Source organism: Callospermophilus lateralis, chromosome 14 (assembly GCF_048772815.1).
Source record: "Callospermophilus lateralis isolate mCalLat2 chromosome 14, mCalLat2.hap1, whole genome shotgun sequence".
In the NCBI taxonomy this organism is placed as follows: domain Eukaryota; kingdom Metazoa; phylum Chordata; class Mammalia; order Rodentia; family Sciuridae; genus Callospermophilus; species Callospermophilus lateralis.
This window is the reverse complement of record NC_135318.1, coordinates 60,227,801-60,299,889: the sequence shown is the minus strand read 5'-3', so window position 1 is coordinate 60,299,889 and position 72,089 is coordinate 60,227,801. Positions and strand designations below refer to the sequence as shown.

The window sequence follows — 72,089 nt, the reverse complement described above, 5'->3', positions numbered from 1 at the left end:
GCAGTCGGATATAGAAGAACTGGATCCAAAGGAGAGAAAAAGAATAAATTAAGTAGATATAATCCGTTCAAAGAAAGAAACAAGCAGTGTTTATAACACAAAGATAGAAGAGGTGTGGAACCCTCAGAGAGCCCAGATTTGCTTCCATGAATCCAGTCCAGTGTGGTGAGACCCTGCTGATTCTATACGAGGAAAAGTTCTTTGTTCTCCATGTTGCAATAATCAGACCCAGCACTTTGCTTGCTTATGACGATGTGGGTAATGGTTAAATTCATTCCTTGTCTGCCAGAGGAGAAAACAGCTTGTCACAATTCTGGAGCACTCCTTCAACCCCACACAGTGGAAAGTCAAACATCTGCACAAGCAAAGGCCCTTCCCACCACAGCATAGTCTCTTTTGTGTTCCCTGAATCCCTCACAACTGTGCCTGCTACTGTGCATTTCTGGGAGGTCTGTGAAGCACAGATACTGAGACCAACCCAGGGCCCCCTCTGATGCACAGCATGGGTAACTGCCACAACCCTATTGCAGTGCACTTGTGGTTCTTGAAAAGTTCCAGGTGGAGTAACATTCTCTTCCTTTGCTCATGTCTAAAGCAGTTTCCCTCCACTGTTAAGTCCTTCTCATTTTAAATCTGTTCCACTTCCTTCATGGATTTATTAGCAGTTAGTAATGGATTCTTTTAAGTGCCTCCATTCATTGATCTCTGCTTCCTCAAAATTCCTAGTACTTGTATGGTACATAGTATCAGAATGCTATTTATCTTTTTTGTGTGTGTCTTCCATCTCTCCACAGTGATTGGACACTTTTTGTGGATATATACTTTGTGCCTTACATATATTTTATATTCCTAGGGCCTACCAAAAGTAGGTTCTCAGAACTTGATGGTATAGGTAGTGGCTAGATCTTTCTACTAAATTTAGAGTTTGGTATTTCTAACTCTAATATTAATCAGTTCAAGTCAAGGCACTTGAAAGTAACTAAATACAGAGTCAACAGATCCAAAGTGACTATACTATATAGTCTTTGGTTCCTTCTGTGAAGGATTTGGTACAAAGAAAAACTGACCCTGATTATTTTCTCTGAGAGTCCTGGGAGGTTAAGGAAAAAGAAACAGTCTCAGTTCAGGAAAGAGTGAGTTTGTTTGTTTATTGTTTTTTGGTTATTTGTTTTTTTATTTACCAGTTTTCCACAGAGAATTCCACGAGTTTCTACTCCCCTAGCAGTGTTGGCACTGGCTGACTGGAGAAACTGTGGACACAGCTTCCTGGGCAACTGCACATGGCACAATCAGTGAATTATAGAAACTGGACTGGAGAAGGGGAGAGTCTGAGACCATGAGGCTGAATCATTCCAAGCAGACCTCACAGCTGCTAGCACTGGGAGAACAATGCTAAGTCACTGGAATCCCTGCAACTTCAGACATTGAGTGGGCATCTCACTCTAATGGCATCAAAAACGTGTTGTAAAGTCTCTTCTGCAGCCTGTAGCCAGAGCTCATTAGGAGATGTGATGGTTAATTTTAGGTATCAGCTTTACTGCATTAAGGAATAGGAACATGGTAAAGAATTACTTCTGGGTGAGACTTTCTGGGGTGTTCTGAAGGAAATTGATATGTGGTTGTACAGAATGAGTGGGGAATGTCTACCCTCCATATGGGTGGGCATAATGCAGTCAGCTTCAGGCCCACATAGGAACACAAGAAAGGCAGAGGTAAGTCACTCGTCTTTTTCTGCCCCTGGGAAATAAAAACTGTTCATTTTAGAGGATGGATTCCAAGACTGGCACCAAGTGACTACTGGATTCTCAGGTCTTTGGAGTTGGACTGAGAATTATGCCATTAACTTCCTTGGTTCTGAGGGTTTTGGATGTCGACTGAGCCACATGACCAGCATTGCAGGGTCTCCATCTTGGAAAAAGGCTTCTATGAGATTTCTCATCTTCTGTAATTATATGAGCCATGTGGTCTCTCCCTAGATTTTAGAGTATGTTGCAGAAAGCCTGAGAGCATGGACGGAGGCATGACACAGGATCAGAGCCACCAAAGAGAGTTCCCTTTGGGGCAATGTCTTGGCATTGTAGGAGTAGGGCAGCCCCTCAAGACCCTAGAACCAAAGAGCCATCAGCCAACAATTCCAGTCCGGACAAGATGAGGGCAAACTCCTAACTTCTGAGAGCCGCTGGGTGAAGTGAGCCCAGCAAAAATATAGGAATGGGCTGTCTGAGGCCTTGGGGGATCCAACCCTTGACTTAGTGTGCACCTGTGCAGGACATGGAATCAAAAGAGATTGTTCTCCAATTTTACAACTTAATGTTTTCCCTTTTTGTCTGGCCTTGAACTTGGGAATCCTCCCACCTCAGTCTCCCAAGTAGTGGGATTACAGGCATGTGCTACCATGCCTGCTCTAGTCACTCCATTCTTATTTGTTCCTCCCTTTTGGAATGGGGGACTGACCATCCTATACCTGTTCCACCATTGTATTTTGGAGGCATGTAACTTATTCATTTCTCAGGCTCACAGCTGGTGAAGGATGATTGTACCTGAGTCTCACCCACATCTGATTTATCAGAACCTTTGGACTTTTGAGTTCATACTCTTGATGCTTCAAGAAAAGGGTAGGCTTTAATTAGTCGAGGTAAGACAAGTGTAAACTACTACTTTCCAGAGCATTTCTAGGAAGTTTAGCGATTGTCTGTCAGAATCTAAGAAGAAGGATGAAAAACTAACCTTCCCATTCAACTGAACATTTTATTTTCCTTTTCTCTTTGAACTCATAAGAATATCAGAGTATGAATTTCTATGAGTCCTAAAATAAGGTAGTCTTGATAATGGAAAATGACTTCAGTAGTTATTTACTTCTAAATTGAGTCTTTAGAAGAAAAGTTTACATGCCAAACCCCACCCCTCTCAAAAAACAAAAACCAGCCTGGTCCCTCTAAAAAAGGAATGAACAAGTGGGTCATAAACTGCTTCAGGATACCAAGAATGGATTCAGTTTGTGAACCCAATGGAGAAACCCCATGAGAAAGCCAGCAAGCTAAGGTTAGCGAGCAATATTCACAGTAAGAAAAAAAGTTAGAAAGTATATTCAATTTCTGCACATTCAACAGCAAGGTCTGAACTGATGGACAGTGACAATGTTTGATCAGGAGTTGCATAGTCATTCGGCAGTCTGATGATGCCATCTAACAATGATGAATTAAAGTTTGGCAGAATCCTTTCCTTTCAATTCAATAAATCCACCTAGTCAATGTATACAAGTACAGTGTGCTCAGCCTACACAGGGAACACAAATGTGAATGAGACTCAAGACTCGGGTCCTACCTTGTAGGAAGTGAAAATAGTTATTGACAGATAATCCATTATTGGGTAAATGATCTAAATTGTGTTGCAGATGAAAAGAGCTCTGCGAGTTTTACAGAGAACAGAATCAATCTACTTGAAGGGAGAGGAACTGGAAATCCTTCCTTCTAGAAAAGCAAGGAAGGCAGAAAGAGTAGTTAGAAGGTGAATAATAACAAGCCTCTTTGGGTAAGGTAATGCACTGAGAATATGAGAGTTCAATTTCCCTGAAATTAGAATGTGTACAAAGGAACTCTAATGGGAGCAAAGCTTGTCCAGGAAATGGGGTGGAGGTCAAAAGGTCAGACCTCAGAGCCCAGCCCTCCTTCCCTTCTTCCAATTGTACTTGTAAATGGACATTTTCAGCAAAATTGTCTTCTTTAAATGACTACTTGAAAGTCAGTTCCTGTCTTCCACAAATTCCTCTAATAATCAATATATACTCACCATTTTTCCCCATTATTTTCTTGATTGTAGTCATCAATGACAGGAGGAAAGATGGCCAATAGTTTTTATGGTTGAACTGAATTATCACCCACTATACACAATGTTTTTCTTGACTAAATTGCTTAAGAATCAAGAATGCTTTCAGGGCAAGCACAATTCAGTAGCCCCTTTGTTTTTTTCTTATTTTTTAAAATCAGTCATCAAATTGCTCCATTGTACTGTACTTTTGAAGATTTTTTTTTTACAAAAAGCCAATGCTGGTCTTTAATTCACTGACCATTTTGAGTCTCTGAATAACCTTAAAAGCTGAGTATTTGACATTTAAAGATAGCACCAGCTTTTCAGAAAATTCACCTGGCTTCAGCTAATTTGTATGGTTTCAACAAAGGCCGCTTTTACAAGATAGCCAGTGTAACAGAACAGAGTATGGCAGTCCTTAACCAAGGGGTTTCTATAATCAAAGCCTGGTAAGTGGGATCACAGAGGCACTCCTGGGATAAATCCCCCAGAATGACACTGGGAACAAAAAATGGAAGAGCATAACAGCAAATTGACTCCCTACTTTTAGAGTTGCTCAGTTGCTCAAGGGTTCATGGACCTGTCCACCACTGGTGGTTTAGTTGGCTTGCATTTGTAGTGCATTCTGCAGGGTGTGTGGATGACTCAGGTGAGGTGGGGAAGTATCAACAGGGTGAAATGTTTTCATTCATCTCCAGGGTACTCCCCAAATGGGACAGAGCCCTCCTCTGGCCTTCATGTGGAAGGAGCCTCCATGGTCAGATGGCAGGACCAAGAATTTCTGAGATAACAATAGAGAAAACAGATGGCGTTAGAAAGAAGACCAACATCATTCCAGCCCATTCTAGTATAAAGTGTGTTTAACTCACGAACTTCTACTTGAAAATATTTAAAGTAAAAAATATGTTGTGGTTCTTACCAAATAAGGTCTGTTTCCTACAAGAAGGTAGAGAGCATCATGGAAACTCAAATCATGATGAGAGTATTGGCATACTCAAAAATCTACAAACCTTGTAGCACAATTAGATTAGTACAATGAATATAATGAGAACAGGCTAAGGTGGCTTCAGTTCTACCCTCAAGTAGTCATTCGCTGTCATTAAGTTGCTCTGCCTAGAGCATCATAAAAGTAAGTACAGTACCTTGTATTTCTTCCATCATTTCTTCTCTCAGCTACTTATATGCATTTATCCCAGTACCTGTAAGAGCACATTCTGTGAACTTACAGGAGGATTGTTAAGTGACTTTATGTGTGGTCATTTTAATTTAATGTGAGTAACTGACATTTTCTGTGCTGTACTTTTTCATATTTGTGTCCAAACTTGATTAGGAAAATTTGTCTGGGAATTAATGTTCATAATTATTACTACTCACTAAACCACTATTCCTTTCAGTCTAAAACATTGTGCCTCAATTTCATGGCAAGGTATTTAATTTTTTTTTTTCAGTAAGGATTGAACCAAGGCATGTTTTACTACTGAGCTACATTCCTAACCCATTTTATTTTTAATTTTTGAGACAGAATCTCACTAAGTTTCTTAGGGCCTTGCTCAGTTGTTGTGGTTGCCCTTAAACTTGTGATTCCCCTGAGTCTCCTGGGATTTTGAGATGACAGGCACCAGGCCCAGCTGAATTTTACTTTATTTTTTTAAAACCAGTTTGAGAAACATTATCTTCAGTTCTAGTTATATGTGGAATCCATTTATATTTCTTGTACCATTGATTGATATGACCACATATCCCAGTCATCAAATGCTTTTGTGGGGGTGTGGATTGGGGGGGGTGGCTGGGATTTCAGGAAGGTACCACCATATCAGCTTGGAATTTAGATCTTAAAATAACTATTTATATTCAAAAACTAAGCTCTCATTTAATAACAAAAGGGCACAAAGTAATTTTTGAATGTGGGGGAGAGGTGTGGTTCCCATTCTGGAAGTTTTCTTTCCCTGTGTCCTAAACTCTAGTAATTTTACAATCTTTGCAGTTATTCTTGCTGTTATTCTCCATATTTTCTTGTAAGTTTCATTAGTTTCCATAATCTTTAAAAGAAAAGTGGGTATTTGACATGCATTAAACTGTAATATTCCCTAGTCAGCACTCTCTAGATTGTACAAGCTATACAATTCATCTTGTAATTCAGAGCCAGAGTCAACTGTCACTTTCTTGTCTTTTCCATAATTCCATCTTACCTCCTCCTCCACATATTTTTTTTTCTTTATTTGGGATTACAGTGCCCCTCGGAATCCACACCTTTTGCTTCATTTATCTAGTCACTGTTTCTGTGTTTTCTACTCTATCCCTTCCCTAGAGTTAGTCATCTCTAAGCCAGTTCTCTCACGTGTTTTCTTCAATATTCAGGTCACATTTCCTTCATAAAACTTTCCCTGTAAACCTCCTCATGGTCATGAAAAGCTGGGGGACTGCTAGAGATGCAGAGGCACTGCATCTCCCACTATGTCTTCCCTCTTGCGAATCTAAAATGTCCCCAAGTTGCCTCATTGGTAAAATGTATTGTGGAAGCGGTGAAAGGAAGCAGCAGGAATGTGCAGAGGGGGTGTTTACAGTAGAGAGGGATGCATCCACAACTGCTTAGAGTGCCCTTATTGAAGGCACTCAAGCCCAGACTCACATTCCTGGGCAAAATCACCTAAGGTTGTAGTTCTTCCATATGTAGTAGCCAGGATAGAGCTGGACCTTGCTGGTCAGGTGACAACCCAAGGAGACCAGAGCCTTAAATGGCCTCGTGCACAGTGGGTGGTGTAGACAACACACAGCAGCTGCTCCTTTCAGAGTCCCATGCTCAAAATTTCTACCCACTACATCCAAGACTCTTTATCTTCTTTCCTCCAGGATGATGCCTGGTGGCATGCCCACTAACACCAATCTGTCATTTCACCAATCTGTCAATTATACTCCCAAGGATTTAGGACCAGGGGTGAGAAGCTGGTGAGTGGGGCTAGAATCAAATCCTGCAAAATCTGACCAGTGAGGAGCGAGTTCTACAGTGCCTAGCTTTTAAAGGAAAATAGATCCGGAAGAAAGTGGACCCCAGTAGTTAAAAGAAACCAGTGATCAAGCTGACTGTTTGTTTTTAAAATAATTTTGCTTTTGGGTAGGTGTTTCCCAAGAGATAGCCCCTCCATTACACTCACATAAACTTCATATTCAAAGAGGGATTGCTGATTCAAGTAAAACAGCCGACTTCCTAAACGAATCATGGATTGAAACCCAGGACATTGAATTTGTTTTCAGCTTGTGTAATTTTCTACCCAAAATTCGTAGCCTGAGGTATTACTGAGGGAGTAACTTATTGCTTAGAAGAGAATGTAAGACTGTAATAATACCTATAAGATGTGTTGAAAGTGTTATGTTGAATTAAGACAGAAGAGGCCAGACACCAAAGCAATTTTCAGGAAGCAGATTTATTAATTGCAGGGTTCAGAGGTGGCTCATGCCTAGAAAAGAATTCTTCCTCTGAACAAAGATGATAGAAATTCCCTTAATTTTCTACCCTTGGGAGTCCAGTGGGGTTGGTAGGAGGTTCATATACCAATGGAGTTTCATTCTATCTTCTAGACAGTCACAGGTTTCAGAGTTTTTTAAAAATCATTTTTTTTTAAATAAGAAGCTTTCAGAATATTCTGTCACACCTTTTGTGTGCAAATCTGGCATTTTCACAAAAGAGGAAAGTAACAACATCAATATCCTCTGGAGACATCCTGCTGATCTGACAAAGAGAAGCTTAATTATGGCATTAACTATATATTGACTGTCAGAAAATAAATTAAATACAGAATCTTTAAACATCACAAAAGCTTGTAATACTGCATTAAGCTCTACTTTTTGAGATGATTGTTTGGGTACTAAAAATTTAAAAGCTTGATCAGGAGTAACTACTGCTGCTGTACCATTATTTGACCCATCGGTATATATTCTTGGAGCATTCATGATAGGTGTTTTTCTTGTCATTTTTGGAAAAACTACAGGATGCAAGGACCAAAAAGACAACAAAGGATTAGATGGTAAGTGGTTATCAAATGAACAAATAGATTTGCGCATGATTATTGCCCAAGTATTTAACTCATTAGCTAACTCATTAATTTGCTCCATAGTATATGGAGTAATAATTTTATTAGGAGAAATTCCAAACACTCTCTTTGCTGCTTTTATTCCTTTGAGTATTAATTGTCCTACAGCCTCAGGATACCTAGTAAGAATGGTGTTAGGAGAATAAGATAAATGTATCCATAATAATGGACCTTCTTGCTAAAATACTCCTGTAGGAATATTTTTAGTTGGTAATACAATAAATAACAGAGGCAAACTTATATCAATTCTATCCAGATGCATATTTTCCATATATGTTTCAATGAGTTTTAATGTCTTTCTTGTTTCAGGCGTTAACATGCGGGGTGAATTTGGATCCGATGGACCTTTTAGGATATCAAATAAAGGTCCCAACTCTCCTGTTGGTATGCCTAGATAAGGCCTTATCCAATTTATATCTCCTAATAATATTTGAAAGTCGTTAGTGTTTTAAGTTGATATACTCGTATTTGAATTTTTGGTGACGGACCATGATCGAGGATAATAGAACTCCTAAATAATTAATTGGAAAATTTAATTGTACTTTATCTATTGCTATCTCTAGATTATAATTTTTTAATAAGTTTGTAAGTGTGGCATAACATTCTAGCAATGTGTTTTTATCTTTGTATGCTAATAATACATCGTCCATATAATTAAATATTTGTAGTTCAGGATTTTGATTTCTAATGGCTGGATTGCTTTGTTAACATAAATTTGACACATAGTAGGGCTATTAGCCATCCCTTGAGGGAGTACTTTCCATTCATATCTCTGATCAGGACCTTCATGATTCAGTGCAGGGACAGTAAATGCAAAACGTGGACTATCCTTAGGATGAATTGGAATGGAAAAAAAAAATCTTTAATATCTATAACTAAAACATACCAGGTTTTTGGCAAAGCAGACAATTGAGGAATCCCCGATTGAGCAGGTCCCATGATAACCATCTCATTATTAATAGCTCTTAGATCTTCAAATAATCTCCATTGGCCAGATTTCTTTTTAATAACAAAAATGGGAGTATTATGGGGAGATACAGAAGGTTGTATATGTCCCTCCGCTAATTGTTAATTGACCAGGTCATGGGCTGCTTGTATCTTTTCTTTAGTCAGGGTCCACTGAGGAACCCATACTGGCCTTTCTGTTTTCCAAGTAATTTTTATTGTCACAGTGACCCCTCCCGAAAACCCAATCCATGTCTATTTATTCCTTGATCTATTTGTATTGGTGCCGCTATACCTTGTCCTTGTTCTCCTAATCCTTTTCCTTTCCTAAAACCTTGTCCAGCCATAATAGTGGGCGCATTTGGATTGATATGTGGAATGTTATTTGTTAATTTTAATCCCAATTGACCTAGAACATCTCATCCCCATAGGAAGATGATCCAATACATATGGCTGTATAGTTCCTTCACATTCTTCAGGATCCTTCCATTTTAATACCATCTCACTTCTATGGGGATTAGTCGCCACTCCTAGGCCTCGAAGCGTTTGAGTGGCTTGTTGTAAAGGCCAATCTTTTGGCCATTCTTGACGAGAGATGATGCTAAGATCTGCACCTGTGTCTAGTAATCCATTGAAATCATGCCCTTGAATAGTTAACTTTATCATAGGGTGAGAATCTAAATTTAAAGAAAGCATAGCCCAATCTATACCTGTGGAGTCAAATCCTTTGGAAACTCTTTCTACAGTATGACTAGAAAATTTGTCATGCAAACTGGGTAGTATTAATAACTATGCAATCCTATCTCCTGGTGAAATTACTGAGATACCCCTGAAGAACTAGCTATAATTTTTATCTCACCTTCATAATCGGGATCAATTACCCCGGGACTTATCATAAGTCCTTTTAGAGTAGAAGAACTGCGTCCTAATAATAAGCCTACTGTTCCTTGGGGAAGAGGTCCTTTTAACCCTGTGTGAATGATTTGAACTCCCATCTCTGGAGTTAGTACTGCTCTGGTGGAGGCACAGATGTCCAATCCTGTGCTTCCTCTGGTTTGTCTGATAAGGGAGTTAACGGATAATGTGTCCTGGGCACTACCCTGATGGTATTGCTGGGTTCCTTCAATGCCCTGTATATTTGTAGTCGTGGGCCCTGGGGCATTGGGCCCCCTTGTCTGTTTTTTGGCAATGGAGTACCCTCTACAGTAATCTGAGAATGGCATTCATAAGCCCAATGTTTTCCTTTACGACATCGTGGGCAAACACCTAGTATTTTTCTTTTTTGATCATACCCAGTTTTGTTACTTGTTTTAAACCCTCCTCCTATGGGGCAATTCCTTCTAAAATGTCCTGCTTGACCACAATTATAACATGCTTTTGACCTGGCACCTAAAGCCTGTTGTACTACAGCTGCCAAGACTTGCCCCTGTACCACTGGTTCACCAATATCTCTACACAATTTAATGTATGCATTTAAGTCTTTATATTTCCAAGGTCTAATAGCTTCCCTACACCATCTATTGGCCTGTTTGTAGGCTAGTTGTTTTATTAATGGCATTGCTTGTTCTACATCCCCAAAGACTCTGCTTGCTGTTTGTATAAGCCTATCCACAAACTCAGCGTAAGGTTCATTAGCTCCTTGTATTACCTTAGATAATTGACCTTGTAAATTTCCTTGTCCTTGTAAAGTCTTCCATGCCCTAACCACAGCTGAAGCGATTTGTAAGTATATGGCAGGATCATATCCAGCTTGTTGCTGCTGACCCTCATAAGGTCCCTCTCCTAGCAACATAGCTAGATTTCTCTGTGGATACCCAGCTGCTGCATTTCACTTGGCAGTCTCCATACACAATTCCTGATTAGCAACTTTCCATAACAGATATTGTCTTCCATTTAGCACAGCTTTGCACATGCTAGCCCAATCTGCTGGTGTCAAGTTATAATTTGCAATGGATTCAACCATGCTTATGGTAAAAGGGGCTTGAGGACCATAGGCTGCTACAGCTTCTTTTAACTGATTTACAGTTTTAAAATCCAAAACCTGGTGATATCACTGCTCTCCCTCATCCTCAAGTACAGGATATGCTAATCTTCGAGGTCCTGTCTCAGGATCCCATCTATCAACTATGTTGTCCCCATATACATAGGTGGAGCTGTTGGTTGAATACTTAACGCCCTCTGATTATAGAAAGGTGTTAGTAGTAGCCTCCTGTTGTAATTTCTCCCCTGATAGCCCTTCCTCCTCTAAACTTTCTTCCCCTTTCTGATTAGCTCGAGAGACATCCTCTTTTACTTGATCTAAGATGACTTCTCCTTCCTCTACCATAGTCTGAACTGAAGACTTTGGACTAAGCAAACAAGATCATATCAACGTCCATAATGGTAATGTGCCAACTGGCAGAGTTCCTGGGCTTTTCTTTTCTATCTTTTTAAAATCTTCACCATGATGGTCCCATTGTGATATATTTAACAACCCCTCCTTAAAGAACCATGGGATACATTTTTGTATCGTATCAACGTATGCTCTAACTATTCTTGGCTTTACTGGGGTGCCTCCTTCCTTTAGCAATTTACTTAACACCCTTTCAGTTTGGTTCTTACTAACTTCTGAACCCATATTTCTGTAACAAAAATAACACAACCCACTAAGATAACACAAAACAAAACCGAAACAAATACAGAACAAAAACACATTGTATCAATTTTTCTATTTTCTTGAAATGTCCATCCGTTTTCTCGCCCTATCTGTTCCTCAGGGGCGATCAGCTTTTCTCCCGTCCTATTTATTTCTAGGGACCAGCAGCCTAAAAATGAAACAAAAACAAAACAAGAACACACTGTTTCTTGAAATGGTCACCCATCCTCTCACCCTATGCTCAGGGGCGAGCAGTTTACCTTGTCACTTACTCTGAAGCGTCCTGGAGCTCCCCGTATGGGCCACCATATGCCACAGTCCAGCTGGGCAAAATAACCAGGAGGTGACAAGCAACTTGAAGGTTGAAGCAGGAACTGCTTTATTGCGAAGGAACTCAGAGGGAACTGTGCCGGAACTCAAGGTAGCAGGCACACAAGGTAGCAGGAGCTGCCTTATTGCAAAACAGCAGAGGTATATATACCACTCCTCCTAGCAAACTGCCAGGCACCATCTTGACTTGATTTGCAGTCCCCAACAGGCCAGGACTGTCTATCCCCAAATTCGGGCTAGAAATCAGTACCCCAGGTCTCTAGGATGATAGTTTTAAAGCACAAACACTTGAAAAGGTGGGGGGGGGGCGTCCTGGGAACTTACAGATAAAAGGAGTTTGACAAGCATAATACAAAGGCAGGTAGTAGGTTAATGATCTACATGGCTTAACATTTCAAGTTGGGGAATAAATTTAGATCCCAACATCAGAATTTATGAGGCTCCACTGAGGTTTCATTAAGGGTTGTTATCTGTTCCAAGGGAGCCAGGCATGGGTGAGTTCAAGGCATGGCAGGAATTCCAAACAAGTTTAGAAATCACAATAATTTATAGTAATACAGAAATTAACTATTCATGACTTTGGGACGAGATGGCTCCTAAACTTAAGGTGGAATTAGGCTGGGTTTATCAGCCCAGCATTTTGTTAATTTTTATTAAAAAAAATATTTTGTTAGTTGTTGATGAACCTTTACTTAATTTCTTTATTTACATTTAGTGCTGAGAAGTGAACTCAGTACTTCACACAAGCTAGTCAAGTGCTGTACCACTGAGCCCTAACCCCAGCCCAGTGGTAAACTTTTGAGAGCACCTAGATTGATCTATTTGTGGACTTCTTTAGAGACAGTGTGTAGATAGTGTGTGATTCACAATGTCAAGAACCCACAGGAAGCTCTGTCAGTCGCGAGCCAGCAAACAGAAGACTGCCGACTACAGAAGCAGAGCAGTGCCTAAATCAAAGGAACTTGTTACTTCAAGCTCATCGGGAAGTGATTCTGACCTTGAAGTTGAGAAAAAGTTAAAGAGGAAAAAGCAAGTTGCTCCAGAAAAACCTTTAAAAAAAGCAAAAGACTGGTAAAACTTCGAGAGCTCTGTCATCTTGTAAGCAGAGCAGCAGCAGCAGAGATGATAATATGTTTCAGATTGGTAAATGAGGTACATCAGTGCTTGGGATTTTAAAGGGAAAATTCTAGTTGATATTAGAGAATATTGGGTGGATCCAGAAGATGAAATGAAGCCAGGAAGAAAACCATTTCTTTAAATCCTAAGAAGTGGAGCCAGCTGAAGGAACAGATTTCTGACATTGATGGTACCACAGTCCAGCTGGGCAAAATAACCGGGAGGTGACAAGCAACTTATGAAAGTTGAAGCGGGAACTGCTTTATTGCGGAACAACAGTGGTATATATATCCGATTTACATAAAGCATGACTCAATCAGCATCATCCAATCATAGCATTACTCCCCCACAGATACAGCAATCAGCCAATAAGGAGTCCCCACCATCTTGATGGCTCGGTGGCATTGCCTCACAAACCACTCCTCCTGGCAAACTGCCAGGCGCCAGCTTGACTTGGTGGCAGCCTCCAACAGATGGTGCAGGAAGAAAACTGTAAAATCTGAGCCATATGAATCCTGTACTGTTCTGGTTGTTTTAATCTGTCTTTTTACATTGACTTGTTTTCTAAACGTTGTTTTCCAAGGTATTGTATATTTAGATTGCAGAACAATTTGTAAGATGAATACTTTTTTAATGTGCATTATTAAAAATGTTCTGAGTGAAGCTAATTGTCAACTTTATTAAAGAGGATTGCTTTGTGCCCACCATCTAGTGTAAAATAAAATCAAGTAATTACAATCTTAACTGTTGTGTCCTTTTTTGATCAAAAGACTAGATACTCTTTAAGGCCAAAATTAACAGTTTTATAGACCAATTAGTTTTAATTTAGTTTTTACATGAAAAATATTTGTATTGCATTGAATTTTTTAACATTCGATTTGTGAAATCCATGATCTATTCCAGCTAAATGTCAAAATTTGTCCCAGTCACTTTTTAAAAAATTCATTTTCACTTAATAATAATTTCTTTATTTTTATTTCACATTTTTCATTGAATATATTATGCTAATTTAAAAAGTTTGTGGAAACTGTCAAAATGTTAGTTCAATAAAGTACTTATAATTAAAATAAGGGAACTATAATCACTAAATCTGTAGTAATTATTAGAGCAGACACAGTTTGGTATTGGCTTGTGTGAAAACTTTAACCAAGTGTATGTCATTACCTCATAGTGTTCTGTGTAGTTATCTTACTGCTTAGTGTACAGAAAATAATGATTAGATGTCTGATTAGCTTTCCCTTAGTAAACAAGTTTACCATGGGATGATGTCTGTAAAATCAGAAATTCTTAAACTAGACTAGGATTTAATAAAAACTGTGAAAGCTCTTTAAAAAAAGAATTCACAGAAAGACAAGCGCATATATAGAAAAAATTGCTCATATATAAAAATACATATTGCAGTTATAGACCTATTTTCCCCATCTCTTTTAATGCTAATTATGGAATATAATTTTTTGATGCTTGTGTGGGGTAATGCTTAGCTGAGAAGGAATTGTGGAATGTTTGGCAGTATAAAGGTATGACTTGGACTATGTAAACTTTTTAAAGATTTTTTTCCTTTTTATCTCAATTGCATACCTCAGATACCTTACTTCTATAATACTGGTATGTAATATGAGACTAAGGAAATACAGTGAGTATCTGCAAGCCAAATTATTCCATAAGCTCTCTGGGAAATCAAGGGTATCCACAGCTACTATAGGTTAAGGGTATAACCACAAAATGGTGCAGAAGGGTGCAGACCTCGTGAATGCAGCAAAGCCTTTATTCAGATGTGGAGTGAGGCACAAGATGGCAGACTTTCTGGTTAGAAAATGGCCACCCATTACAGGAGCAGTCTGGACTTATATAGGTTACACCCTGGGAGGTGACTTAGCCTTTGAAGACTTTAATATGATGTGGGAATTCAGGAAAAAGGTTGAAAAAATAGATTTTTTTAATTAAGCAATGTTTTTACAGGACAATAATGGAGGGTCTATTGTACTACCACTGAGAAATGATATATTAGGAAAGGATCAATGCTTGCCCTTTTCCAGGGTTTGTCTTTTCATTGGGTGATGTTTGCTTCCTGACTAGGGATTATCTTGTCTCTGGGCAAGGATGTATTGGGAAAGATCATTGTTATTAATGTGGTGCCTTTTCCCCCCATCTTCTTCAAAGGCCACACTGTTTTGGAGGTTTGTCATTTTCATGTCCTTCAAAGGCAGTAGGTGTAACACCAGGAGGAATGTGAAGTATTATTAGCTTTCTGTTACTGTAAGGAACACCTGAGATAATCACCTTATAAAGAGAAAAGGTTTGTTTTGTTTCATAGCTTTGGAGGTTTCAGTCCTTAGTCAGATGGCAAAGCAGCCCATGATGGAAGGGTGTGTATGGTGGAACAAGCTGCTTACCTCATGACCTGGATGAATGAGAGACAGAAAGGGAGGGAAGTGGAGGTATTAGGCCCCTTTGTCCACATCAATCCCATGCCCCCAATGACCAGAAGTCATCCTACTAGGCACCCCCTTTATTTCCCAGTACTGGGGATTGAACCTGGGATCATTACCAGCTCTTTTAAAATTTTATTTTGAGACAGAATCTCACTCTAGTGCTCAGGGGGCCTGGAACTTGAGATCATTCTGCCTCAGCCTCCCACTGTCGCCTCTCTGACCTCATCTCCCACTTTGCTTCTTCCTTACTACTCTCCTGCCACACCCTCAGAACATCTGCAGTTCTACTTCAGACCTTTGTCCAGCTGATTATTCTCATGAGGTGCTTTTGTAGTGCTCTTCACTTGGCTGTTTCATCTTATCATTCATGTCACCTCCTTAGAGAGTACTTCCCTGTCCATCCATTCTAAGGAGCTACCCAGTTACCTTTTATCAGTTGGTCTTGTTTCAGTTTTCTTGAGTCCTTACCTCTCTCTGATATGGTTTGGTTAGTATATTGTCTTTCATTCCCTATTAGAATATAATGCCAAGAAAGACAGGAGATTTTCTAACTTGCCTACATTATTTTTGTGACCCCAGTGGATATTCAATACATAGTCCCATATGTTCACATATTGCTGAGGTCCATATTGTCTCACTGTGCCCAAAATCAAAACCAAGAATGGGCTAGCCAAGTATGGTGATAACCAAAATATACAAAAAGGAACCAGCCATTATGTTGCTGCCAACAAGTCTTCCTCACAAGGCAGTCAGAGGTAAAGCATAAAGCCTCAAGGCTAGATGTCTTCATTAGCTATCATGGTCATGAATCTATGCTGCCAATTAGAGAAATACAAATTAAAACCACTGTAAGATTTCATCTCACTCCAGTCAGAATGGCAGCTATTATGCATACAAAGAACAATAAGAGTTGGTGAGGATGTGGGTAAAAAAGGTACACTCATACATGGCTGGTGGGACTGCAAATTGGTGAAACAAATATGGAAAGCAGTATGGAGATTTCTTGAAAAATTGGGAATGGAACCACCATTTGACCCAGCTGTCCCTCTCCTCGGTTTATACCCAAACAACTTAAAAACGGCATACTACAGGGACACAGCCACATCAATGTTTATAGCAGCAAAATTCACAATAGCTAAACTGGAACCAACCTAGATGCCCTTCAATAGGTAAATGGGTTAAAAAAGTGGCATATATATATACAATGCAATATTATTCAGCAATAAAAAGAGGATAAAATCATGCCATTGCAAGTAAATGGGTGGAGTTAGACAAGATAATGCTATTATCCAATCCCTCCCCCCAAAATGCCAAATGTTTTCATTGATATAAGGAGGCTGATTTGTAGTGGGATAAGAATGGGAACATGGGAGGAATAGACAAACTATAGAGAGGGCAGAGGTGTTGGAGGGGAAGGGAGGGGGCATGAGGTAATTAATAATGGTGGAACGTGATGATTATTACTATCCAAAGTACGTGTATGAAGACATGAATTGCTGTGAATATATGGTGTATGTACCAGAGATACGAAAAATTATGCTCTATATATGCAGTAAGAATTGTAATGCATTCTGGTGTCATATACAAATAATAAAAATTTACATAAAAAAGAGAAACCAATTGTTGTTTTTGGGACCAAGTCTTTTTCACTAGACAGAGGTAAAGCATGAAGCCTCAAGGCTAGATGGTACAGCAGGAGATCAGAGCTGGAGAAATAAGCAGTGCCCTGGTGGTCTGCATTTTTTCACTCTCTCAGCTTTAGCCCTTGATCCCAGTGCTGAGCTGCCCAACCCACGTATCCCTAACTTCCCATTCTTGTGGTTGTATGTGGGTTACTTTGGTTACTTTGATCACATATTCACACATGAACACAGAAAACTTACCTCTGATTCATTCTACTGCCTTTCCTATTCCCACATTCTTCCATCCCTTCATTCTTCTTTCTTAATCCAATGAACTCCTATTCTTCCCTCTCCCATCCCTCAACATTCTGGGTTAGCATCTGCATATCAGAGAAAATTCAGCCTTTGGCTTTTTGGGGGAATTGGCTTATTTCTTTTAGCAGGACAGTCTCTAGTTCCATCCATTTAGTGGCAAATGCCATAATTTAATTCTTTTTATGACTGACTAATAGTCTATTATGTATAGACACAACATTTTCTTTATCATTTATCTGTTGAAGGGTTCCGAGGTTGGTTCCATAGCTTAGATATTGTGAATGGAGCTGCTATAAAAATGGATGTGTTAGCATTAGTATATTATGATTTTAAGCCCTTTGGTTATATGCCATTCAACAAACATGTATTGATTACCTTTTATGTTCAAAATACTGTTTAAGACATGAGACACATGGAAGTGAACACACAGATGAGAAAATTTTGTGTCTTCAAGGGTCTTACATTTCAAGAATTTACTGGAAAGGGAGTAATGGAAAGTATAAACCATAAAGACAACAAAGAATTAAATTACACAGTTTATTGAAAGGTTCATAACACTGCAGGAGATGTGGTCCCTGGTGAAGGGAATCAGATGGAAGGAAGGGAGAAACCCTGAGAGGTGATTCCAATTTCAAAGAGTGTAGTCAGACAAAGCCTCATTGGAAGGTACAATTTGAAAAGAGGCTTGAAGGAGGTGAGGAGAGTTTCCAGGCAGGGAACAGCAAGTGGGCTCATGAGGTCTGGGGTGGAGTGATTGAAAGGGAGCATAGCAGTAGATCAGGCAGAGCCAGAGTCTGTGAAGCAGTATAGCCTGTTTTTGTGAATAAAGTTATATTAAAACAGAGCTAATATCCATGTGTTCTCCTATTTTGCAGGGCCCTGTTCATGCTACAAGTGCAGAATGGAGCTGTGGAGACAGACAATCTGGCTCACAGACAGTTATGTATTTACCACCTATCCATCCTTTTATGGAAAATGTGTGTGTCCCCTAACATGAATAGAGAAAGACAGTCAATGGTTAAGGATTATGCTGGAGCAGAAATGGAGTTAGAATTGGAAAGGTTCTAGATGTGATGTGAAGAGAGGGCAGATGGAATTTGCTAAAATTCTGAGTGTGCATTTGGGAAAGAGAAAGAAAGGAGTCAAAGGATGTCAAAGGTTTATGGTCTGGACAACTGGAAAGATGACCCTAAGGAAGATAAGGAAACTGTGTGTAGATCAGACACCCCACCCCACCCACACGAGAAGGAGAGCAAATAGGAGATTCCTTTTCATACATGTTCAGAAAGGAGATACAAAGAAAATTTAAAAAGACACATTTGGACTAGGGGCCATGTCACCATTCTCCACCTGTCCTGCAGACTACTCCCTCTTCCCGTGGCCAGATGTGCCTCCCCCATGAACCCTGAGATTGATGTTGTAACTTTTCATTCAAAACACCTACTAAGCAAGCGAAGACACAAGGTGCCATGGTAGTTACATAGGACTCACAGTCTGCCTCAGAGTCTTAAGTAGTTTGGGGAAAACGGAGCTCCACTTCAGGGAACTGAAACCTGCAATGTCCTAAATTAAAATAATTTATGTTATCCATCAAGATTTCAGAAAGATGCAGGCAACAGTGCAGTTTGAAGTCTCCCAAAACAAAAAAAAGAAAAAGACACATTTGGCCTAGAGACCATGGAAATAGATGAAAGAAAGCCCAACACTGGAGTAGCATTTACCACAAAAGTAGAGAACACAGTGTTCCCTAGGAACCTCAGAATAAGAGGATAGGGCAAACCACCAGCAGGCGGCACCAAACCTGCCTGGCAGCAGCACTTGCAGCAGAGGAAATGGGAGACAGGAGGCTTTCAAAGCTCCAGCAGGCATTCCTGCAAAGCACTGGGGCCAGCAGGAGAAGAGCAGCTGAAACTGAGAGGGGTTCTGGCCAACCCCAATGTGAGTGCAGTAGGTCTCCTACAATATGTACTATACGATGCATAATCAATATGGTATAACAGCTATTATCATAGCATGAACATTGTGTTAGTTATGATAAGTAAATACAGATGATTTAGATCATTTGAATGTGTGCAGTCTCTCTTCAACTCTGTGGAATTTGGTGTCTGTGAGGGGTCCTGAATGCAATTCTCTGTGGATACTGAGAAGCAGCTTTAAGTATAAGTGTCCCATGTTCAAATCTAAAGGGCTGGCGCTGTCCAGCCCCTCTACTCTCTTGAAAAATGAATAGCCAATGCTCCTTTTCAGGACATGGCCTCACCCAGATGAGAAATCACTGGGAGAAACAATAGACACAAAGGATAAGCCTCCAGATGGGTAATGGAAAGAAAGTCTTAGAAACCAAGCCACCAAGTTTTTAATACTTAAAGAAGGAGGAGGAGGAGAAGGAGAGCAGAGGGAGAATGGGGAGGGACAGAACTGGAGGGGAGAAGAGGTAGAGGAAGGAGAGGTGGAAGTTGCTATTCCATCACATAAGAAACTCTATACTCAACCATACTCTCACAAAGAAAATGAATTTTGCATGAAAATGCATAGCAAGAAAAGAAGGAGACTAAATGCCATATAAAGGTATTCTAAAAAAAGAAAAATAGCATCCTTTCAGACGACAAAAACTAGTCAGAAAAGAACCCACCAAGCACATCATATGGTAGCCCACTCTTTCAAAACTAGCTAAAAGACAGTAGGACAAACAATGCAAAATAGGACAGAACCAGAGAGGAGAATTGGGAATTATATCATGGATACAACTTTCTGTTTGGGATGGTGAAAAGTTTTGGATTCGGATAGTAGATAATGCTTGAACAGCATTGAGCATCTATTTAATGTGATGGAGTTATTCACTTGAACATGGTTGAAATGGTGAGGTTTATGTTCCACAAAAGAAAAAAAGAACAATGTAAATGGAAATTAGATGAGATGGTAGAAAACAAATGAAGATGGTACTAAAAGGGAACACAGTGAATGAACATAATAATGTCTAAAAAGAAAGAATTTTTTTAAAAAATCAAACAGATGATGAAAAGACCCAAGAAATTTAGTAAATATGAAAAGCAAGAAATCCAGGCAAATTCTAGAAAGAAGAATGCAAATACACATAGGAAATTAATATGTCATAACGGTGACATTTCAAATTTGTAGGACAAATTATTCAAGAAATTGTAATACATACATTTTGGGGTTAAATAATATCTCTGGACAGGTCCAAAAACTGGGAAGAGGTGATGTCTTCTTTAGGAAAGAGTGGTGAAGATGGTGGCTGGAAAATTAGAGGGAATGGGTGTATTTCTATTGAGTACTCTTTTTGCATCTTTGTAATTGTTCTATCATGTGAATATATTACTTTCAAATTTTGAATGCCAGAGTTCAAATCCCACATTTTCATTAAATGGTAGTTCTTTCTCTTGAGCAAATTATTGACATTATGTATTAAATGTCAAGGGGAGCAGAATAATTTTGAGCCAAAAATTCTAAATCAATGTAAATTACAAGTAAAAACAATCTAATGCCCACCAGGGATGTATGGATAAACAAATGAGGTATATCCATACAATATGATAATAGGCAGTCTTAACTGGGGAGGAAGGACTCACAGTTTACAGCATGGATGATCCTTGAAACCAGTATTCCAAGTGAAGGAAGCCAAATATAAGAGGTCACATATTGTATGATTCCTTTTATATGCAATGTCCAGAAAAGGCAAAACCAGAGGGATTAATGGTGGCTGGGGCTGGGGGTGTTCATAATGGGAATGACCTCTAATAGGCACAAGATTTTCTTTTTGGGATTAGGAAAATATTATGAATTAGAGAGTGGGGATGGTTACATAAACTCATGAAAGTACTTAATACCCCAAAACTGAACGTTTTTAACAATGAATTTTATGTGTATTTTATTTTTAAAAATAATTTAAAAATATAAAATTACCAATCTTTCGATGGTCATGGTGTGCTGCTTCCATCATCTTCTTGCTCCACTCCATTTCTTTCCTATCCTCATGCTGGAACCCTCAAACTCTGCTGCACCCCAGGACTGTCACCTCGCACAGAGCCTGTGCACCTCAGCCAACCCTTGGGCTGCTGGGTCCTGCAGCTATTGGTAAACTGCTCCCTGCGCATGCACACTGTGCTTGCATTGGGTGGAGATGGAAGCCAAGTGCTGATTTATTTTCTCCTGAGCTTCAGTTGATGGCAATGGTCTCTGAAGGCAGCACGCACTACAATCAATGGAGGAGGACCTGACAGGTCTCTAAATTCAGTATTTATCCCCCTTTCAAGTGTGATCTCTCTCCTCTACCCTCTACCTTAACCTCTCTATGCTGTGCTTTGAAAGCCAGGTCGGCTGCCTGCAGGACAGGACAGGTTGGCTAGCCAACACTGAGGACTCAAGGCCACAGGCCTCAGATTGAGGCTTTGCTTCTCTGCATACAATTTGATCCTAGATCACTAGATCATTAGTAAAGTGTTACCGCGTGATACTAACCTTGTGTGAGAAGGTTAATTGAAGTGGTGCCTCTCTGCTGCCCTGGTGCATGGATGTTGAGTCAATGGTGATTTATTCCAGGCCATGTTCTAGGTGGGCCTCATGCTACTGCAGATCACTTGGCCCAGACCCGGGTTATCAGCTGCCCTCAGGATAACTGTGAACCCTTGTGACACCCCTGGTAGATTCCCTGTGTTTTGTATTCACCTTTCCCAGCTAGCTTCTTCAGGGACCCAAACATGGTAGAGATTTGCCCTGAATCTGATTTTATAAAATGCCTTTCAGGTAGGTCAAAAGAACTAGGCCATTCTGCAAGAGAGCTTTTGAGAGATTTTTGCATTTCTTCTGTTCAACCCAAAGGCATCTCTTACCACTTTCAACTTGATTCACATTTTATCATTTTAACCCTAGTGTCAAACTTTGAGTTATTCATCAGCCATTTTGCCAATTCCTGATTCTTTGAGTAAGCCCATCCATCTCTCTTCTTTTTGTCTTTCTACTGGATCAAATGCCTTCCACTTTCCTCAAATCATAGCCTTACTTCTGTTATCCTGGCCAACTTTGAGTTCTTTTTTCTCATGCAGGCATTGATCCCCACCTCTACCAAACAAAACCACACTTAACAGCCATTCCAACACAAATGTCCTGTTTATTATCTATTAATCAATTCCACTACACTTGTTTATTCAACTTTATTAAGTTTTAAAAGTATATTGGAATATGTACATATTTATACCTCTATGAGGAAAAATGTTTGTAGCCAAGTGGTAACACAAGGCCTCTTTATTATCTATTAATGAATTCTATTAAATTACTTCATTAAATTTTATTAAATTATGAAAATTTATTAGAATGAATAAATTTGTACTAATATATCTACATATTTATAAAGATTTGTAACTATATACATGTGGAAAACTATGTAATGCCCAAGCATACCAGAAAGCCTCTTCATTACTTATCCAACTATTCTATTATATATCTTTATTTAACTGTATTAAGTCTTAAAATGTATCAGTGTCTAACTTTGTATCTATGTACCTCTCTCTATATATATATGTGGAAACCGATTTGGTATTCAAATGGTACCATAAAGCCTCTCTATTACTTACCTATTAATCAATCCTATAGCATTTCTGTATTCAACTATATTACATTTTGAACTGTGTCTAAATAAATAATTTTTTATCTATCTATGTGTATATGTGCAACACTATTTGGTACCCATGTAGTACCCAAAGGCCTCTTTATTTACTACTAAAACTCAGGCCAGAAGGCCGCTTTATTATGTGCTATTGACTTATATTACATTACTTTATTTAATTTTATGAAACTTTAAAAGCATCTGAGAATAAATAAATGTGTATCTCTCTATCTACATACATGTGGAAAACTATTTGGTCCCTAAGTGGTACCACCAAACTTATCAGCTCTTACATTGTGCAGCCATAGTAGCGAGAAATCTACATCTCTCTTTCCCTCTCAATGAAACACTGCACTCTCCCCAAAGCAGTGTACTTGGAAGCATTCTCACACTCTTGTTGAGCCTTCTTCTTCATGGTTTTCTGCTCTGGCCTCTGCTGTTTGGTGATGGGAGTTGACTACTTGCCTAGGAACATTGGGTTTCCTCCATGGAATTGGTTGTAAGGCCGTGTCTCAGAGGAGATATTGGTTTTGAGGCTTGGGCAGTTGTGACTGGGGATTGGTCCCAACAGTGGGAACGGGTTGCCACTGGAGAGAGGTGCAATATGATGTTTTGTAGGGTGCAGGCCCAGAAGAAGCAGACCGAGGGACACTAGGCTGGATAGAAGCGATCACACCAGACTAATTGGCATGGGTCAAAACGGGCTGAGCTGGCATGGTACGATGCATCCAAGATAGGTTGGCAGTAGCTGGTTGGGATTGTTTGATTGCCATAGGTTTAGCTGAGCTAGCTGGACCAGACGGGGTAGGGTAAGCCCCAGTGGGTCTCTGTGAGGCCAGAGACTGTGGCCTCCTATTGATTACTGGTCAAGGTGGAGGTTTCTCCAGGGTCAGAAAAGGCAAAGGTACCAATTTAACCTTCCCAGGTGGTGGAGGCTCATAAATGGATGGAGCAAGACCTTCTCCTTCAGCACTGATATCTGGGTTCTGGGCTTTGACTTGTGTTTTCTCAGGACCTTTAACCGCCAGCCATGGTTTCATAGCTGGGCATGGATGGGGGTCTTGGGTACTGCGTGAGTTTCCCGGGGCCCGCGAGGAAGAGAGCACAGTTTTCTTATCATTCTTCCCCAGTGCATGGAAAACCAGCACCGACTCCAGCATGTGCATGCCAAGACAGTTCCAAGGCTTTTTAAAGGTCTCTTGGCAAAGCTCAGGTTGGTTCCTCTTCTACTTTATCTTGGGCACAGTTGGCTTCTCTTCTGACTTGACTTTATTGCCTGGCTGCTTCCTCTCCTCAGCTTTCCTGGAGTTGTTTTCTCTGGTCCTCTTGGTCTTTTCCTGCCCATGGCCCTTAACCTTGCTGTTCCTGCTGGATGCCACTTTCTGAGGTTTGCTGTTAGAATGCTTGGCTGTGTGCACAGGGGCCCTACTACTGTCTGCATCCCTGTGAACAACATCTCCTTCTAATGTGCACTCTAGGTCCTTTGGCTGATTTTGGCCTGAAGAGTTCCATCAGGACACTCTGAGACTTTATGTTTGTTGTTCCTCACTGGATCACTAGGATCTTTTATGGCACTTGTGATTTCCTGCCCCTGATTCACCATGATGGCTCTGGTGTCATTGCATTTTGTTATCGTGGGAGTTTCTGGTTGGTCAAATTCTTTCAAGGAACTGAAAAGCTCAGGAAGGTGAATATCCCCCACCAATGCAGTGAGGTCTGCCAAACCACTGCTTGATTCAATCCCATTTTCAAGTGTGCCTTGGTCCTCAAGACTCAGGCAATTCTTTCCCAGATGGATATTTTCAGAATGTGGCTTCTCCTCTTGGTCCAGAGGACCAATGGAGGCCAGAAGCTGGTGGATTTCAGGAATGTCTAAAGGGAGTAGTGGAGGATCCTGGTTCTCCATGGCAATCTGGTAGGCATCCAGTGGCTCTGAGAGCATGGTGTTAATCTCACACAAATTCTTAATCTCTGATTGTTCCTGGCTTTGATTTGTGGGCAATGCCAAGAAATCAGTAGAACTCTGGACTGGAGTTTTTATGGAAATGTCCCCAAGTTCAGATTGTGAGTTTCTCTCAATTATTTGGCTTTTTCTGTTTTTGCAGGTGTACAGGAATTCTGGAGGTGGTGGCAGACAAAATGTCTGACTTGGAGGTTGCAATCCCAAGGAAGCCTCCATCCCTAGGGAAGTTTCCATCCCTGCAAAGGAATCAAGGATGATGGTAAGTAGGATGCTCCCCCTGCCCAGCAACACACTATTCAGGGAAACCACCTACTGTGGAGAAAGCTTTTCTATTAACTCTTTTTAAAGACCACAGACCGCTCTCTGTTAAGAGTTGCATTTTAGTTACAGGTGAACCCTTAAAATCTTTTGGGCTGGTATATCCCCATGGCAGCATTGGTTTCTGGTACAGCACTTTTCTCCTCTGTGGGAAACGCAGAGAAACTGTTTTATAGTTCATATAGGGGCCTCTCAATTCTCTCCACTCTCACATGAACTAGGAGAGGGTGGAGCTGTTGCTCATGAAATCAGTGTGAAAGGTCAGGGGTTTTAGACTCCTGCTTTAGACAGCATCTCTACATACAGAGGTTAAATCCTACAGTCAATTAAGGAACAACTAAACTGTCACACCCTGATGTTTTGATACATTTTCCTAAGAGACCAAAGTAAAATTAGGGAAATAAATTTATAGTGTGGTGGTGTAGTTAGACTGAAGTGGAAAAATAGTGAACAGTGGCTTCCTTCAGTGTGCTCCTAGAGGTCTCTTAAATGTATGGATGACCATTATGCTGTCCTGCATGCTTCTCTTCAGAGTCTGAAAATGGGGAATGCTGAACAAGGATAGTGGTTAAAATCTCAGGACTAAAATTCTAGGGATCTGTGGACCCACAGCTGAAAACTGGACCCTCCTTTCGAATGGTAATCTTACTGGTTCACAACACTACAGGAGAAGTGGTCCCTGGTGAAGGGAATCAGATGGAAGGAAGGGAGAAACCCTGAGAGGTGATTGCAGTTTCAAAGAGTGTAGTCAGACAAAGCCTCATGGAAAGGTACAATTTGAGAAGATGCTTGAAGGAGTTGAGATTTTTCCAGGCAGGGAACAGCAAGTGGGCTCAGGAGATCTGAGGAGGAGTGATTGAAAGGGAGCATAGCAGTAGATCAGGCAGAGCCAGATTTTGTGAAGCAGTACAACCTGTTTTTGTGAATAAAATTTTATTAAAACAGAGCTAAAGTCCATGTGTTCTCCTGTTTTCCATGGCCACGTCCATGCTACAAGTGCAGAGTGGAGCTGCAGAGACAGAGACAATCTTGCTCACAGACAGTTATGATTTTACCACGTATCCATCTTTTTATGGAAAATGTGTGTGTTCCCTATCATAGATAGAGAAAGGCAGTAAATGGTTAGGGATTATGCTGGAGCAGAAATGTAGGAATGGAGTTAGAAGTGAATACGTTCTAGTTGGATGTGGAGAGAGGGTAGATGGAATTTGCTAAAATTCTGAGTGTGCAATTAGAAGAGAGAGAAAGGAGTCAAAGGATGTCAAAGGTTTCTGGCCTGGACAACTGGAAATATGATGCTCAGGAAAAAAAGGAAACTGTATAGACCAGACACCCCACCTCCACCCACAGGGGAAGGAGAGAAAATGGGAGATTCCTTTTCTTACTTGTTCAGAAAGGAGATACAAATAAAAGAAAAAGAAACATTTGGACTAGAGGCCATGTCCCACATTCTCCACCTGTCCAGCTGACTACTCCCTCTTCCTGTGGCCAGATGTCCCTCTACCATGAACCTGATATTGTTGTTGTAACTTCCCATTCAAAACACCAACTTAGCAAGCAAAGACACCAGGTGCCATTGTAGTTACAGGGGACTCACAGTCTGCCTCAGAGTCTTAACGGGAGCTCTGCTTCAGAGAACTGAAACCTGCAATTTTCTAAATTTAAATAATTATGTTATTCATCAAGATTTCAGAAAGATGCAGGCAGCAGTGCAGTTTGGAGTTCACAAAACAAAGAAAAGAAAAAGACACATTTGGCCTAGAGGCCATGGAAATAGATGAAAGGAAGCTGAACCCTGGAGTAGCATTTACCACAAAAGTAGAGAACACAGTGTTCCCTAGGAATCTCAGAACAAGAGGATAGGGCAAACCACCAGCAGGAGGCACCAGAGGAAATGGGAGACAGGAGGCTTTCAAAGCTCCAGCAGGCATTCCTGCAAAGCACTGTGGGCCAGCAGGAGAAGAGCAGCTGAAACTGAGAGGGGTTCTGGCCAACCCCAAAGTGAGTGCAGTAGGTCTCCTATAATATGTACTATAGGATGTACAATCAATATGGTAGAACAGCTATTTACATAGCGTTTACATTGTGTTAGGTATGGTAAGTAATTAGAGATGATTTAGATCATTTGAACATGTGCAGTCTCTCTTCAACTCTGTGGAATTTGGTGACTGTGAGGGGTCCTGGGTGCAATTCTCTGTGAAAACTGAGGAGCAGCTGTAAGTACATGTATCCCATGTTCAAATCTGAAGGGCTGATGCTGTCGAGCCCCTCTACTCTCTTGAAAAATGAATAGCCAATGCTCCTTGTCAGGACATGGCCTCACCCAGAGGAGAAATTACTGGGAGGAACAATAGTCACAAAGGACAAACCTACAGTTGGGTAATGGCCAGACATCTAGAAACCAAGCCACCAAGTTTTTAATACTTGAAGAAGGAGGAGGAGGAGGAGAAGGAGAGCAGAGGGAGAATGGGGAGGGACAGAACTGAAGGGGAGAAGAAGAGGTGGAGGAAGGAGAGGTGGAAGTTGCCGTTCCATCACATAAGAAACCTGTCCTCAACCATACTTTCACAAAGAAAATGAATTTTGCATAAAAATGCATAACAAGAAAGAAGGAAACCAAATCCCACATAAAGGTATTCTAAGAAGAAGGAGAATAGCATCCTCTCAGACAACGAAAACAAGTCAGTAAAGGACCCACCAAGCGGATCAGATGGTAGCCCTCTCTCACAATACTAGCTAAAAGACAGTAGACCAAACAATGCAAAATAGGCCACAACCAGAGAGGAGAATGGGGAATTATATCATGGATACATCTTTCTGTTCGGGGTGGTGAAAAGTTTTGGATTTGGATAGTGGCGATTGGTTGAAAAACACTGTGCATCTACTTAATGCTATAACATGATTGAAATGGTGAGATTTATGTTCCACAAAAGAAAAAAAGAACAACATGAATGGAAATTAGATGATATGGTAGAAAACAAAGGAAGATGGAACTAAAGGGAACACAGTGAATGAACATAATAGATAATATCTAAAAAGAAAGAAGAAAGAATTTTTTAAAAAATCAAACAGATAATTAAAAATATCCCAGAGACCTGGTAAATATGAAAATCAAGAAATCCAGGCAAATTCTAGAAAGAAGAATGCAAATACACATAGGAAATTAATATGTCATAAAGGTGACATTTCAAATCAGTAGGACAAATTATTCAAGAAATTGTGATAACTACATTTTGGGGTTAAATAATATCTCTGGATGGGTCCAAAAATTGGAAAAAGGTGATGTCTCCTTTGGGAAGAGTGGTGAAGATGGTGGCTGGAAAATTGGAGTGAATGGGTGAATTTACATTGAGTATTCTTTTTGCATCTTTGTGATTGTTCTATCATGTGAATATATTACTTTCAAATTTTGAATGCCAGAGTTCAAATCCCACATTTGCAGTTAAATGGTAGTTCTTACCCTTGAGCAAATTATTGACATTATGTATTAAATGTCAAGGGGAGCAGAATAACTTTGAGCAAAAAATTCTCAATCAATGTAAATTACAATTAAAGACAATGCAATTCCCACCAGGGATGTGTGGATAAACAAATGTAGTATATCCATACAATGTGATAATAGGCAGTCTTAACTGGGGAGGAAGGACTCACAGTTTACAACATGGATGATCCTTGAAAACAGTCTTCCAAGCGAAAGAAGCCCAATATAAGAGGTCACATATTGTATGATTCCTTTTATATGCAATGTCCAGAAAGGGAAAAACCAGAGGGATTAATGGTTGCTGGGGCCAGGGGGTAGTGGGAATGAGAATAAATTCTAACAGGGACAAGGTTTTCTTTTGGGGATTATGAAAATGTTATGAATTAGAGAGTGGCGATGGTTACACAACCTCGTGAAACTACTTAACGCCCCTGAACTAAACGTTTTTAATGATGAATTTTACTTTAAGAAATAATTTAAAAATATAAAAGTACTAATCTTTTCATGGTAATGGTCTGCTGCCTCCATCATCTTCTTGCCCCACTCCTTTTCTTTCCTATCCTCCCGCTGGATACCTCACCCTCTCTCAGGGCAGCTGCGCCCCAGGACTGTCACCTCGCCCAGAGCCTGCACACCTCTAGCCAACCCTTGGGCTTCTGGGTCCTGCAGCTATTGGCAGGAAGCTCCCTACGCATGCGCACTCTGCTCGCATTGGATGGAGATGGACGCCAAGAACCGATTTATTTTCTCCTGAGCTTCGGTTGATGGCAATGGTCCCTGAAGGTGGCTCGCGCCAGAATCAATGGAGGAGGACTTGGCAAAACTCTCAGTTCAGTATTTATCCCCCTTTCAAGTGTGATCTCTCTCTCCGCAACCCTCTACCCTAACCTCTCTATGCTGTGCTCTGAAAGCCAGGATTGCTTCATGCGGGACAGGCCAGGTTGACTTGCCAACACTGAGGACTCAAGGCCACAGGCCTCAGATTGAGGCTTTGCTTCTCTGCATACAATTTGATCCTAGAGCAGTAGATCATCAGTAAAGTGTCACTGAGTGATACTGACCTTGTGTGTGAAGGTTAATTGAAGTAGTGCCTCTCTGCTGCCCTGGTGCATGGGTGTTGAGTCAATGGTGATTTATTCCAGGATATGCTCTGGGTGGGCCTCATGCTGCTGCAGTTCACTAGGCCAAGTCTCAGGTTATTAGCTACCCTCAGGATCTAACTGTGAACCCTTGTGGCTCCCCTGGTAGAGTCCCCTTGTTTTGTATCCACCTTTCCCAGCTAGGATCTTCAGGGACCCAAACATGGTGGAGATGTGTCCTGAAACTTATTTTGTAAAATGCCTTCAGGTAGGTCAAAAGACCTATGCCTTTCTGCATGAGAGTTTTTTGCGAGATTTTTGCATTTCTTCTGGTCAGCCCGAAGGCATTTCCTACCATTTTCAACTTGATTGACATTTTCTCATTTTAACCATAGTTTCAAACATTGTATCATTCGTAAGCCATTTTGCCAATTCCTCATTCTTCCAGTAAGTCCATACATCTCTCTTCTTTTGTGCCTTCCTAGTGCTGGATCATATGCCTTCTTCTTTCCCCCATTCCAAGCCTTTATCCCTGTTATCCTGGCCAAATTTCTTCTCATGCAGGCATTGATCCCCACCTCTACCAAACAAAACCACACTTAACAGCCATTCCAGTGCAAAAGTCCTGTTTATTATCAATCAATTCCACTACATTTCTTTATTCAACTGTATTAAGTTTTAAAAGTATATTGGAATGATACATATTTATACCTCTATGAGGAAAAAGGTTTGTAGCTAAGTGGTAACACAAGGACTCTATTTTATCTATTAATAAATTCTATTAAATTACTTCATTCAATTTCATTAAATTGTATTAAATGTATTAGAATGAATAAATTTGTCTACATATCTACATATAAAAATTTGTATCTACATATGTGTGGAAAACTATGTAATGCCCAAGCATATCAGAAAGTCTCTTTATTACTTATCTCTCAAACTATTCTATTACATATCTTTATTCAACTATTGTAAGTCTTAAAAATCTACTAGTGTTCAAACTATTCTATTACATATCTTTATTCAACTACTGTAAGTCTTAAAAATCTACTAGTGTATAACTCTATATCTATGTATCCCTCTCTATATATGTAGAAACCTATTTGATATTCAAATGGTACCATAAAGAATCTCAATTACTTACCTATTAATCAATCCTATAGCATTTCTGTATTCAACTATATTACATTTTGAACTGTGTCTAAATGAATAATTTTGTATCTATTCTCTATGTGTATATGTGCAACACTATTTGGCAGTGTTGTAGTACCCAAAGGCCTCTTTTTTTACTACCAAATCTCAGTGGAACCAGAAGGCCTCTTTAATTTGTGCTACTGAATTATATTACATTTCTTTACTTAATTTTATTAAACTTTGAAAGCATCCGAAAATAAATAAATGAGCATCTATCTATATACATATGGAAAGCTATTTGGTCCCTAAGTGGCACCACCGATCTCAGCAGCTCTTACGTTGTGTAGCCATAGTAGCGAACTATCAATCTTATAGCATTTCTGTATTCAACTATATTACATTTTGAACTGTGTCTAAATGAATAATTTTGTATCTATCTATGTATATATGTGCAAAACTATTTGGTACCCTTGTAGTACCCAAAGGCCTCTTTATTTTCTATCAATTCTCAGTAGTACCAGAAGGCCTCTTTATTATGTGTTAGGGAATTATACTACATTTTTATTAAACTTTGAAAGCATCTGAGAATAAATAAATGTGTCTCTCTATCTATATACATGTGGAAAACTATTTGGTCCCTAAGTGGCACCACTGATCTCAGCAGCTCTTACATTGTGTAGCCATAGTAGCGAGAAATCTCCATCTCTCTTTCCCTCTCAATGAAGCACTGCACTCTCCCCAAAGCAGTGTACTTGGCAGCATTCTCACGCTCTTGTTGAGCCTTCTTCTTCATGGCTTCCCGCTCTGGCCTCTGCTGTTTGGTGATGGGAGTTGATACTACTTGCCCAAGAACATTGGGTTTCCTCCATGGAATTGGTTGTAAGGCAAAGTCTTGGAGAAGATATTGGTTGTGAGGCTTGGGTGGTTGTGACTGGGGCTTGGTCCCAACAGTGGGAACGGGTTGCCACTGGACAGAGGTGCAAGATGATGTTTTGTAGGGTGCAGGCCCAGAAGCAGCAGACCGAGGGACACTAGGCTGGGTAGAAGTGGTCACACCTGACTGAATGGCATGGGTCAAAACAGACTGAGCTGGCTTGGCAGGACGCATCCAAGATGGGTTGGCAGTAGCTGGTTGGGATTGGTTGACTGCCATGGGTTGAGCTGAGCTAGCAGGGCCAGGCTGGGCAGGGTAAGCCCCAGTGGGTCTGCGTGAGGCCAGAGACTGTGGCCTCCGATTGATTATTGGTCGAGGTGGAGGTTTCTCCAGGGTCAGAAAAGGCAAAGGTACCAATTTTACCTTCCCAGGTGGTGGAGGCTCATGAATTGCTGAAGAGAGACTCTCTTTTTCAGCACTGATATCTGGGTTCTGGGCTTTGACTTGTGTTTTCTCAGGACCCTTAACCGCCAGCCATGGTTTCATAGCTGGGCATGGACGGGGGTCTTGGGTAGTGCCTGAGTGTCCCGGGGCCCGGGAGGAAGAGAGCCCAGTTTTCTTATCATTCTTCTTCCCCAGTGCGTGGAAAACCTGCACCGACTCCAGCATGTGCATGCCGAGACAGCTCCGAGGCTTCTTAAAGGCCTCTTGGCAAAGCTCAGGTTGCTTCCTCTTCCATTTCATCTTGGGCACAGTTGGCTTCTCTTCCGCCTTGACTTTATTGCCTGGCTGCTTCTTCTCCTGAGCTTTCCTGGAGTTGTTTTCTCTGGTCCTCTTGGTCTTTTCCTGCCCATGGCCCTTAGCCTTGCTGTTCCTTCTGGATGCAGCTTTCTGAGGTTTGTTGTTAGAGTGCTTGGATGTGTGCTCAGGGGCCCCAATACTGTCTGCATCCCTGTGAGCACCTTCTCCTTCCAATGTGCACTCTAGGTCCCTTGGCTGCATTTTGGCCTGAGGAGTTCCATCAGGACACTCTGAGGCTTTATGTTTGTTCTTCCTCATTGGCTCACTAGGACCCTTTATGCCACTTGTGATTTCCTGCCCCTGTTTCACCATGATGGCTCTGGTGTCATTGGATTTTGTTATTGTGGGACTTTCAGGTTGGTCAAAGTCTTCCAAGGAACTGAAAAGCTCAGGAAGGTGAAAATCCCCCACCAGTGCAGTGAGGTCTCCAAACCCACTGCTGCATTCAATCCCATTTTCAAGTGTGCCTTGGTCCTCAAGACTCAGGCTGTTGTTTCCCTGATGGGTATTTTCAGAATGTGGCTTCTCCTCTTGGTCCAGAGGACCAATGGAGGCCAGAAGCTGGTGGATTTCAGGGATGTCTAAAGGGAGTAGTGGAGGATCCTGGTTCTCCATTGCAATCTGGTAGGCATCCAGCGGCTCTGAGAGCATGGTGTTAATCTCACACAAATTCTGAATCTCTGTTTTTTCCTGGCTTTGGTTTGGGGGCAATGCCAAGGAATCAGTAGGTCTCTGGACTAGAGTTTTTATGGAAATGTCCCCAAGTTCAGATTGTGAGTTTCTCTCAATTATTTGGCTTTTTCTGTTTTTGCAGGCATATGGGATTTCTGGAGGCTGTGGCAGACAAAATGTCTGTTTTGGAAGTTGTAATCCCAAGGAAGCCTCCATCCCTAGGGAAGTTTCCATCCCTGCAAAGGAATCAAGGACGATGGTAAGTAGGATGCTCCCCCTTCCCAGCAACACACTATTCAGGGAAACCACCTATGGTGGAGAAAGAATTTCTATTAACTCTTTTGAAGGACCACTGACAGGTATCTGTTAAGAATTGCGTGTTATTTACAGGTGATCCCTTGTTGTCTTACTTTTGGGCTGGTACATCACCATGGCAGCATGGGTTTCTGGTAAGGCACTTGTCTCCTCTGTGGGAAATACAGAAAAACTGTTTTATGAAGTCTTTCAATCTCAAATAGGAGCCTCTCAATTCTCTCCACACTCCCCAGAGTGTAAGAACACTTAACACCATGAACTAGGAGAGGGTGGAGCTGTTACTCATGAAATCAATGTGAAAGGTCAGGGGTTTTGAACTCCTGTGTTGGACAGCATCTCTACATACAGAGGTTAAATCCTGCAGTCAATTAAGGAACAACTAAACTGTCACACCCTGATATGTGTTGATGTATTTTTCTAAGAGACCAAAGTAAAATTAGGGAAGTAAATTTGTAGTGTGGTGGTGTAGCTGGACTGAAGTGCAAAAATAGTGAACAGTGGCTTCCTTCTGTGTGCTCCTAGAGGTCTCTTAATAGCATGGATGGCCATTGTACTTTCCTGCATGCTTCTCTTACAGAGTCTGAAAATGGGGACTGCTGAACAAGTTTAGTGGTTAAAATCTCAAGACTAAAATTCTGGGGATCTGTGGACCACAGCTGAAAACTGGACCCTCCTTTCGAATGGTAATCTCATCCCTTCCCCTTCTTGCTGTTTTTACTCACCTTGAAAATGTGTTCCTTCTCTATTTTGAGTGGACACAGAGTAGTAGATCAGAGGTGTAGGGACTGATGGTAGGACATTTGTGGGCTGAAGTTCCTTCAGCACTGTCACCATTTCTGGTTGAGGGGCAGCAGCACCACTTCCTGCATATGGCACAGAGCCATAGGACTGCAGGCAGGGGCCATGTTCTTCAGAGAGCAGAGTCGCCAGAGAGTTTTGATCATAGTAGTAGACCTGGCTTCCTTCTTGGTGGGGTAGTGAGAGGCTCTGTCCCTGATTTGCAATCTGAGTTCGTGTCACCTGAACAAGCCTAGCAGATAGTGGTGTATACCCAGGGACCATGATATTGGATTCAGAAGTTTTTTCACACTGGGATGTCATAGACAGGGAATAATCTGCTGTGTTCTGGTTAGTGACAGTCAGATTAAAGTCCCTGAGTGAAGATGAGCTCTTTTCAGCACTTCCTGGGATATACCACTCAGAAATACTTGGATGTGATGCAGGTGCCATGGGAATCTGGTTCTGGCCAGTAACCCCAGACACCATGGCTGTGCTAGCATGTTGATAAAGGTAGGCACTGCCCATGAGTGGCTGAAAGGAGGTGCCACAGGTTGAGGGCAGTAACCATGCTGAAGTGGCAGCTGGAGCAGAGGCTCTGGAGAAGTTGCAGACACTTCCTGTCAGGGAAGCTGCATTCGTCACCACAGGAAGAGAGAGCTGCAAAGAGTCTGCAGTTCCATGTAAAGAAGAATTTTGGAAATTTTCTGTAGGAAGAAGAGGGTGGTGAAATATTGATGAGACAGGCAGATTCTTACGATATTCGAGGAACAATGTCATCTTAATGTTGTAGTAATCAAGAGGGTCCTTATTCCAATAATCATTGAGAGACCCCAAATCAGTCCATTTAGGATGGCTGCAAGTAGTCTTCTGATTACCTGCCTTTTCTCTCAAATTGGGCACAGAAGTCCCAAGTGGTCTGCTTCACACATTGTTCCCTAAAAGCATGCTTCTACCTGTCCAACTAGTGAGCCTGCACTAGTATTGACTCATGAATTTGCCCTAGAACTGAAGCATTTTCGAACTCAGAGAAAACCCCAACATTACCAGTTAGCAAATGAGTACACCAAGGGTCAGGGAAATGAGATTGACTTGTTCAAAATCAGCAACAGGTTATGGAAACCTGCTCCCTGGCCAGGACTCTTGTTCCAAAGACGAGAAGTCTGGAGAAACAGAAGTTTGTTTTTTCCCTGTTCATAGTAAAGTGCACTTTGCTTGTGCACTTTGCTTGTGAGGGTAACATGACATTTCCTAGAGCTCAGTTTTACCATCCAAATGGTAATTTAAGCGTCATTCTTTCCCTCTTCAAACCTATGTACTGATGCTACATGAAAATGACTACCTGAAAGTAAGTTTCTCAAGAAATGCTTCTTGAAAAAACTTGAAACTTTCTGAGCTTCAGGTTACTCATCTTTAGTGTCGTTATAGTAACACCAACAGTGATAATTCATGGATGAATAAAAGTGACATATAAGATTCATATGGGGGTTGGGTTTGTGGCTCAGCATTAGACCACTTGCATAGCACATGCGAGGCCCTGGGTTCAATCCTCAGCACCACGTAAAAATAAATGAAATAAAGGTATTGTGTAGAACTACAACTAATAAATAAATGTTACAAAAAAGTTTCATATTGGGAGAGATTCAAGATGATCTGGAAAGATAGAAGCAAAAATAGAAAACGACACAGAACTAAAAGGAATGACTAGATAGTAATGAACTTGTGGATATGTAGCAAAAGGGAGTGCATAGCAAATTTGCTAAGAAATGAGGTTCTGTTATCATGTATACAATATTAGAAAAGTGAATGTGTCTCTTGGATTTTAGTGAATACTGTTGATCAAAACATAGGTCACTATTGGACGTGATTTTGAATGAATTTTCCACCAGTACATATAGACAGAGAATCTATTTCCAAAAAAGTTTATAATAAGCCTCAAAATTAGGTAAAAGTTTACAGATGGGTAGCCACGTGGAAAAGCAAAAACTGAAGCCAAAAGCACTATGAATCTGGGCATGGTGTGGTGGGCCTCTGGTCCAAGCACTCGGGAGCCTGAGGCAGTGGGATTGCAGGAAACCAGGAATTCAAAGTCACTCTGGGCAATTCATCAAGATCCTATCTGAGAAACCAAATAAATTGTGCTGGAGATATAGCTTGTGGTGGCATGCTTTCCTAGCACGCATGAGACCCTGTGTTCAATCCTCAGAACTGGAAAGAAGAGAAGAAAGGAAGAAAGATTGAATGAGAGGAAGGAACGAAGGAACAAGGAGCAAGGTAGGGAGGAAAAGAGAGAAATGGAGGGAGTGAGGGAAAGAAGAAAGGAAGGAGGACAGAAGGAAGTAAGCAAGAAATTTTGTACATACTAGAGAAAAAACAATAAGTGTAAAGTAATTTCATTACTGTGCTTGTTTACCTTCCTCTAACGATTACCCACACCCAATAAAAGACATTAATTCCACTAGGTAGATATTTCAATTAATATAAACACTTTCTCTGATAGTCATTTCAGTTATAAAATAACAGAAAAAAATGCTTTAACAAAATCATGGAAGCCTAGTGTATAATCATATTTAAAAGTAAATCTTGTCCTTGTAGTCTGAGAAACCCATCACCACTATAATAAAAAAAGAAAATTAAAACAAATTTTGTCTTTTATTCTGACATTTTCTTCTCCCTTTATATTAATACAAAATTAAAACAAAAATGTTTGAGCTACCCTACTCCCCAGCCCCAAACAATTATTTGAAATGTAGATAAAACAAAAAGTCTCTACATAATTACTTAAATAAACTTGGAATTAGGGTGTGAGCTTGAATTTTTATTCTTATATAGTTCTTTCTTTTGATTATTAGATTTAGAAATCATCAATGACTATCTGTATATAGTCTGTTTTAGAAAGAAAACGCTTGTAAAGATGAAAAACAGCTCTGCCTTGACAGGTTATATCACACAAAGGAATGTGTCCTTCTGATGCAGGTTTGGACAAAACAGTTTTTAGAAATCCCTGTAGTTTAAAAATCAGAACAAAATAGGACATGGAAAATGCTTATCCCCAGCTCTGTCTAGAACCACTTTCTTCAGCATGTTTGGAGGAAGAGTCATTTTTGTTTCAAAAGTAATTTATTATTATTTGCTAACAATTCATTCAACAAGTATGTATTGAATAACAGCCATTTTAGCATAGATATGTCTTAAAAGAACTCTTCAAGGAAGAGTCATTTCCAAAACATACTTCTTAAATGTTCATGTTCAAAGAGTCAAAGTCATCTGTGTTCAAAGGGGCCACACCAAAAAACACCAAATATCCAAATGTGACTTTCCTCATAAACTGTTTTCTCCAGTGGTACCCTAATTCTAACCTTAGTTTCCTTGCTAGTCCATGAACCTCAACATTCTCTAAAACAGCCTCATTTAAGATTTCACTCTATACTCTGAGTCAATTTAAAATCTTTGCTTCTCTTTCACATACCTCCCAACCAACCTCCTTTTTCTTGAGAACATCATGCTCTTCCTCTCTTTTCTTCTGACATTTTCTTCTCCCTCTCATATTTTCTTCTCCAGAGAGTTCCTGTTGCTCGGTCCCTAAACAGTCACAAACTTGCTTCCCGAGAACATCTGCCTTCTTACAGCCCTGTCTCCTGCTCCCCTCTCCCTGTTTCTCTTTTCACCTAGTTTAAATATGAAACTCCCAGATATGTGAATGTCCCTTTTTTTAATGCCCCAGTCAAAATTTGAAATACTGAATTGGAATTTTGGTAGAGTGATACTGTTACAGAGCAAACCTCTTGGATTCTACCCCACCTAGGATTTCTCTCTTTCAGTTGAAACAAACACACCCCCAAAATCTGATTTCCCTCTGTAAAAACATGCCCCTAAAGACTCAATATTAGAGAATTAAGGGACCAGTGTGTTATCCTCATGCAGCAGATGAGGAAACAGATTTTTGTGAGAGAGCACAAGATGGTTCACAGTTCCATACCTAGAATATGTCAAAGTCAAAAGTGAAATTAGGTGTCCAGATTACTAGTTCCATCCGTCCCCTATTATTCTAAGCTCTTTAGACTCCATTAGTAAATTTAGGCAGGGAAAAGTCTAATGAAAAACTTTCAAAAGTTTCTTTCCGTACCTGACATGGTCAGAGAAGAGGTCACATCAATTGCAGATACAAAGGATGAGGAGACCACCCCAGAGGATGTGTGGGTGGCTGAGGCTAGAGAATGCATGTTTCCCAGTATGGAGGTCACTGGTCACTGTTTACTGGCCACTGGCCACTCTGATGACTGGTTACTGGTTACTGGTCACTTGCGATGATCCAAATTTGTTTACAACTGCATGGCAAGCCTAAGATTCTATCAGGTGGCAGTAGGTTTGGTGGGGGAATGATGTCACAAAACTGGCCGTTTAAAGGTATGAAGTAGCCAATAGGGTGGTCAGACTCCCAAGGAGAAGGTGGGATTGGGTGGGTAAAATGACAAGAGAGTTGATTGGGTGGAGAAGGTGACAGGAGAGGTATAATAGAAGCTAAATGGCTCTCTGAACTGGTGAAACCCTGCAAGAGGCACATGGTAGGTCCATTTTCACTATACTTTTGTTTTCTGGGAATTATTTCATTGTTCTATCTTTTTTTAATATTTATTTTTTAGTTGGACACAATAGTTTTGTAATTTTTATGTGGTTCTGAGGATCATATGTAGGGTCTCTAACGTTCTAGGCAAGTGGTCTACCGCTGAGCCACAACACAAGCTCTCATTGTTCTTTCTTAATGTTGATTAAAAATTATTCATGAATATTATGTTTCACATCATAGTAGGTCTTAGTGTGTATTTAATAGTGTGAATATAAGCGTATGTATATAATAATTTTATATTACATCTACAGTTAATATCCATGGATATGGAAGAAAGAGACATGTAGGGTAAGCAAGTAAGTGTAGTTGTTCTGGAACCATAGAAGTTGATCTGAGTAGTAAACTTACTGCTACCTTTAAGGATGAAAAAAAGAGATTCAAAAGCTTTTATTGGGCTGGGGTGGTGGCTCAGTAGTACAACACTTGCCTAACATATGTGAGACACTGGATTTATTTCTCAGGACCACATATAAATAAAGGAATAAAATAAATGTTCAACAACAACTAAAAAAAAATTTTTTAAAGAGCTTTTTTTTTAGTCTTAGATACATGCAAAATTTTTATTTTATTCTTTTATTTTTATGTGGTGCTGAGGATCAAACCCTGTGCCTCATACATGCTAGGTGATCCCACTACCACTGAGTCACAACCTCAGCACTAAAGAGCTCTTTATGGCTAAAGAGTATGGTAATGTTCTTTGAGTGCACCCTGTAGTGAGTAATGTGGTCAAGGTTCTCTTTTAGTTTCTCCTTGAATCCTACTGTCTTTGGGCTGGGCTGGGCCAGGTGGGACTTGTAACTCTTCTGCTCCCTTTTGCCTACCCCTCTTCATTGTAGACATTCTTTCATGGACAAGCTTTGATTTTGCATTCATATACTTCTCAATATTACCTTCTTCCAACTTCTAGATGCAGGGCTCTTCTTTTCTATGACCTGATTCTTTGAAAAATATACTCTGAACAATGGAAACAAACACTCAAGAGGTAGAAGACCCAACTCTCCATAAAATTTCCCTGTTCTATAATTTGGTTGTAATTCTTTCAGCCATAATTTCCTGTGGACAGCTCCCTGGGTCACGTGGACATCCTGCCATCAGGCTCATTCATTTGAAAGAGGCACTGAGGATCCTTTCTCTCTTTTTATGTAAGTGAATCCAGTGTGGCAGTTACTGTGACTTCCTCTCCCTTGCAAACAGCCACTGTAGAATCTTGGGCTACTCACATTCTTTGTCTGGCATGCTTGGGTGGAAGGCCAGGAGAATCCTTAAAAGACAATATTAGATGTCACTGTGTCCTTCCGTAACCTCTCTCAGTCACTTTCTTTTTCTCCCGAACACAAGTTAATTCCTCCTTTGAAGTGGTGGTGTTCTTTTATAAATTTGAGCACATCCAACCCCACCAGATGTCACATATTCTTATGAAGTGTGAACAAGGAAGGTGATGTTCAGTGGGTATTTTGTCAGACTTAGCAGTTTAATTTCAGTGCATAGTCAAAGACATCGTCTTCCCAGTGCCCCCAGATTGCTGTTGCAGACCCCCATTGAAGCCCCTTTGAGGTGTGCTTTGAGGTTTATGGCAGCTTCACAGACACAAGCTGCTGATCTGCATCTTGCTGCATTCTGCTTGCTGGGGTTGGGATCTCATCACACTGTCCCCACCACAGTCAGAGGCTCCATGGGGAATAGAGCACTGTCCTCCCACATGGGGAAGTGCCTCTAAAGCAGGCTTTGGGTGGGAAGGAAGGTGTGGAGCCCAGGAGGCACATAGGGAATCAGGCCCTCCTGACCCTGTTGTATTGGTTATGCGGTTCTAATAAAAGGCTGGTGTCGATGTGGTCCAACCTGAGCATTGTTTTCAGTTCTGAGTTTCAGATCAACCATTCTAAAACATCAAATTCAATACACAGTGCTCCTTTGAAATTTGGGTAAAAAAATTATACAACCAGATATATAATCATTTTTGTATTTTTTCTATGTTGTGAAAACCAAAATTGTAATTTTATAAGTCTTTGATTCACTAAAATTATATAATTTAAATGTATTTTTTGTATATTTAGAAATAAGGAGTTCAAAGACTATGCTTAAACTTTCTATGCATGCATTTGAAAGCTGTTTTTACCTGATAATGTTAATGTAGTAATAAGTTGTATTCATAAAATACTGATCTGTGTTGCATTTCAAAATAAATTGGTGTGTGCTCTGCCTGGAAAAAAAAAAAGACAATATTAGGAGAATATAAGGAAACTGAGGGTAAAGAAAAAAGAGGTTAACATTAATTTTTTTGTAAGAAACATGTCAGCACTCTTTGGTCTCATTTTGTGCTAGTTAGTAGACACATATAAGTTTTTATGGGAGGGGTCCTGGGACTTTAAACCAGGGGCAATTTACCATTGTTTCACATCCTCAGCCCTTTTCAGTTTTCATTTTGAGACAGAGTCTCGCTAAGTTGATTAAGGCCTTGCTAAGTTGCTGTGGCTGCTCTTGAACTTGTGAGCCTCGTGAGTTTCTGGTATTACAGGTTGTGCCGCGGTGCCTATAATATAAATTTAAAAATATATAATAGACATTTAAAATATATATATATATATATATATATATGTAGCTAGCTACAAGGTCCAGAAACTGCCATGAATTCTATATAATGAAGATAAAATTTTAAATATTATTTTGTTTTATGTCATATCATCTCATTTTTTCACTCATTAGTGTGTAGACTGTGGAGAGCTTTTAAAGGCTCTGGATTTTCAACTCACTTGGAATCCAATATTGGAAGACATATTGCATGTTTTTCTTATGTTTGAAGCATCATGTATTAATGTGACCTGATGGATTTGTGGAGGAAATTAAGGAAAGGCATGTGGAAGAAGCATTTTTGTAAGCTATTCTATGCACCCAGGATTAAGTGTGCTGGTGTTCAGCCCAACTTGACCTAGAATACTTTTGCTTTTGATCCCCTGTAAAGGCTTATTTTACTAACTTCTCCTGTAAGTGGGATGAAGTAAGTCAGGCCTAAATTGCTAATGATTTCTATTTATACATGGACTGAGCTGATTTAGGGGAGTAAATCAATCTATGGATTTAAGCATTTTCCTTGGTGGTAAGCTTTTATGGAAGCCTGGATGGATCTCTCTGGGTACTCCTCTAGATCCAGTGAGTAGATAGTGTGCAACTCAAGATGTCAGAGCCCAGAGGAAGACAAGCTCATATAAAGGATAAAATACTCATATATAAAACTCATAATAAAGGTAAATATTGCATTAATAGGTGCATTTTCCCATCTCTTCCACTGCTTATTATGAAATATGATTTTTTGATGGTTGTAAGTGGGATAATTCTTACTTTAGAAGGAATTGTGGAATGTTGGCAATGTAAATATATAGCTGGAACTATGTAAAGTTTTTCAAGGCTCTTTTTATTGTCTTTAGCTCAGTTTCATACTTTAGATAACTTACTTTTGTAAAACTGGTATGTAAGATGAGACTAAGAGCACATAAATAATAAGTATCTGCAAGCCAGGTCATGCCCTATGTTCTCATAGAATTCAGGGAATCCATAGGTACTACAGGTTAAGGTGGTAGGTGTGAGACTGGTTGTTATGTGGTATATTATTTAGCTTTCTGTTACTGAAAAAAAACACCTGACATAATCGCCTTATAAAGAAAAAGGATTTATTTTGGTTCACAGCTTTGGAGATTTCAGTTCACAGTCAGTTGGCTGTGTTGCGTTTGGGCTTGTGGCAAAGCAGCACATCATGGAAGGGAGTGCATGGTGGAACAAGCTGCTTACCTCATGACTGGGATGGAAGGGGAGAGAAGGGTGGGGAAGAGGAGATATTGGGCCCCATTGTCCCCTTGAAGCCTAGGTCCTCGATGACCAAAAGATCTCCTACTAGACACCCCTTTTTTTCTAGTGCTGGAGGTGAATCCAGGATCTCTGAGCTATCACCAGCTACTCTTTTAAAATCTTATTTTGAGACAGGGTCTTGCTCAGGTACTCATGCTTGCCTGGAATCTGAGATCATTCTTCTCATCCTCACAGTTAGCTGAGATTATAAACATACATCATTGTGCCTGGTTTAGTCCCTACCTCTTAAATGTTCCACAATTTCCCACTAGTGCCAAGCTGGAGACTAAGCTTTTAGGGACATTCCAGTTCAAACTTTATAGCATATGGCAAGATGATTTCTGAGAGCAAGAGAATTTGTACATCCTAAAATATTCAGGTCCAATATACACTTACAGTTAGGCAAATGCTGTTTGCCTCTCCCGGTCTCCAGGCCTGATAAATATTTTCTCTTCATAATTCAATTGTAGCTTGTAGTCTCAGCATCATCATATACTCTAAAACAAGTCTAAAATGTGGTCAGAAGTTCTATAGAGCTTTGGTCCAACACTCTGGAACCTAGCATCAAGTCCTCCCCTGACCTAAACCTTCAGTTTTTATATTGAGGGTATTGTCCCAGGGACAATCCCATCCCTGAATTTTGTACTGATCCAATAGCTGAGACTCATGTTGGGAACATACCTTCTATCCCTGATGCCCTTCCATGTTTTCTCCATATTCTCTTTTTGGTATTCTTAAAGACTTGAAATCTTCTAGCCTCTATATGGTACGTAGGTGCTACCGATACTGTCACATATTTTTTAGTGCCAGCTACTTACCTGTAGCTACAGATATCCCTTCCTCCTGTCTCTATTTTCCATTCTAGTGTACTAGGTATTCGTGAATACATTCTTTTACCCCTTGTTGGAATCACCCTTCTCCAAGGCCTACTCTTTGCCAGTTCCCATACTTCCTGGAGACTCTATCCTGCCTAGGTCTGGGTTTTGTTGTGTCAACTATAATTGAGTTTGTTGTTGTCCTACTTCTGTCTTTTTGAAAATGTAAAGTGTAAGACCAACATTCCTATCCTAGTTTCTGAAAATTGTGCCATGTTTTATCCTTTTTTAATAGTTGTACTATTTATTTATTCTAGCCTACTGATATGGACCCAGTTTTAATTATGGGTGAAATTTCAGAATTGTAAATGCTTGTGAGTTGAAAATTGGTTGGAATATGACAGTTCCCAAATATTAAAGCTAATGTGGTCTTTTTGCCCACTCCTTCACTCATTCAATCATTTAATAATTGACTTTTCTGACCATCAGTTTACCCAACTCAGAAATTGTTGTGAAGATTGATAATAGTACATGTAAGGTGCTTAAAAACATTAGAAAGAAAAAAGTAAAATTTACTTTAAAATACTATAACTATCATAATTATCTATGGTTTAATTTGGAATTTAGTACTTTTTTCTGTCTTGAGACACACTGTTCTTTGCTCTTCTACTTGTAGTTGAATTCAGAGTTTTCCTAACATGTTTAGTCCTGATGCCTGATAAGTATGTGCACATATTGCACTGAGTTGCATTCTTAAGTCTCTCAGTTTTGGTTTGTTTTTGGTATTTGCTAAAACATAAGAGTTACCTACTTTAGCATGTTATGTAATAGTAACCCAGTAAAAGTCTGTCTATGAATAGGAGTATAAGTTGACACAATTTTGGTAGATCATTAAGCAGTATCCTTCTAAATTTAAAGTTGTGTATCCTTAATTTTAGATTTTTTTCTAGGTATTTCTATTTCTAGATATAGTTGTACATATGTGTAAGGATATTGCATTGCATGGTCTGTAACAGAAGACCAAAACCTTACACAAAAGTTTGTAATAACTAGAGGTCCTTCAACATGGGACCGGTGAAATAAACGCTGTTACTTTCAGTTATGTTACTTGTAGTTCATGCAATGCTCTATAGTCATTAAAAAACTTGGATATACGTATAAATGGTAAAAAAAAATCAATATTTTAGGCACATGGTAGACGTATCCTAAGCTGTTCTAATGTAAGTAGAGGATATACAGATATGTGAAAGTAGATATTTCTATAAGATACACAAAATGTAAATGTAAACACTAGGTCACATCTCAAAGAACACGTTAGGAACTGGGTGCAGTGGGACCTAATTTTTTATTGCAGGTCCTGTACCATTTGAACTCAGTGAAGTGCTCACAGAAACTCACAAACCTGTGCTAGAGGCCTCCGGCCACAGATGGCACTGTCTCCGCCAAAGTCCTGTTTGTCAATCTAGCGACAAAGCAAACCAGCCTGTGATTTCATCACGAGGGGCGGTGGCCCAGGCGCAGTGGCAACACGCCTGGCACTGAGTGGGTAGATGCCAGGGAGGCTCTTCCTACTCTGTATCTTGTTCTGGCACCCAGGAGCTGACTGAAATCTTCGACCCTTTGACCCGCTGGCATTGGGTGGACGGCATCTTGGCACCCACCTTAGTCAATGGCGTCACAGCCCCAGTGGCTGGGGCCGGCCACCCGACTTTTCTGGCCATCTCTCAGCAATGAGGAAGGATAGAAACCGCATCGCAAAAAGGTAATATGCCCTGGGTGCTGGGGATGGCCCTTCTGGCTCTTAGCTTCTGGGCGTGGGATCTTGACTTTCCATGTCTTGTATCTTAGCCTCTCACTGTCGCTGCCAGGAGCTTGGCACACGCACCAAGCTGGGATTAGAGACTTTGCCCCTGCCTGCGCCACTCACAGAAGCTGAAAGAAGCTGTAGAGGTCAGTGAATTCGCCCACCCTTTTAAAAAAGGAAGGCTCTATCCATTGCTCCTTGGCTTTGAGGCGGGACTTGGTGTTGCGGATGCTCCTTAATCATCCAAATGGAACCCCCTCCTCAATTGAACCACAGAATATATGAGTAAAAAGATTTCAATTTGAGCCTGACGCGGTGGAGCACACCTGTAATCCCAGTGGCTCAGGAGGCTGAGAGAAGAGAATGTGGAGAGATGCCAAGGAACTCAGTGAGAGTTCAAAATAAGGCTTGGGATCTGGCAGAGAGCCCCTCAGTTCAATCCCTGTACCAAATAAATAAAATATAAAATAAGAAAATAAATATGAATGAATTTCTCAGTATCTGGAGTGAGACCTGTCTTGAAAAGTTCTTTTCCATTATTTTCAGGAATCACCGAAGGCAAACTGGAGCTTCCTAACAAGTGTCACCTGAGAGATCTTCCTGTAATCCAGGTGGTTAGTGTTGAGACTCTGTTCATATTTGCAGCGAAACGGTTTACACCTTGAAAGCTTCCTTCCTCCTCTCTAAGCTTACATTAAGTCCCTTTCATTTGATCTCCTGAATATCTTTTGAATCAGCCAGCTTTTGAATCTCCTTCAACATCATAATGCAGGTCTTGCCTGACCTATGGCAGTGAAGTCCAGTGGTGTCCATAGATCTATTCTTTCCATTTTTCCAGTATGTTTTTTGCAGAAATCTTTTAAATAAGTCATTAAAAACTGAAATTGAAATGGAACTGGAAGAAGTTCATAGTTCTGATAGACATCAGAGTAAAGCATTATTTTGAGAATAAAAGGAATCTCCTTACATGGTCTACAGGGTCCTGTAAGGTCTGGGATCCTCTCTGCCTCCCCAGCCTCATTTCTTGCTTCTCTTGACTTTCTGTGCTTCAGATATATTGAATTAACTATAGTTAATTTTAACTTGTACTATATAAGTGAGCGCAAATATTACTTTTCAGGGTTGACTCCTAGTATTTTCAAGAGAAGTTCACAGTCCCTTTTCTTTGAAGAATTTTCAAACATAAAGTTTAAATTCTCTACTGGTTGAATTTGATACTATCAGATGTATGAAGATGAAAACATCATGTTTAGTGAAAGAATTGAATTTAAACTATTGTCCTGTGTTTGTTTTAATAACACCTCGGTATTTGGAGATGGTGTTAGCTTTTGTCAGGGATGCAGAAGTTCTGACCATCTGATTTTAGATATTGCTTATTTCTGGAGACCTTCATTCTGTTGCCTTGGATCTGTTTTCCAGATGGGCAGATGGGAAGAAGGGTTACTATCAGGCAGGGATGAATAAGTTAAGTGGCAGAATGAGAAGCAGAGAATAGGGACATGCTCTGTGGGCTATGACTGTGGTATTCCAGAAGCCTTTATTCTGTGCAGGGAGACAAGGCTAACATACAGTTTGACTAACTAAAAACATATCCAATAGGTGGAAAGACCACCTCCCATTTGGACAGAGGATGCCTGAGACTGGATTCAGTGCTCTCAAAGTTCCTTTGCAAAAGGTAAGCAAAAGTTAATTCTGTATTCTTTCAGAAATCTAAATTCACCACAGAATACTGGTTTTGCTTTCTTTTCCTTTTCCAAATTAATATAGAATTTTAGTATACACACCTACATATGTAATTTTTAGTATACACACCTACATATGTAAATTTTAGTATACACACCTACATATGTAAATTTAACACTAGACAAAAATTCATTCAAAACAAATTGTTCACTACAGTGTTGTTAAAAAAAACTTTCCTTGTAATGTACTCATCATAAACATAGGTTCCTTTTTGCGGTATGGGTTAAAAGCCCTGGTATCCTCCCTTCCAGGTGGGAATCTGAAGGCAAGGAGTGCCCTTTTTTTCTTTGGTGGCTGTGTAGGCCACATGGCCATCAAAGAGTCGAGTTGTGTGGCCATCAGAGGAATAACATGGACTTCTCAGAGTGAGAGTATAATGAAGCTATGACACTTTGTGGTGAGGAGCTTTTTTTCTGGGAGGTTTTTTGGGGATGTAGCTGCTTATAATCATGCTACAATTGGCCTCTGTTATGAGATGACATTGACTATGCCTTCTCCACCCAACTTCCTGTAGATTTTACACATATGCAAATAATGGAACCCTTATTTATGGCTGTTTCTGTGACTTATGAGTCAAAAGTCATACATCCATATGGTCTGCGTTCCACAAAGCCAGAGCTGGGGGTTTGGGAGGAGAGCTTTTATATTCAGGCAACATGACTTCATTGTTTATGTTCCTAGCCACATTTCTAGAATAGAAAAAAAAGCTTTTTTGGCTCTTCTTATCTCTCAGAGCCATGCCATGGTGTTATTATTTATGATAATACAGTGTTATTATTTATGAAATTACAGGTATTTGGGTTGAATTTGAATAATTCCAGCATGTTGTCCAGGATACTCAGCTTTTGCAACTTTCTACACAGTGTCATAGCTTTTTGTTGTCTTGTCTGCTTATACCTGTGACCCTGTGTGCCAGCGCTTGATACACCACTATATTTAGAAGCATGGCTAGCTGTAGCCAGACTGGAAACATGGAGTAGGTCCTTCAACAATGTCTTTCCATTGAATGAATGTCCTGTGGAATTCAGCCAAATTACTTATTTTCACAAATAATATTAAGAACCAGCTTCCACTGTATTCTACAGTGTTTTTTTAAAATTTATTTATTTATTCTAATTTGTTATACATAACAGCAGAATGCATTTCAAATCATAGTACACATATAGAGCACAATTTTTCATGTCTCTGGTTGTACACAAAGAACACACCATTCGTGTCTTCATACATGTACTTAGGGTAATACTGTCCATCTCATTCCAACATCTTTCCTAACCCCTGCCCCTTACCTCTCCCTCCCTCCCCTTTGCCCTATCTAAACTTCCTCCATTCCTCTCATTCACCCCATTATGGATCAGCACCCACATATCAGAGAAAACATTTGACCTTTGGTTTTTTGGGATTGGCTTACTTCACTAAGGATGGTATTCTCCAACTCCATCCATTTACCTGCAAATGCCATGATTGTATTCTCTTTTAAAGCTTTGTAATATTCCATTGTGTATATATACCACCGTTTCTTTATGCATTCATCTACTGAGGGACACCTCAGTTGGTTCCATAGTCTAGCTATTGTGAATTGAGCTGCTATAAACCTTGATGTGGCTGCATCACTAGAGTATACTGATTTTAAATCCTTTGGGTATAAACAAAGTGTGGGATAGCTGGGTGAAATGGTGCTTCCATTCCCAATTTTCTGAGGAATCTCCATACTGCTTTCCATAGTGGTTGCACCAATTTGCAGTACCATCAGCAATGTATGAGTGTACCTTTTTCACCACATCTTCTCCAACATTTTTTGTAGCCTGTATTCTTGATGATTGCCATTCTGACAGGAGTGAGATCAAATCTTCGTTTTGATTTGCATTTCTCTAATTGCTGGAGATGTTGAACACTTTTTCATATATTTGATGATCAGTTGTATTTATTCATTTGTGAAGTGTCTGTTCAGTTCCTTAGCCCATTTATTGATTGGGTTATTTGGTTTTTTTTTTTGTTTGTTTGTTTTTTTTGGTGTTCACTGCTTTGAGTTCTTTATATTTCTTAGAGGTTAATCCTTTATCTTAGGTACATGTGGTAAAGATTTTATCCCAATCTGTAGGTTCTATCCTCATGTTATTAATTGTTTCCTTTGGCTGAGAAGAAGCCTTTCAATTTGAATCCATCCCATTTATTGATTCTTGTTTTACTTCTTGTGTTCTAGGAGTCTCGGATTTATTTATTTATTTTTTTGTTGTTATTGTTGTTTTTTTTTGGGGGGGGGGGTGTTAAGTTTTTTGAGTTCTTTAGATATCCTAGAGATTGGTGCTCTGATTCACCTGTGGTAAAAATTTGCTGCCATTCTGTAGGCTCTCTCTTCACCTCACTGATTGTTTCATTGTTTCTTTTGCTGAGAAGAAGCTTTTCAGTTTGCATCCATCTCATTTATTGATTCTTGATTTTCATTTCTTGCACTATAGACGTCTGGTAAAGGAAGTCAGGGCCAAATCCTACATGATAAAGATTTGGTCTTTTTTTTTCTATTAGGCTCAGGGATTTTGGTTTAATTCCTAAGTCTTTGATCCACTTTGAGTTGAGTTTTGTGCATGGTGAGAGAGGGAGCAGCTTAATTTCATTTTGCTGCATATGGATTTCCAGTTTTCCCAGCACCATTTGTTGAAGAGGCTATCTTTCCTCCAGTGTATGTTTTGGGTGCCTTTCTCTAGTACGAGATACTGTATTTATGTGGTTTTGTCTATGTGTCCTCTATTCCGTACCGTTGGTCTACAAGTCTACTTTGGTGCCAATACCTTGCTATGTTTGTTACTTTTGCTTCCTGCTTCACTCTTCTTGCTAAGGATTGCTTTGCCTATTCTGGCTCTCCTATTTCTCTTTAGTTGATAACCAAAGGACTTAAAAACAGCATACTACAGGGACACTTGCCACATCAATGTTTGTAGCAGCACAATTCACAATAGCTAAAATGTGGAACCAACCTAGATGCCCTTCAATAGATGAATGGATAAAAAAACTGTGGCATTTATACACAATATTACTCAGCAATAAAAGAGAATAAAATTATGGCATTTGCAGGTAAATGGATGGATTAGTGAAGTTAACTAATGCAAAAAAAAATGCCAAATGTTTTCTCTGATATAAAGAGGCTGATTCATAGTTGTGTAGCAATAGGGGAGCATGGGAGGAATAGACGAACTCAAGATAGAGCAGTGATTTGGGGGGGGAACAGAGGGGGCATGGGATTAGAAAAGATGGTGGAGTGTGATGGACATCATTATCTAAAGTACTTTTATGAAGACACGAATTGGTGTGAATGTAGTTTGTATACAACCAGAGAGATGAAAACTTGTGCCCTATGTGTGTGTAATAAGAATTGTAGTGCATTCCACTGTTGTATATAAATAAGAATAATAGGAAAATAAAAAAGAAAAAGTTAATTTAAAAAAAGATTTCTTATACAACATGGTGAGTACATGGTTCAGGCTTTCTTTCTTCTTTTTTGTAGGAGCTGAATTTTTAATTTAATTTGAAATATTTTAATTGATACATAATTGTACATATTTATGGTGTATAGGGTGATATTTCAATATATGTATACACACAATGTATAATAGTCAGGATAATTGGCGTATATATTACATTTCAAATATATATCTTTGTGTTAGAGAACATTCAAAATCCTATTAAGAAGTCATTTTGAAATATGCAGTTCATTGTGTCAAACTCAGGTTACCTACCCTATAAAACATTGGTTTTCTCCCCCAACAGCACCCCTATACCTGTAAACCATCCTCTCTCCAAACTTCACTCCCCAACTTTTTCCAGCCTCTACTAATCACTATTTTACTCTCTCTTAGGAGAATGAACTTTTTGAGCTTCTACATACACATGAGAACATATACAAATATTTCCGCCTGTGTGAAATGAAACCCTTTGGTTACCTGGCTACAGCATACCAATCTCCTGATTTTTCTTCTAGTTCAGTGGTAAGTTTTTTGTTTGTTATTCCAATTCTTTACTTCTTAATGTTGGAATACTCCAGGGGTTAGACCTTTGCCATTTTCTCTTTTTCAGCTGCATTAAGTGATTTTTATCTAATACCATGGTTATTTCCTAATGACTCCCAGATTAATTTTCAAGCCCTAAATTATGCTGTGAAATTCAATTTTCTATTCAACCTCTTGAACCCAACATGGGCAAAATAAAACTCAAGTCCATGCTTCTCCAAACCTTCCTCCAGTTTGCCTCATTTCTATCTCAGAATTCACCTACTTGTTCAAGAAAAGAAAATCTAGGAGTTGTGTTTTATTTTTCACATTTCTTCCTCCTTATATACAAGTCATCAATAAATCCTAATTTCTCTATCTTTGAAACAGAGACTGAATGCAAAATGTAACCACTTGTCCGTCATCTGTGAAACTAACCTAAGACTCTTGCCTGGAATATAGTAATAACCTATTTGGTCTCCCTGCTTTTCCCTCAACCCTCTTCTTTCCTACCTTTCCATTATAGCTTCATATTTCATACAAGGAAGCCAAATTGTACCACTCTACTTCTCAATCTCACTAGTGGCCTCATTTACATATATATCCGTACTAGGCTAAATGGACCTTTCGTAAAATAGTCTCTGCCTTTCTCCCCTAGTTCTTATGACTCTTTTTTTTTATATTTTTATGAGAGATAGATAGACAGAGAGAGAGAGAGAGAAATATTTTTAATATTTATTTTTCAGTTTTCGGTGGACACAACATCTTTATTTTATTTTTATGTAGTGCTGAGGATTGAACCCAGTGTCCCGCACATGCCAGGCAAGTGTGTTACCGCTTGAGCCATATTCCCAGACCAAACTCTTTTTTCTTAATCAGTATGCTGCATCCTCACCAGCCTCTGCTATTCCTAAACATGCCGCAGAAGTTAACATTTAGGACCTTTTCACTGCCTTAACCTCTCTGCAGAATGTTCTTTCCTAGTGGCATGGCTTATATGCTTATGAGATTCTCTTCCTATGTTGCCTCTTTAGACACACCTTCCCTAAACACCTTATTTATAGTAGCAACCACCTCCACATTCTGCCCCAATCCTTGCTTTTTCTTCTTAGCACCTGATGTTATATATTGCTTATAATGTTTTGGTTAGTCTTCTTCACTGGGATGTAAACTCCATAAAAGCAGGTACATTATATGGGATACAGCTGTATAACCAGCACACTGAAGAATACCTGGCACATGGTAAGGAATCTAATACATATTAATTCAGTCTATGAGTGGATGAATGGGATTTCTGTTATCCAATAACATAGTTTTTGTTTGAATGAATAGGATATTAAAGAAAGTTAAGGATGTGCCCATAAAGACAAAGTTGAATTCAGATTCATTCCTCTCAGATGATACAAATTTTTTTTAAGACTAGGAGAGTTATTCAGTAGTAGTAAAGAAAAAATTTATTTTTTTAAATACTATTTTAGTTGTTGGTGGGCTTTATTTGTTTACTAATTTTTATTCATTTACTATGCAGAGAATTGAACCTAGTGTGCCTCACATATGCAAAGCAAGCTTTCTGCCACTGAGGTACAACCCCAGTGATTCAAAATTTATATTTTTCAACAAGAGAGTTTACTTTATATGAAATTCATAAAAAGCCTCAGTGTTACTTTTGAATGGAAAGTTGCACTTAGTGTATTTAGGCCTGAACATTTAAAAAGCAGATATATACATACACACACAAATACAATAATTTTATGAAACCCTTCAGTATAAACAGAAGCGTCTTGATTATCCCCCATCCTTTCCCCTTTCTTCCCAAAACAAATTTTTACCAGGAGGCCATCAGCTACTCAAGGCTCTTAGAGTTCTATCTGTTGTATCTTTTGAATTTGGTACTGCTGCGCCTGTTCATAAGAAAACATGGCAATATCTACATTGGTTTCACAGAGGCAGCAAAGTATTCTGCATGAGTATTTCTGTGAATTTTCTACCACTGTGCAGCTGATAGTTTACAAAAATATGGAAAATCCCACCACGAAACAGATGTCTTTCTTCGTGTATAATTTGCTAGAAGGCAGAGCATGGTTAGGAGGTCAGTTTTCACAGTGAGATGAAAAATCTAAATTATGAAATATAGGTAGCCACACCAAGGCCCTCCCAAGCCATGGACAGAAGGCTGTTCTGAGTACTCCTGGAAGATGGCAGTCTGTTAGTGAAATGAATAGGGAAACACAAGTTGAGCCACTTGGCTTCTCCAGAATTGAGGAAGGATTTTAAGCCAGCATGTTCTGTTTGGATGTCAACATTCATTTAACTTTTATCACGGTGGCTGTGCTCTCTGATAAGGGGACAGCTATGATCATGGCACAGAAGAATTATGAATATTACTTCCTATGAAGACTTTCAAGCCGAGTAACCCTTCTGAGAAGAAATGCTCTCAATACCAGTTCCATTACTTCCCCCAAAGAGAGCTCATGTTTATTGTCCTTTCTTCTGGACTTTCCTGCACCAGAAAAGGAAGCAGCAAAGCTTAATAGAGAAGGTCAATTGACTCAATTTAAACTATTGTATTACTTACTACTAGAGGTTTTTCTAGGATTTGGAGGTCAATATATGTTTCTTTCTCAAGTGGTTTGCACGTGCATAGGCAGCCAACCATGGTTGTCAAGTAATGATAAAATGTTCATAGATAGATCTTGCTGCTGAAAAAGGAGTCTGATTTTGCCTTTTGAACCAACTCGGTATTCTTGGTAGCAGTCAAACTTTCATGATACCTATGCATAATATATCAGAGCTGGTTCAGTATACTGGTACCCAGGCTGAGGAGTGCAGAGTCAAAGATCCCAGGAGGAAATAGTACCACTAAAGGGCGGTCATAATTTACATAGTGTCACATACCTTCTCATAGAAATCCAAATGAAGTCTAATAAGAAAGTACTGCTACTCTCCAATGATATTGCAGTAGTGGACAGCCATCCTACATAGTGAATCATAGACACAGAGTTCATGAACCCACCCAAGGTTGTCTCTAGAAGACTGCTTGTCACAGGTTTCATGCGAATGTCCCCAGAAAGCCACAGCAGCCAATTTTGCAATGGTTCTTTCAGACTGTGAAGAACACTGCACTTGAAAGAAATGGCTGATGTAAAGAAGAGCTGTGCTGGATGGTCAAAAAGAAGAGGCTTCACATCTGAGAATCTACTAAAAGGAATGCAGCTTAGGAACTGAAGGAATTGTGACCAACAACAGAGGCCATCCCAGAGAGGAAGGCTCTTAGACAGGAACAAAACCCTTCCTGTAGGAAGCAGTGGGCCCTGATGATAGAGTCCAGGAAGTTGGGAAAGTCTATCTCCATGTTCATAAATTTTCATTTTATACTAAATACATTCTTGTTGTAATATTTGCTCAACCAGTGATAGAGAATTCAGTAAGATCAACTCATCTTTGACACAGTTACTATAGGGAAGTAGCAGAGTTGTTCAAAATGAGCCCATCTGAGCAGTGGAAAGTCAAACATCTTCACAATCAAAGGCCCTTCCCACCACAGCATGAGTCTCTTTTGTGTTCCTTGAATCTCTCACAAATGTGCCTGCTACTGTGCATTTCTTGGAGGCTCTGTGAAGCTAGAGTTTCTGAGACCAACTCCAGGGCTCCCTCTGATGCACAGCATGGTAAACCACCACAGCCCTGTTGCAGTGCACTTCTGGTTCTTGAAAAGCTCCAGGTGGAGTACCATTCTCTTCCTTTACTCATGTCTAAAGCAGTTTCTGTCTACTGCTAAGTCCTTCTTATTAAGACTCAGGTTAAATCTGTTCCACTTCCTTTATGGATTTATTGAGCACTTACTTAGTAATGGATTCTTTTAATTGCCTCCATTCAGTGATATCTGCTTCCTCAAAATTCCTAGTGCTTGTATGGTACGTAGTATGAGAATGCTATTTATTTTTTATTGTATGTTTTCCATCTCTCCAGAGTGATTGGACACATTTTGTGGACATGTACTCTGGGCCTTACATATATTTTATATTCCTAGGGCCTACCAAAAGTATGTGCTTTAACCTTGAATGGTATAGGTAATGGCTAGATCTTTCTACTAAATTTAGAATTTGGTATTTCTAACTCTAATATTAATCAGTTCAAGTCAAGGGACTCTGAAAAGTAACCAAATACATAGTCAACAGATCCAAAGTGACTACACTATATAGTCCTTGGTTCCTTCTGTGAAGGATTTGGTACAAAGAAAAACTGACCCTGATCATTTTCTCTGAGAGTCCTGGGAGATCAAGGAAAAAGAAACAGTCTCAGTTCAGGAAAGAATGAGTTTGTTTGTTTATTTGTTTTTTGTTTATTTATTTATTTGCCACTTTTCCACAGAGAATTCCATGTGTTTCTACGCCCCGAGCAGTGTTGGCACTGGCTGACTGGAGAAACTGTGGACACAGCTTCCTGGGCACCTGCACATGGCACAATCCATGGATTATAGGAACTGGACTCGAGAGGGGAGAGTCTGAGACCATGAGGCTGAATCATTCCAAGCAGACCTCACAGCTGCTAGCACTGGGAGAGCAATGCTAAGCCACTGGACTCCCTGCAACTTCAAACATTGAGTGGGCATCTCACTCTAATGGCATCAAAAATGTGTTGTAAAGTCTCTTCTGCAGCCTTTATCCAGAGCTCATTAGGAGATGTGATGGTTAATTTTAGGTATCAGCTTTACTGCATTAAGGAATAGAAACATGGTAAAGAATTACTTCTGGGTGAGACTTTCAGGGGTGTTCTGAAGGAAATTGATGTGTGGTTGTACAGAATGAGTGGGAAATATCTACCCTCAATATGGGTGGGCACAATGCAGTCAGCTTCGGGCCCACATAGGAACACAAGAAAGGCAGAGGTAAGTCACTCGTCTTTTTCTGCCCCTGAGAAATAAAAAGTGTTCATTTTAGAGGATGGATTCCAAGACTGGCACCAAGTGACTCCTAGATTCTCAGGTCTTTGGACTTGGGCTGAGAATTAGGCCATTAGCTTCCTTGGTTGTGAGGCTTTTGGATGTCGACTGAGCCACATGACCAGCATTGCAGGGTCTCCATCTTGGAAAAAGGCTTCTGTGAGATTTCTCATCTTCTGTAATTATATGAGCCATGTGGTCTCTGCCTAGTCTTCAGAGTATGTTGTAGAAAGCCTGAGAGCATGGACGGAGGCATGACCAGGATCAGAGCCACCAAAGAGAGTTCCCTTTGGGGCAATGACTTGGCATTGTAGGAGTAGGGCAGCCCCTCAAGACCCTAGAACCAAAGAGCCATCATCCAACAATTCCAGTCTGGACAAGATGAGGGCAAACTCCTAACTTCTGAGAGCTGCTGGGTGGAGTGAGTCCAGCAAAAATATAGCAGTGAGCTGTATGAGGCCTTGGGGAATCCAACCCTTGTCTTAGTGTGCACCTGTGCAGGACATGGAATCAAAAGAGATTGTTCTTCAACTTTGTGACTTAATGTTTTCCCTTTTTTTGTCTTGCCTTGAACCTGAGAATCCTCCCACCTCAGCCTCCCCAGTAGTGGGATTACAGGCATGTGTTTCCATGCCTGCTCCAGTCACTCCATTCTTCATTTGTTCCTCCCTTTTGGAATGGGGGACTGACCGTCCTATACCTGTTCCACCATTGTATTTTGGAAGATGTAACTTATTCATTTCACAGGCTCACAGCTGGTGAAGGATGAATTGTGCCTTGAGTCTCACCCACATCTGTTTTATCGGAACCTTTGGACTTTTGAGTTCATACTCTTGATGCTTCAAGAAAAGGGTAGGCTTTAATTAGTCAAGGTAAGACAAGTGTAAACTACTAATTTCCAGAGCATTTCTAAGAAATTTAGGGATTTTTTTATTTACAAAAGCTAATGCTGATCTCTAATTCACTGACCATTTAAATCTCTGAATAACCTTAAAAGCTGAGGATTTTATTTTATTTTTTTTAACCTTTATTTTATTTATTTATTTTTATGTGGTCTTGAGGATTGAACCCAGGGCCTCACCCATGCTAAGTGAGTGCTCTACCGCTGAGCCACAACCCCAGCCTTGAGGATTTGATTTTTCAAGGATAGCACCAGCTTTTAAGAAAATTCACCTGGCTTCAGCTCAATTGGATGGTTTCAACAAAGGCCTCTTTTACAAGATAGCCAGTGTAACAGAACAGAGTATGGCAGTTCTTATCCAAGGGGGTTCCCTTATCAAAGCCTGATAAGTGGGATCACAGAGGCACTCCTGGGATGAATCCCCCAGAATGACACTGGCAGCAAAAAAAATGGAAGAGGATAACAGCAAATGGACTCACTACTTTTAGAGTTGCTCAGTGCTCAAGGGTTCATGGACCTGTCCTCCACTGGTGGCTTAGCTGGCTTTGCATTTTTGGTGCACTCTGAAGGGTGTATGGATGACCTAGGTAAGGTGGGGAAGTATCGACGGGGTAGAATGTCTTCATTCACATCCTGTACTCCCCAACTAGGACAGAGTCTTCCCCTGGCCTTCTTGTGGGAGGCTCACATCTCCATGGTCAAACGTCAGGACCAAGAATTTCAGAGACACAAAAGAGAAAACAGATGGCATTAGAAAGAAGACCAACATCATCCAAGCACGTTCTAATACAAAGTGTGTTTACCTCACGAACTTCTACTTGAAAACATTTAAAGAAAAAAATATGTTGTAGTTTTTATCAAATCAGTTCTGTCTCCTGCAAGAAGGTGGAGAACATCAAGAAAGCTCAAATCATGATGAGAGTATTGGCATACTCAAACACCTACAATCCTTGTAGCACAATTAGGTTAATGAATATCATGAGAACAGGCTGAGGTGGATTCAGTTCTACTAACCTTCAGGTCAGTCATTTGCTGTCATTAAGTTGCTCTGCCTAGAGCATCATAAAAGTAGGTATGGTACCTTGTATTTCTTCCATCATTTATCTTTTTCAGCTACCTACTTGCATTTATCCTAGTACCTGAAAGAGCACATTCAGCGAACTTACAGGAGGATTGTTAATTGACTTCATGTGTGGTCATTTTAATTTAACCTGAGTAACTGACATTTTCTGTGCTTTACTTTTTCATATTTGTGTTAGGGGAACTTTTCTGATTATTACTGCTCACTAAACCACTCTTCCTTTCAGTCTAAAACATTGTGCCTCGTTTTCATGGCAAGGTATTTAATTTTTTTTTCAGTAAGGATTGAACCCAGGCATGTTTTACTACTGAGCTACATTCCAAGCCCAGTGATGTTTTATTTTTGAGACAGAGTCGCACTAAGTTTCTCAGGGCCTTGCTCAGTTGTTGAGGTTGGCCTTAAATTTGTGATTCCCCGGAGTCTCCTGGGACTTTGTGATGACAGGCACCAGGCCCAGCTGAATTTTACTTTATTTTTTTTAAACCAGTTTGAGAAACATTATCTTTAGTTCTAGTTATAAGTGGAACCCATTCATATTTCTTGTGCCACTGATTGTTGTGACCATATATCCCAGTCATCAAATGCTTTTGCAGGGGTGCGGTTTGGGGGGGGGGTGGCTGGGATTTCAGAAGGTACCACCATATCAGCTTGGAATTTAGATCTTAAAATAACAATTTGTTTATATTCAAAAACTAAGCACTCATTTAATAACAAAAGAGCACAAAGTAGTTTTGAATGTGGGGGAGAGGCATAGTTCCCAGTCTGGAAGTTTTCTTTCGCAGTAGAAAGAAAAATTACTCCAGTAATTTTCAATCTTTCCAGTTAGTCTTGCTGTTAGACTCCAGATTTTCTTAAGAATTTCGTTAGTTTCCATAACCTCCAAAAGAAAAGTGAGTATTTACATGTATTGAACTGTAGTATTCCCTAGCCAGCACTCTCTAGAATGTACAAGTTATACAATTTATCTTGTAATTTAGAGCCAGAGTCCATAATTCCATCTTACTTCTTCGTAATATTTTTTTTTTGCTTCAGTCATTACTACAATGCCCCTGGGAATCCGCACATTTTGCTTCTTTTATGTAGCCACCCTTTCTGTGTTTTCTACTCCAACACTTCCCTAGAGTTAGTCATCTCTAGGCCAGTTCTCTCACATGGTTTCCTCAATATTCAGGTTACATTTCCTTCATAAAACATTCCCTCTAAACCCCCTCATGGTCATGAAAAGCTGGGGAACTGATAGAGATGCAGAGGCACTGCATCTCCCACAAAGCCCCTTGCAAATCTAAAACCTCCCCAAGTTGCCTCATTGGTAAACTGTATTGTGGAGGCAATGAAAGGAAGCAGCAGGAATTAGCAGAGGGGGCATTTACAGTAGAGAGTGATGCATCCATATGTGCTTGGAGTGCCCTTCCTAAAGGCAATCAAGCCCAAATTGCCATTCCCAGGCAAAATCACCTAAGGTTTTAGTTCTTTCAAATGAAATAGCCAGGATAGTGCTGGACCTTTCTGGTCAGGCAACAACCCAAGGAGACCAGAACCTTAAATGGCCTTGTGCCCATTGGGTGGTGTAGAGGACATACAGCAGCTGCTCCTTTCAGAGTCCCATGCTCAAAATTCCTACCCACCACATCCAAGACCCTTTACCTCCTTTCCTCCAGGATGATGCCTGGCGGCATGCCCACTAACATCCATCTGTCAATTATACTTCCAAAGATTTAGGACCAGGGTTGAGAAGGTGATGAGTGGGGCTAGAATCAACTTCTGGAAAGTCTGACCAATGATGAGCAAGCTCTGCAGCACATAGCTTTTAAAGGAAAATAGACCCAGAAGAAAGTGGACCCCAGTAGTTAAAAAAGCAGTGACCAAGCTGACTTGCTTTTTTATTTATTCTATTTTTTTTCTTTTGGTAGGTGTTTCCCAAGACATATCCCATCTGTTACACTCACATAAAACTCATATTTCAAAGAGGGATTGCTAATTCAAGTAAAGTAGCCAACTTCTTAAATGAATCAGGGATTGTAACCCAGGACATTTTGTTTTCAGCTTGTTTAATTTTCTACACAAAATATGTAGCCTGAGGTATTACAGAGGGAATAAGTTATTGTTTAGAGGAGAATGTGAGACTGTAAGAATACCTATAAGATGTGTTGAAAGTGTTATGGTGAATTAAGACAGAAGAGGCCAGATACCTAAGGAATTCTCAGGAACCAGATTTATTAATTGCAGGATTCAGAGGTGGCTTGAGCCTAAGAATTCTTCCTCTGAAAACAAATGATAGAAATTCCTTTAATTTTCTACTCGGTGGGAGTAGGGTGGGGTGGGGTACGAGGTTCAAATACCAATGGAGTGTCATTCTATCCTCCAGATAGATACAGGTTTCACAAGTTTTTACCAAGAAAACATAAAATATTTTTTAATAAGAAGCTTTCAGACTACTCTGTCACACCTTTTGTGTGCAAACCTGGCATTTAAAAAAAAAAAAAGGAAATTACCAACCTCAGTATCCTCTGCAGACTTCCTGCTGATATGACAAAGAGAAGCTTAATTATGGCAAGGGTCTTCTGGGTGGGGGTGACTGGCCTGCTTCAATGGTGCAAAAGCAATGGGTTCACAAAGACACCTGCATGATAAAGTTCCTGCCCCTGCAACCAGGACAGGGTGTTTATATACCCAAGTGCAAATAGAGTGCCACATTCAACTTGTAGGTATGCATATGTTTAAATATATACACACCTTTTTTCCAGTAAGGTTCAGCAGGCCTGCCACAGGAGACTTTGTATGTCACCACCTTGAAAATTTATGCTTTGTTTTAAAGTTTAACTCGGTGGACACTTTCTGAAAATTTATTTGAGAGCTCCCTGGGAGCTTGTTCTATGGTAACTTATTTGTCAAAGTATAATTTAAAGATCCAGCTCAGGTGTTACCAGATCATCCAGTGTCTTTTTTCTGCCAAACATAATTGTGTGTATATCTCTTGGGGTTATATTGCCACCCCCAGCCAGAAGACCCTTGCCATAATTAAGCTTTTCTAAAGTGACTGTGTGGTCACTGGCTTTTAAAATGACTGAAAGCACATTGTAGGTCACCTTCCCATCCCCAATACACACTAACACGCATATCAGTGCAAGGCTTCACTATTTAACTTATGGATCCCTTGCAGAAGAATTTGGGAAGACACTTGTACCTAGCACATAGTAGACCATACCTAAGGTAAACAGTACCCCATCTACTTCTCTGTTGACTCTTTCCCTTCAGAATATGAATATAGTGTTTTGCCTAAAGAAATAGAGGCATTGGAGATACTCGTCAAACAGAGGGCATAAAGTATGGGTCAGGTCCTTGCAGGAGCCAATATAGGACAAAATCCAGTCAATTCAACATTGAATTGGATTTTGTCCTATAGTATTTGATAAATACTGATTGAATAGCTGTTTCTAGTGTTAGGGATATAACAGTGAATGAGTCCAGCAGGTGGATACTGTTATTGTGCAAGTGCTATTCTTGTGGAAGTAGAGCTCCTAGGGTAGGAACCAGGCTCATCTGCTCCCATTGAGCATAATCCCCAAAGTAACTCATTTTTTCTAATGTTTTTAAAACATTTTTTTAGTTGTAGATGGACACAATATCTTCCTTTAATTTGTATGTGTTGCTGAACATAGAATCCAGTACCTCACATGTGCTAAGCGAGCGTTCTACCACTGAGGTACAACTCAGCCCCTCCTCAGGCTTTTTAAAGGTCTCTTGGTAAAACTCAGGTGGGTTTCTCTTCTGCTTCATCTTCAGCATGGTTGGCTTCTCTTCTGCCTTGACTTTATTGCCTGGCTGCTTCCTCTCCTGGGCTTTCCTGGAGTTGTTTTCTCTGGTCCTCTTGGTCTTTTCCTGCTCATGGCCCTTAGCCTTGCTGTTCCTGCTGGATGCAGCTTTCTGAGCTTTGCTGATAGAGTGCTTGGCTGTGTGCACAGGGGTCCTACTACTGTCTGCATCCCTGTGAGCAACTCCTCCTAATGTGCACTCTAGGTCCCTTTGCTGCATTTTGGCCTGTGGAGTTCCGTCAGGACACTCTGAGGCTTTATGTTTGTTGTTGCTCACTGGATTACAAGGATCCTTTTAGACAGTTGAGTTTTTCCTGCCTCTGATTCACCATGATGGCTCTGGTGTCATTGGATTTTGTTATTGTGAGACTTTCAGGTTGGTGAAAGTCTTTCAAGGAACTGAAAAGCTCAGGATGGTGAATATCCCCCCACCAGTGCAGTGAGGTCTACAAAACCACTGCTAGATTTAATTCCATTTTGAAGTGTGCGTTGGTCCTTAAGACTCAGGCTGTTCTTTTCCAGATGGATAATTTCAGAGTATGGCTTCTTCTTTTGGTCCAGAGGACCAATGGAGGGGAGAAGCTGATGGATTTCAGGGCTATTAAAAGGGAATAGGAATAGTGGAGGATCTTGGTTTTTCATGGTAAACTGGCGGGCATCCAGAGGCTTTGAAAGCATGGTTTTAATCTCGTTTACTTTCTTACTCTCTATTTGTTTCTGGCTTTGAGTTGGGGGCGATGCTCAGAAAGTAGTAGAACTCTGGACTGGAGTTATTACTGAAATGTCCCCACATTCAGTTTGTGAGTTCCTCTGGAGTATTTGGCTTTTTCTGTTACTGTAGCAGTTGGGGAATTCTGGAAATTCTGGCAGACAAAAGGTCTGACTGGGAGGTTGCAATCCCAAGGAAGCCTCCATCCCTAAGGAAGTTTCTATCACTGCAAAGGAACGAATGGAGAAAGATCGTAAGTAGAATGCTCCCCCTATGCAGAAACACACTAAACAAAGATTCTTCCTTCCAGCTATGGAGAAGGCATTTCTAGGAGCAGTTTTTAAGAACCATGGACAGACTTCTGTTAGGAGGTTAGGAAGGAAGGAAGGAAGAAAAAATAAATTTTTTACAAAATAGAGAACAAAACAAGAAGTGTAATGTAATTATATCACTGTGCTTGTTCATTTTCCTCTCAATATTACCCATAACAACTTAAGGATATGAATGCCAGTAGTTAGATACTTCAATTAATATAAAAATTTTTCTGATAAACATTTCAGTTATAAAGAGGCAAAGAAAATGCTTCAAAATGATCATGTAATTTTTATTTGTCCTAAAATTCTAGTTTATAATCATTTATAACAGGAAAATGGTGTCCCTAAAGTCTGAAATAACCATCACCAATATAATATAATAATAAATTTAAATCTAATTTTTTTGATGGTTACTGGTGCTGGGAAGTGGAACCAAGACTTCATATATATTAAGCATGCCCTTCACCATGGACCTACTCCTCCAACCTACAATAGTTTTTTGATATACAGAAAGACCAAAAAGACTTCACAAAATTATTTTAGATATATGTGGAATTAGAGATGTGGAACTTGAATTTTTATCCTTCTGTAGATCTCTTTTGCTTCTTAGGCTTAAATACCATTAATGACTCTTTGTATGTATTCTATTTTAGAAAGAAAACTCTTGGAAAGATTAAAAATAGCTTCTGCTCCAAAACTACCTGTCACACAAAGGAATCTGTCCTCTGATACGGTTAGGGCACATCAGTTTTTTAAAATCCATGTAGTTCAAAAATCAGAGTAAAGTAGGACATGGAGAATTCTGATGCCCCTGCCCTGTCTATAACTACTTTCATGACATGTTTATGTGAAGAATCATTTCTAAAACATACTTCTAAAATGTTCAAACTGTCAAAATCATCTGTGTTCCAAGAGGCCATAGAGAAACCATAAAAGCCAAATGTGACTTTCCTGATAAACTGCTTACCCCAGTAATACCCTAATTCAATTTTTAGTTCCCTTGCAAGTTGGTTATTCTAAACGTTCTCTAAACCAGCCTCATTTTGTGCAGATCTGGGAAGATTTTATTCTGTGCTGTCTATTGATTTAAAATCTTTGGTTCTCTTCCATATTCTATCCCAACTAACCTCATTTTTTTTGAGAACATATCCATGCTGATGTGGCTGAGGTTGTTTCTCAGTATGGAGATCACTGGTCACTGTTCACTGGCCACCAGCCACTCTGGTGACTGGTTACTGGTCACTGGTCACTTGTGATGATCCAAATTTGTTTACAACTGCATGGTAATCCTAAGATTCTAGCAGGTGGCAATAAGTTTGGTGGCAATAAGTTTTGGCAATAAGTTTGGTCGTTGAAAGTTATGACATAGCCAATAGTGCAGTCAGCCTCCCAAGGAGAAGGTGGGATTGGGTGGGGAAAATGACAAGAGAGTTGATTGGGTGAAGAAGTGATAGGAGAAGTATAATAGAAACTAATGGCTTAGTTCTGGACAGGTGAAACCCTGCAAGAGGGACATAATGGGCTCACCTCATGGCTCCCCTACCCCAGGCTCTTGTGTTAGGGATACCATCTCAGTGTTCCTTCTAAATGTTCATTAAAATCTTATGAAAATTTTATAAATTACGTTTCACAGCATAAGAGGTAATAGTGTATACATTGCTATATTAACAATACAGATAATATCTCTGGAGATGGAAGAAAGACATCTAGTTTGAGCAAGGATGGTGGTTCTGGAACCATACAAATTCATCTGATTAGTGAAGTTCCTGCAGTTTTCAAGGATTAAGAAAGGGGTTAGTTAAAAAGGTTTTTTTTTTTTTAGTTTTAGTAGACAGAATACCTTTATGTTATTCATTTAATTTTATGTGGTGCTGAGGGTCAAGCCTAGTGCCCACAGATGTTAGGCTAATGTTCTACCACCAATCCACAACTGCAGCCCTAGGGTGAAGATGAAGTTCCTTGAGTGCATTTCTGGGGAATGATGTGGTCCAAGATTCTCTTTAGTTTCTTCTTGACTTCTACTTTCTTTGGCCTTGCCTGGGCCAGGTGGGACTGGTAATTCTCTTCTGCTCTCCTTCCCCAACACCTCTTCATTGTAAACATTGTTTCATGGACAAGCCTTGACTCTGCATTCATATACTCATCAATATTACTTTCTTTTGACTCCAGGAGCAAGGGTCTTCTTTTCTGTGAGCTGATTTTTGGAAAAATGAACTCTGAACAATAGAAGCATACTCTAAGAAGCATACTGTAGAGAGGTGGAAGACCCAGCTGACTATAAAAGTTTCCTCTTCTGGAATTTTGTTGTACTGCTTTAACTTATAGTTTGCTGCAGACAGCTCCTTTGGTCATGTAGACATCCTGCTATCAGGCTCTTTCATATGAGAGGCACTGAGGATCTTTTGTCTCTTCTTATGTAAGTGGATCCAGTGTGGCAGTTACTGTGACTTCCTCCCCCTTGCCAACAGCCACTATAGAATCTTGGGCTTCTCACATTCTTTGTCTTGCATGCTTGGGTTGAAGGCCAGGAGGATAGCTACAACATTAGGAGAACATTAAGAGAGGGTAAATAAAGAAAACAGTGGTTAACATGGATTTTTTTTAATTTTTATTTTTGCCAGAAGCAATTCAACACATTTAGGTCTCATTCTGTGTTAATAAAAGACGCAATAAAATTTTTTGGGGGGGTACGTGCAGTTTCTGGGAATTTAAACCAGGGAAGCTTTTCCATTACATCACATCCCTAGCCCTTATTGTTTGTCCTTTGAGACAGGGTCTCACTATGTTTCTTAGGGCTTTTCTAAGTTGCTGAGACTTGTCTTGAACTTGTGATTTTCCATCCTCAGGCTTTGGTTTTCTGGGGTTACTGGCATATTCCACTGAACCTAGCTTGTTCATTCCTCCCATATATATTAATATAAGTTTATATATATAATTATTTATTTACTTATTTATTTATTTATTTAATATTAGCTAGGTAGATAGTCCAGAATCTGTCATGATTTTGATAACATAAAGATAGAGATCTTAAGTCTTATTTTGTTTTGTCTTATGATCTCAGTTTTGTTACCCACTAATGTGTTCATAATGTATGGATGGCTCTTCTAGGCTCTGAGTTTTTAGCTCACGGTTTTTGGTCTTATTTTAACGAAATCCAATATTGATTGACATATGGCATATTTTTCCATTGATGATTGTTTGTGGTGAAGTTTTGTGAATTAACTTAACCTGATGGATTTGTGGAGAAAAGTAAAGAAAGGCATGTGGACACAGCCTTGTGGTGAGTTAATGCTGTGCACCCAAGGAAGAGGTGTGTCTGTTCAGCCTAACTTCACCAGAATGCCTTTGCTTTTTATCCCTTGGAGAGTGCTATTTTCACTGACTTGTCTCATGAGTGTGATAAAGTAGGTCAGGACTGAGTTGGCATATATATATATATATATATATATATATATATATATATATATATATATATTTTGACTCAGCTGGTTTTGGAGAGTAAAACTATGGATTTAATCATTTTCCTTGGTGGTAAGCTTTTTTTTTGGAGGAGGGAAGGGTACCAGGGATGAACTCCATGACTTGGCCATATCCCCAGTCCTATTTTATATTTTATTTAGAAACAGGGTGTCATGAGTGGCTTAGTACCTTGCCGTTGCTGACGTTTGCTTTGAACTTGTTATCCTTCTGCCTCAGACTCCCAAGCTGCTGGGATTACACACTAGGGCCCCTATGCCCTGTTAAACCACAATGGAAAGAAAAGACCACTGACTCCAATTTTGAATCAAATTAAAGTAAACTTACATTTGTGTACACAGGAGTTGTCCAGGACTGTGTGTCCCAAAACTCCAGACTAGAGATCAGTACCCCTTCTCTCTAGAACACAGTTTTAGCATAAATTTGCAAATGAGTCTGTCTTGAGAACCTACAGATAACAGAATTTTGACAAACATAATACAAAGGCAGACAGTAGATTAATGATGTACATGGCTTAACATATCAAGGTAGGGAATAAATTCAAATCCCAACATCAGAATTTATGCAGTACCACTGAGGTTTCATAGAGGGTTGTTATCTGATTGGAGGGAGCCAGGATTTATGAGGAGCCACTAAGGGTATTTTTGGTTTTTTTTTGTTGTTGTTGTTGTTGTTTTTTTTTAGAGAGAGGTGAGAGAGAGAGACAGACAGAGAGAATTTTTAATATTTATTTTTTAGTTTTTGGCGGACACAACATCTTTGTTTGTATGTGGTGCTGAGGATCGAACCCGGGCCGCACGCATGCCAGGCGAGCACGCTACCGCTTGAGCCACATCCCCAGCCCACCACTAAGGTTTTATAAAGAGTTGTTATCTGGTTAGGCAAAGCCAGGCTTGGGTGAGATCAAGGCATGGGCAGAAATTCCAAACAAGTTTAGAAATCGCAGTAATTTGTAGTAAAACAGAAATTAACTTTTCATGACTTTGGGACTAGATGGCTCCCAAACATAAGATGGGATTAGACTGAGTTCATCATTCCCCCCTTCTCTTATGTGTCTTTTTCAAATCTTTGATAAGGGAAAGGAAGAGCTCTGAAGGAATTTTAATCTCTCAGGTGACAGTCCCAAACTTTCTAGATTTACCCAAAACTGGCCTCCCTGGTCTGACCTAACTCGATTTACCTATCTATATTGACTGTCTATCTATTTCTGGCTTCATTGTTGTAAGAAAAAGGAGCGACATCTGTTCTGGCTTCTTTAGAGCTGAGAGGGGGCGATGGGGGATGGGACAAACAGCTTTGGAGTTCGGGTCAGATTGAAGTCTGGTTGGGGAAGAACAGGTTGTAATTTCCTCTGGGGATGGGTGCTTATATGAAGGAGAAACAAAAAAACATGAGTACTGAACAAATATTGCAGTCCCTGGAACATGTCAATGAATATCATGAAGATGGCAGAAGTTAATATTTTCTCACCAGGAGGTGTGAAGACTGAGAAGCTGTCCTCATGATAAGGCCAGAGTAGTCAAGGCCTTTATATTGGAATGCAAATCTTCAACATCTTTAGAGTTATCAGGAATGTAAACACAACATTTAACTTTTAATGTTGCAGATGTTCATCCCCATGAGATGTAGTTAAGCTACTCAATGTCATCTGATCTTGTAAAATTTTTACTGGTATGACCTTCTTGTCTAGTTGACAACCTTTATTTCTGTTACTGGGCCGGATAATCATACTAGCATATATTCAAGCCTACCTGTGTAGGTTAGGAATATCTGTTGGCCTTAAATTAACTAAAAATTTCTGACTCTGGCAGTTCCTCTTGATAGTTTGTTTTGATAGTTATCAGGCATTCCTCTCTAAGAATCCCTCCAGTCTTACTAAGTTTGGAGGGCTAACATAAGTGTCTATCTTAAGTTATATTTAACTATTATTATTTATCTTTTAAATGCCCAGGAATGGCTATGTTTTGAACTGTTTTTGCTAGGTGTTTAAGATGAAGCAAATCAAACTGACGGTCATGTCTAGCTATTGTTAAGAGTCAGCTGAGTTTCCATGGCAGTCTCTTTGTGGGGAACTTGAGATCAATTTCTTAGTTGTGCTAGTGCCATTTGTGCTAGGATGGTCCAGGTCTTGCTATCCATGTGGCTTCCCTTGGAAGCATTAGGGATGTCTCCCTTCTCCAATAACCTTCCTCTTCATCACAGGTATGTCAGTTGGCATTCTGTGAAGTTATGTGGCCCCAAAGTTGCAAAGCTCTTAGAGAAGTTCCCTGTTCCCTGGGGTTAGACTGACTCGGAGAACAAGAGCCAAATATTGGTTGTGGGTCCTTTTAATTTAACTTTGACTTTTAAGTCTTGGTCTAAAACATCTAGCAAGTCAGTCTCAATAGTCTTAAATTACGAATACTGGGCTTTAACTTTAATATCTATAACCTTACAGTCATTTACCCCTTTTTATTAATTAGTGTCTGTACTCTTATCTGTCCTTTAGGTGATGGCTTATTATTATAAATTAACCCAGGTTGTGTGTTCTTGAAGCAATACCTCTGTTAAACAGGAACAGGCAACATTTAGACAGCTTATAAGGAAAATAAAAATAAAATTAACAAGAGTAAAAATGAATTTAGTTCATGTAATAGCTACCTGAATTATGACTGAGATATATATTATAACCCCTGTTTGATATCTTAGTAATCTTAACAACAAGAATGAATCTTTTGAACACAACTTTATATGAGCTGAAATCTGGCCTGTTTTGGAGTCATTCTGACATGTAGTAAGATGGGAGGGAGAGCCTTATCTCAGGTAAGGCAGGGCTCTTTATAAATCTTTATAAACCTTAAGCAAAATGGTCTAGTTCTAAAGCTGACCTTTGTTTCTTAAATATCATTTTACAAAGTTTACATATATTGTTGCTCAGGGTCACATGAATATTAGCTAATATAATATGATATTACATTTAAAAAATATATTTTAGTGGCCAATGGATTTTTCACTTTATTTATTATTTTATATGTGGTGCTGAGGATTGAACCCAAGGCCTTACACATGCCAGGCAAGTGCTCTACCACCATGCCACAACACCAGTCCCATGATATTACATTAAAACATGAATTACAGAAAGGCTGAGAGCTTTTAAACTTTTGTGGGAAAGTAGCAAAATGGTTGTTTTTTACAATATGATCCTTTACATAGAATAGACTCTCATTAACTAAAAAATACATTTAAATTGTACCCTAGTGTAAAAGTAACATAAAACTTTATATCTTTTTGGTAACAGGTCCAGTTATGGAACATTAAATGATGTAAGTAAATCTCCAATAAATTTTTTTATCCTTAGAAACACAAAATTACCATACAACTTTAGTTTGGAGAACACCAGTTTGATATAATGTACTCTTTAAGCTTTTACCTTAAAGACTTATATACCTGGAAGACATGAACATACTTAATACACAAATATTAGTAAGGGTACCATAATTACATTGCCTTTTTTATTAATAAGTTTAGGTCTTAATGAAACAACATATTAAAATATTTCAATATAGCAGTTATTGTTTAACCATAGTTGTATAATCCTTGTAAATTTCTGAATTTAGACAAGTTATTTTATTTTAATAAAAAAGAAATACTTTATTTTATATAGATTACTCTTAATTGGAAAAGTTGAAACTTTTGGGCCTTTGTATGTAGAAATCTTCTATAAATCATTGTAAATAGAATCACATCTTTTAACATTTCATGAAATGTTTAAGTATATAGAAATATACTGTTAAACCATAATGCAAAGACCACCGACTTCAATTTTGAATCAAACTAAAGCAAGCCTATATTTGTGTGTACAGGAGCTGGCCAGGACTGTCTGTCCCAAAATCTGCGCTAGAGATCAGAACCCCATCTCTCTAGGACCACAGTTTTATATCACAAACAGTTGCCAAGGGGCAGGGGGTGTCCTGAGAACATACAGATAAAAGGAGTTTGACAAGCATAATATAAAGGCAGATAATAGGTTAATGATCTATATGGCTTAACATTTCAAGTTTGGAGAATAAATATAGATCCCAACATCAGAATTTAAAAGGTGCCACCATGGTTTCATTGAGGGTATTTATCTGGTCAGAGGGAACCAGGCATGGTGAGTTCAAGGCTCAGGCAGGGATTCCAAACAAGTTTAGAAATCACAGAAATTAACTATTCATGACTTTGGGACGAGATGGATCCCCATCCTAAGGTGGAATTAGGCTGGGTTTATCAGCAATCATGAAATTCATATGGAAAAATAAAAGACCCAGAATAGCAAAAATAACTCTAAGCAGGAAGTGTGAATCAGGCGGTATAGCGATACCAGACTTCAAACTATACTACAGAGCAGTAGTAACAAAAACAGCATGGTACTGGTACCAAAATAGGCGGGTGGATTAATGGTACAGAATAGAGGACACAGAAACCAATGCACAATATTACAACTATCTTATATTTGATAAAGGGGCTAAAAGTGTGCAGTGGAGGAAGGATAGCATCTTCAACAAATGGTGCTGGGAAAACTGGAAATCCATATGCAACAAAATGAAACTGAATCCCTTTCTCTCGCCATGCACAAAAGTTAACTCAAAATGCATCAAGGAGCTTGATATCAAAGCAGAATCATGTTATCTGATAAAAAGTCGGCTACCATCTACATACTGTGGGGTCGGGCTCCAAATTCCTCAATAGGACACCCATAGCACAAGAGTTAATAACTAGAATCAACAAATGGGACTTACTCAAACTAAAAAGTTTTTTCTCAGCAAAAGAAACAATAAGAGAAGTAAATAGGGAGCCTACATCCTGGGAACAAATTTTTACTCCTCACACTTCAGATAGAGCCCTAATATCCAGAGTATACAAAGAACTCAAAAAATTAAACAGTAAGAAAACAAATAACCCAATCAACAAATGGGCCAAGGACCTAAACAGACACTTCTCAGAGGAGGACATACAATCAATCAACAAGTACATGAAAAAATGCTCACCATCTTTAGCAGTCAGAGAAATGCAAATCAAAACCACCCTAAGATACCATCTCACTCCAGTAAGATTGGCAGCCATTATGAAGTCAAACAACAATAAGTGCTGGCGAGGATATGGGGAAAAGGGTACACATGTACATTGCTGGTGGGACTGCAAATTGGTGCGGCCAATTTGGAAAGCAGTATGGAGATTTCTTGGAAAGCTGGGAATGGAACCACCATTTGACCCAGCTATTCCCCTTCTTGGTCTATTCCCTAAAGACCTAAAAAGAGCATACTACAGGGACACTGCTACATCGATGTTCATAGCAGCACAATTCACAATAGCAAGACTGTGGGACCAACCTAGATGCCCTTCAATAGACGAATGGATTTTAAAAATGTGGAATTATACACAATGGAGTATTACTCTGCATTAAAAATGACAAAATCATAGAATTTGCAGGGAAATGGATGGCATTGGAGCAGATTATGCTAAGTGAAGCTAGCCAATCCCTAAAAAACAAATGCCAAATGTTTTCTTTGATATAAGGAGAGTAACTAAGAACAGAGTAGGGAGGAAGAGCATGAGAAGAAGATTAACATTAAACATGGATGAGAGGTGGGAGGTAAAGAGAGAGAGAAGGGAAATTGCATGGAAATGGAAGGAGACCCTCAGGGTTATACAAAATTACATACAAGAGGAAGTGAGGGGAAAGGGAAAAAAATAAC

General features: G+C 39.7%; 1 protein-coding gene, 1 long non-coding RNA gene and 3 pseudogenes across 3 annotated transcripts; 2 read left to right on the top strand and 3 right to left on the bottom strand.

The window, feature by feature from the left end:
- LOC143379998 (centromere protein I pseudogene) overlaps nt 1-212 on the bottom strand; it is a 1,594-nt pseudogene extending 1,382 nt beyond the window's left edge.
- Nucleotides 213-8,047: 7,835 nt separating this feature from the next.
- Nucleotides 8,048-13,606, top strand: LOC143380183 (activated RNA polymerase II transcriptional coactivator p15 pseudogene; annotated as a pseudogene). Its single transcript, XR_013088596.2, has 2 exons — nt 8,048-8,279; nt 11,112-13,606. The product of XR_013088596.2 is annotated as an activated RNA polymerase II transcriptional coactivator p15 pseudogene (transcript).
- Nucleotides 13,607-31,555: 17,949 nt separating this feature from the next.
- Nucleotides 31,556-38,550, bottom strand: LOC143380497 (uncharacterized protein C2orf78-like). The gene is made up of 3 exons (XM_076833562.2): nt 38,454-38,550; nt 34,273-35,034; nt 31,556-33,471 (listed from the first exon to the last, which is right to left on the bottom strand). Exons 1-3 carry the CDS (start codon nt 38,548-38,550, stop codon nt 31,556-31,558), a joined length of 2,775 nt encoding a protein of 924 aa, XP_076689677.2.
- Nucleotides 38,551-45,207: 6,657 nt separating this feature from the next.
- On the top strand, nt 45,208-46,006 carry LOC143380653 (uncharacterized). The gene is made up of 3 exons (XR_013088675.1): nt 45,208-45,371; nt 45,458-45,559; nt 45,960-46,006. It is a non-coding gene; the product is annotated as an uncharacterized LOC143380653 (long non-coding RNA).
- Nucleotides 46,007-53,492: 7,486 nt separating this feature from the next.
- LOC143380679 (centromere protein I pseudogene) lies at nt 53,493-55,392 on the bottom strand (annotated as a pseudogene).
- Between the last annotated feature and the right edge of the window lie 16,697 nt (nt 55,393-72,089).

Bases quoted from the DNA above. Each gene is read 5' to 3' on its own strand.
- LOC143380497 (XM_076833562.2), bottom strand. From the start codon at position 38,550: ATGCATTCTCTAGCCTCAGCCACCCACACATCCTCTGGGGTGGTCTCC. The intron at 35,035-38,453 runs GTACGGAAAGAA...TTCTTCCTACAG, and splicing joins CTCTTCTCTGACCATGTCAG to AAAATTTCCAAAATTCTTCT. The intron at 33,472-34,272 runs GTGAGTAAAAAC...ATTCCTTTGCAG, and splicing joins AGAAGGAACACATTTTCAAG to GGATGGAAACTTCCCTAGGG.